Genomic DNA, 72,089 nt, shown 5'->3' with positions numbered 1-72,089 from the left:
TTTTGAAAAATCCCTATGCCCCGGGGTCACAATTTCAGAAAAAATCCGACTTTTGGCAATTCACTCAAAAATGCTGTCAAACGCGGGCAAATGTTCCCCTGAAATGTTTGGCAGTCGAAACAGAATGCTTTTTATCACAGGACAAGAAATCAGCCCTCAGTAACTTAACCGGCGGAAAAAGATTTTTTTGAAAAATGCCTAAGCCCCGGGGTCACAATTTCAGAAAAAATCTGGCTTTTGGCAATTCACATAAAATGGCGCCAAACGCTTGCAAATGCTCCCCTGAAATGTTTGGCTGTCGAAACAGGGGGCTTTTTATCACAGGACAGCAAATCAGCCTTCAGCAACTTAACCGGCAGAAAAAGATTTTTTTGAAAAATCCCTATGCCCCGGGGTCACAATTTCAGAAAAAATCCGACTTTTGGCAATTCACTCAAAAATGCTGCCAAACGCGGGCAAATGTTCCCCTGAAATGTTTGGCAGTCGAAACAGAATGCTTTTTATCACAGGACAAGAAATCAGCCCTCAGTAACTTAACCGGCGGAAAAAGATTTTTTTGAAAAATGCCTAAGCCCCGGGGTCACAATTTCAGAAAAAATCTGGCTTTTGGCAATTCACATAAAATGGCGCCAAACGCTTGCAAATGCTCCCCTGAAATGTTTGGCTGTCGAAACAGGGGGCTTTTTATCACAGGACAGCAAATCAGCCTTCAGCAACTTAACCGGCAGAAAAAGATTTTTTTGAAAAATCCCTAAGCCCCGGGGTCACAATTTCAGAAAAAAATCTGGCTTTTGGCAATTCACTCAAAAATGGCGCCAAACGCTTGCAAATGCTCCCCTGAAATGTTTGGCTGTCAAAACAGGAGGCTTTTTATCACTGGAGAAGAAATCAGCCCTCAGCAACTTAACCGGCGGAAAAAGATTTTTTTGAAAAATCTCTAATCCCCGGGGTCACAATTTCAGAAAAAATCCGACTTTTGGCAATTCACTCAAAAATGCTGCCAAACGCTTGCAAATGCTCCGCAGAAATGTTTGGCAGTCGAAACAGAATGCTTTTTTTTCACAGGAGAAGAAATCAGCCCTCAGCAACTTAACCGGCGGAAAAAGATTTCTTTGAAAAATCCCTAAGCCCCGGGGTCACAATTTCTGAAAAAATCCGACTTTAGGCAATTCACTCAAAAATGCTGCCAAACGCTTGCCAATGCTCCCCTTAAATGTTTGGCAGTTGAAACAGAATGCTTTTTATCACAGGACAAGAAATCAGTCCTCAGCAACTTAACCGGCGGAAAAAGATTTTTTTGAAAAATCCCTAAGCCCCGGGGTCACAATTTCAGAAAAAAACTGACTTTTGGCAATTCACTCAAAAATGGTGCCAAACGCTGGCAAATGTTCCCCTGAAATGTTTGGCAGTCGAAACAGAATGCTTTTTTTTCGCAGGAGAAGAAATCAGCCCTCAGGAACTTAACCGGCGGAAAAAGATTTTTTTGAAAAATCTCTAATCCCCGGGGTCACAATTTCAGAAAAAATCCGACTTTTGGCAATTCACTCAAAAATGCTGCCAAACGCTTGCAAATGCTCCGCAGAAATGTTTGGCAGTCGAAACAGAATGCTTTTTTTTCACAGGAGAAGAAATCAGCCCTCAGCAACTTAACCGGCGGAAAAAGATTTCTTTGAAAAATCCCTAAGCCCCGGGGTCACAATTTCTGAAAAAATCCGACTTTAGGCAATTCACTCAAAAATGCTGCCAAACGCTGGCAAATGTTCCCCTGAAATGTTTGGCAGTCGAAACAGAATGCCTTTTTTTCGCAGGAGAAGAAATCAGCCCTCAGGAACTTAACCCGCGGAAAAAGATTTTTTTGAAAAATCCCAAAGCCCCGGGGTCACAATTTCAGAATAAATCTGACTTTTGGCAATTCACTCAAAAATGGCGCCAAACGCTTGCAAATGCTCCCCTGAAATGTTTGGCTGTCGAAACAGGAGGCTTTTTATCACAGGACAGCAAATCAGCCCTCAGCAACTTAACCGGCGGAAACAGATTTTTTTGAAAAATCCCTAAGCCCCGGGGTCACAATTTCAGAAAAAAACTGACTTTTGGCAATTCACTCAAAAATGGTGCCAAACGCTTGCAAATGCTCCCCTGAAATGTTTGGCTGTCGAAACAGATGGCTTTTTATCACAGGAGAAGAAATCAGCCCTCAGCAACTTAACCGGCGGAAAAAGATTTTTTTGAAAAATGCCTAAGCCCCGGGGTCACAATTTCAGAAAAAATCTGGCTTTTGGCAATTCACTCAAAAATGGTGCCAAACGCTTGCAAATGCTCCCCTGAAATGTTTGGCTGTCGAAACAGGGGGCTTTTTATCACAGGACAGCAAATCAGCCTTCAGCAACTTAACCGGCGGAAAAAGATTTTTTTGAAAAATCCCTAAGCCCCGGGATCACAATTTCAGAAAAAATCCGACTTTTGGCAATTCACTCAAAAATGCTGCCAAACGCTTGCAAATGCTCCCCTGAAATGTTTGGCTGTCGAAACAGATGGCTTTTTATCACAGGAGAAGAAATCAGCCCTCAGCAACTTAACCGGCGGAAAAAGATTTTTTTGAAAAATCCCTAAGCCCCGGGGTCACAATTTCAGAAAAAATCTGGCTTTTGGCAATTCACTCAAAAATGGTGCCAAACGCTTGCAAATGCTCCCCTGAAATGTTTGGCTGTCGAAACAGGAGGCTTTTTATCACAGGACAAGAAATCAGCCCTCAGCAACTTAACTGGCGGAAAAAGATTTCTTTGAAAAATCTCTAAGCCCCGGGGTCACAATTTCAGAAAAAATCCGACTTTTGGCAATTCACTCAAAAATGCTGCCAAACGCTGGAAAATGCTCCCCTGAAATGTTTGGCTGTCGAAACAGGAGGCTTTTTATCACAGGACAAGAAATCAGCCCTCAGCAACTTAACAGGCGGAAAAAGATTTTTTTGAAATATCCCTAAGCCCCGGGGTCACAATTTCAGAAAAAAATCTGACTTTTGGCAATTCACATAAAAAGGGCGCCAAACGCTTGCAAATGCTCCCCTGAAATGTTTGGCTGTCAAAACAGGAGGCTTTTTATCACAGGACAAGAAATCAGCCCTCAGCAACTTAACCGGCGGAAAAAGATTTTTTTGAAAAATCTCTAATCCCCGGGGTCACAATTTCAGAAAAAATCCGACTTTTGGCAATTCACTCAAAAATGCTGCCAAACGCTTGCAAATGCTCCGCTGAAATGTTTGGCAGTCGAAACAGAATGCTTTTTTTTCACAGGAGAAGAAATAAGCCCTCAGCAACTTAACGGGCGGAAAAAGATTTCTTTGAAAAATCCCTAAGCCCTGGGGTCACAATTTCAGAAAAAATCCGACTTTTGGCAATTCACTCAAAAATGCTGCCAAACGCTTGCAAATGCTCCGCTGAAATGTTTGGCAGTCGAAACAGAATGCTTTTTTTCCACAGGAGAAGAAATCAGCCCTCAGCAACTTAACCGGCGGAAAAAGATTTCTTTGAAAAATCCCTAAGCCCCGGGGTCACAATTTCAGAAAAAATCCGACTTTTGGCAATTCACTCAAAAATGGTGCCAAACGCTGGCAAACGTTCCCCTGAAATGTTTGGCAGTCGAAAAAGAATGCTTTTTATCACAGGACAAGAAATCAGCCCTCAGTAACTTAACCGGCGGAAAAAGATTTTTTTGAAAAATCCCTAAGCCCCGGGGTCACAATTTCAGAAAAAATCCGACTTTTGGCAATTCACTCAAAAATGGTGCCAAACGCTGGCAAACGTTCCCCTGAAATGTTTGGCAGTCGAAACAGAATGCTTTTTATCACAGGACAAGAAATCAGCTCTCAGTAACTTAACCGGCGGAAAAAGATTTTTTTGAAAAATCCCTAAGCCCCGGGGTCACAATTTCAGAAAAAATCTGACTTTTGGCAATTCACTCAAAAATGGGGCCAAACGCTTGCCAATGCTACCCTGAAATGTTTGGCTGTCGAAACAGGAGGCTTTTTATCACAGGACAAGAAATCAGCCCTCAGCAACTTAACCGGCGGAAAAAGATTTTTTTGAAAAATCTCTAAGCCCCGGGGTCACAATTTCAGAAAAAATCTGACTTTTGGCAATTCACTCAAAAATGCTGCCAAACGCTTGCAAATGCTCCCCTGAAATGTTTGGCTGTCGAAACAGGAGGCTTTTTATCACAGGACAAGAAATCAGCCCTCAGCAACTTAACCGGCGGAAAAAGATTTTTTTGAAAAATCCCTAAGCCCCGGGGTCACAATTTCAGAAAAAATCTGACTTTTGGCAATTCACTCAGAAATGCAGCCAAACGCTTGCAAATGCTCCCCTGAAATGTTTGGCTGTCGAAACAGAAGGCTTTTTATCACAGGACAAGAAATCAGCCCTCAGCAACTTAACCGGCGGAAAAAGATTTTTTTGAAAAATCCCTAAGCCCCGGGGTCACAATTTCAGAAAAAATCTGACTTTTGGCAATTCACTCAAAAATGCTGCCAAACGCGGGCAAATGTTCCCCTGAAATGTTTGGCTGTCGAAACAGGAGGGTTTTTATCACAGGACAAGAAATCAGCCCTCAGCAACTTAACCGGTGGAAAAAGATTTTTTTGAAAAATCTCTAAGCCCCGGGGTCACAATTTCAGAAAAAATCCGACTTTTGGCAATTCACTCAAAAATGCTGCCAAACGCTTGCAAATGCTCCCCTGAAATGTTTGGCAGTCGAAACAGAATGCTTTTTTTTCACAGGAGAAGAAATCAGCCCTCAGCAACTTAACCGGCGGAAAAAGATTTTTTTGAAAAATCCCTAAGCCCCGGGGTCACAATTTCTGAAAAAATCCGACTTTTGGCAATTCACTCAAAAATGTTGCCAAACGCTTGCAAATGCTCCCCTGAAATGTTTGGCTGTGGAAACAGAAGGCTTTTTATCACAGGACAAGAAATCAGCCCTCAGCAACTTAACCGGCGGAAAAAGATTTTTTTGAAAAATCCCTAAGCCCCGGGGTCACAATTTCAGAAAAAAATCTGACATTTGGCAATTCACTCAAAAATGGCGCCAAACGCTTGCAAATGCTCCCCTGAAATGTTTGGCTGTCAAAACAGGAGGCTTTTTATCACAGGACAAGAAATCAGCCCTCAGCAACTTAACCGGCGGAAAAAGATTTTTTTGAAAAATCCCTAAGCCCCAGGGTCACAATTTCAGAAAAAATCCGACTTTTGGCAATTCACTCAAAAATACTGCCAAACGCTTGCAAATGCTCCGCTGAAATGTTTGGCAGTCGAAACAGAATGCTTTTTTTCCACAGGAGAAGAAATCAGCCCTCAGCAACTTAACCGGCGGAAAAAGATTTCTTTGAAAAATCCCTAAGCCCCGGGGTCACAATTTCAGAAAAAATCCGACTTTAGGCAATTCACTCAAAAATGCTGCCAAACGCTTGCCAATGCTCCGCTGAAATGTTTGGCAGTCGAAACAGAATGCTTTTTATCACAGGACAAGAAATCAGCCCTCAGCAACTTAACCGGCGAAAAAAGATTTTTTTGAAAAATCCCTAAGCCCCGGGGTCACAATTTCAGAAAAAAATCCGACTTTTGGCAATTCACTCAAAAATGCTGCCAAACGCTTGCCAATGCTCCCCTGAAATGTTTGGCAGTCGAAACAGAATGCTTTTTATCACAGGACAAGAAATCAGCCCTCAGCAACTTAACCGGCGAAAAAAGATTTTTTTGAAAAATCCCTAAGCCCCGGGGTCACAATTTCAGAAAAAAATCCGACTTTTGGCAATTCACTCAAAAATGGTGCCAAACGCTGGCAAACGTTCCCCTGAAATGTTTGGCAGTCGAAACAGGAGGCTTTTTATCACAGGACAAGAAATCAGCCCTCAGCAACTTAACCGGCGGAAAAAGATTTTTTTGAAAAATCTCTAAGCCCCAGGGTCACAATTTCAGAAAAAATCTGGCTTTTGGCAATTCACTCAAAAATGCTGCCAAACGCTTGCCAATGCTCCCCTGAAATGTTTCGCTGTCGAAACAGGAGGCTTTTTATCACAGGACAAGAAATCAGCCCTCAGCAACTTAACCGGCGGAAAAAGATTTTTTTGAAAAATCTCTAAACCCCGGGATCACAATTTCAGAAAAAATCCGACTTTTGGCAATTCACTCAAAAATGCTGCCAAACGCTTGCAAATGATCCCCTGAAATGTTTGGCAGTCGAAACAGAATGCTTTTTTTTCACAGGAGAAGAAATCAGCCCTCAGCAACTTAACCGGCGGAAAAAGATTTTTTTGAAAAATCCCTAAGCCCCGGGGTCACAATTTCTGAAAAAATCCGACTTTTGGCAATTCACTCAAAAATGTCGCCAAACGCTTGCAAATGCTCCCCTGAAATGTTTGGCTGTGGAAACAGAAGGCTTTTTATCACAGGACAAGAAATCAGCCGTCAGCAACTTAACCGGCGGAAAAAGATTTTTTTGAAAAATCCCTAAGCCCCGGGGTCACAATTTCAGAAAAAAATCTGACATTTGGCAATTCACTCAAAAATGGCGCCAAACGCTTGCAAATGCTCCCCTGAAATGTTTGGCTGTCAAAACAGGAGGCTTTTTATCACAGGACAAGAAATCAGCCCTCAGCAACTTAACCGGCGGAAAAAGATTTTTTTGAAAAATCTCTAAGCCCCGGGGTCACAATTTCAGAAAAAATCCGACTTTTGGCAATTCACTCAAAAATGCTGCCAAACGCTTGCAAATGCTCCCCTGAAATGTTTGGCAGTCGAAACAGAATGCTTTTTTTCCACAGGAGAAGAAATCAGCCCTCAGCAACTTAACCGGCGGAAAAAGATTTCTTTGAAAAATCCCTAAGCCCCGGGGTCACAATTTCAGAAAAAATCCGACTTTAGGCAATTCACTCAAAAATGCTGCCAAACGCTTGCCAATGCTCCCCTGAAATGTTTGGCAGTCGAAACAGAATGCTTTTTATCACAGGACAAGAAATCAGCCCTCAGCAACTTAACCGGCGAAAAAAGATTTTTTTGAAAAATCCCTAAGCCCCGGGGTCACAATTTCAGAAAAAAATCCGACTTTTGGCAATTCACTCAAAAATGCTGCCAAACGCTTGCCAATGCTCCCCTGAAATGTTTGGCAGTCGAAACAGAATGCTTTTTATCACAGGACAAGAAATCAGCCCTCAGCAACTTAACCGGCGAAAAAAGATTTTTTTGAAAAATCCCTAAGCCCCGGGGTCACAATTTCAGAAAAAAATCCGACTTTTGGCAATTCACTCAAAAATGTTGCCAAACGCTTGCCAATGCTCCCCTGAAATGTTTGGCTGTCGAAACAGGAGGCTTTTTATCACATGACAAGAAATAAGCCCTCAGTAACTTAACCGGCGGAAAAAGATTTTTTTGAAAAATCTCTAAGCCCCGGGGTCACAATTTCAGAAAAAATCCGACTTTTGGCAATTCACTCAAAAATGCTGCCAAACGCTTGCAAATGCTCCGCTGAAATGTTTGGCAGTCGAAACAGAATGCTTTTTTTTCACAGGACAAGAAATCAGCCCTCAGCAACTTAACCGGCGGAAAAAGATTTTTTTGAAAAATCCCTAAGCCCCGGGGTCACAATTTCATAAAAAATCCGACTTTTGGCAATTCACTCAAAAATGCTGCCAAACGCTGGAAAATGCTCCCCTGAAATGTTTGGCTGTCGAAACAGGAGGCTTTTTATCACAGGACAAGAAATCAGCCGTCAGCAACTTAACCGGCGGAAAGAGATTTTTTTGAAAAATCCCTAAGCCCCGGGGTCACAATTTCAGAAAAAAACTGACTTTTGGCAATTCACTCAGAAATGCAGCCAAACGCTTGCAAATGCTCCCCTGAAATGTTTGGCTGTCGAAACAGGAGGCTTTTTATCACAGGACAAGAAATCAGCCCTCAGCAACTTAACCGGCGGAAAAAGATTTTTTTGAAAAATCTCTAAGCCCCGGGGTCACAATTTCAGAAAAAATCCGACTTTTGGCAATTCACTCAAAAATGCTGCCAAACGCTTGCAAATGCTCCCCTGAAATGTTTGGCTGTCGAAAGAGGAGGCTTTTTATCACAGGACAAGAAAAAAGCCCTCAGCAACTTAACCGGCGGAAAAAGATTTTTTTGAAAAATCCCTAAGCCCCGGGGTCACAATTTCAGAAAAAATCCGACTTTTGGCAATTCACTCAAAAATGTTGCCAAACGCTTGCAAATGCTCCCCTGAAATGTTTGGCTGTGGAAACAGAAGGCTTTTTATCACAGGACAAGAAATCAGACCTCAGCAACTTAACCGGCGGAAAAAGATTTTTTTGAAAAATCCCTAAGCCCCGGGGTCACAATTTCAGAAAAAATCCGACTTTTGGCAATTCACTCAAAAATGCTGCCAAACGCTGGAAAATGCTCCCCTGAAATGTTTGGCTGTCAAAACAGGAGGCTTTTTATCACAGGACAAGAAATCAGCCCTCAGCAACTTAACAGGCGGAAAAAGATTTTTTTGAAATATCCCTAAGCCCCGGGGTCACAATTTCAGAAAAAAATCTGACTTCTGGCAATTCACTCAAAAATGGGGCCAAACGCTTGCAAATGCTCCCCTGAAATGTTTGGCTGTCGAAACAGGAGGCTTTTTATCACAGGACAAGAAATCAGCCCTCAGTAACTTAACCGGCGGAAAAAGATTTTTTTGAAAAATCCCTAAGCCCCGGGGTCACAATTTCAGAAAAAAATCCGACTTTTGGCAATTCACTCAAAAATGGTGCCAAACGCTGGCAAACGTTCCCCTGAAATGTTTGGCAGTCGAAACAGAATGCTTTTTATCACAGGACAAGAAATCAGCCCTCAGCAACTTAACCGGCGGAAAAAGATTTTTTTGAAAAATCCCTAAGCCCCGGGGTCACAATTTCTGAAAAAATCCGACTTTTGGCAATTCACTCAAAAATGTTGCCAAACGCTTGCCAATGCTCCCCTGAAATGTTTGGCTGTCAAAACAGGAGGCTTTTTATCACAGGACAAGAAATCAGCCCTCAGCAACTTAACAGGCGGAAAAAGATTTTTTTGAAATATCCCTAAGCCCCGGGGTCACAATTTCAGAAAAAAATCTGACTTTTGGCAATTCACTCAAAAATGGGGCCAAACGCTTGCAAATGCTCCCCTGAAATGTTTGGCTGTCGAAACAGGAGGCTTTTTATCACATGACAAGAAATCAGCCCTCAGTAACTTAACCGGCGGAAAAAGATTTTTTTGAAAAATCTCTAAGCCCCGGGGTCACAATTTCAGAAAAAATCCGACTTTTGGCAATTCACTCAAAAATGCTGCCAAACGCTTGCAAATGCTCCGCTGAAATGTTTGGCAGTCGAAACAGAATGCTTTTTTTTCACAGGACAAGAAATCAGCCCTCAGCAACTTAACCGGCGGAAAAAGATTTTTTTGAAAAATCCCTAAGCCCCGGGGTCACAATTTCATAAAAAATCCGACTTTTGGCAATTCACTCAAAAATGCGGCAAACGCTGGAAAATGCTCCCCTGAAATGTTTGGCTGTCGAAACAGGAGGCTTTTTATCACAGGACAAGAAATCAGCCCTCAGCAACTTAACCGGCGGAAAAAGATTTTTTTGAAAAATCCCTAAGCCCCGGGGTCACAATTTCAGAAAAAATCCGACTTTTGGCAATTCACTCAAAAATGTTGCCAAACGCTTGCAAATGCTCCCCTGAAATGTTTGGCTGTGGAAACAGAAGGCTTTTTATCACAGGACAAGAAATCAGACCTCAGCAACTTAACCGGCGGAAAAAGATTTTTTTGAAAAATCCCTAAGCCCCGGGGTCACAATTTCAGAAAAAATCCGACTTTTGGCAATTCACTCAAAAATGCTGCCAAACGCTGGAAAATGCTCCCCTGAAATGTTTGGCTGTCAAAACAGGAGGCTTTTTATCACAGGACAAGAAATCAGCCCTCAGCAACTTAACAGGCGGAAAAAGATTTTTTTGAAATATCCCTAAGCCCCGGGGTCACAATTTCAGAAAAAAATCTGACTTCTGGCAATTCACTCAAAAATGGGGCCAAACGCTTGCAAATGCTCCCCTGAAATGTTTGGCTGTCGAAACAGGAGGCTTTTTATCACAGGACAAGAAATCAGCCCTCAGTAACTTAACCGGCGGAAAAAGATTTTTTTGAAAAATCCCTAAGCCCCGGGGTCACAATTTCAGAAAAAAATCCGACTTTTGGCAATTCACTCAAAAATGGTGCCAAACGCTGGCAAACGTTCCCCTGAAATGTTTGGCAGTCGAAACAGAATGCTTTTTATCACAGGACAAGAAATCAGCCCTCAGCAACTTAACCGGCGGAAAAAGATTTTTTTGAAAAATCCCTAAGCCCCGGGGTCACAATTTCTGAAAAAATCCGACTTTTGGCAATTCACTCAAAAATGTTGCCAAACGCTTGCCAATGCTCCCCTGAAATGTTTGGCTGTCAAAACAGGAGGCTTTTTATCACAGGACAAGAAATCAGCCCTCAGCAACTTAACAGGCGGAAAAAGATTTTTTTGAAATATCCCTAAGCCCCGGGGTCACAATTTCAGAAAAAAATCTGACTTTTGGCAATTCACTCAAAAATGGGGCCAAACGCTTGCAAATGCTCCCCTGAAATGTTTGGCTGTCGAAACAGGAGGCTTTTTATCACATGACAAGAAATCAGCCCTCAGTAACTTAACCGGCGGAAAAAGATTTTTTTGAAAAATCTCTAAGCCCCGGGGTCACAATTTCAGAAAAAATCCGACTTTTGGCAATTCACTCAAAAATGCTGCCAAACGCTTGCAAATGCTCCGCTGAAATGTTTGGCAGTCGAAACAGAATGCTTTTTTTTCACAGGACAAGAAATCAGCCCTCAGCAACTTAACCGGCGGAAAAAGATTTTTTTGAAAAATCCCTAAGCCCCGGGGTCACAATTTCATAAAAAATCCGACTTTTGGCAATTCACTCAAAAATGCGGCAAACGCTGGAAAATGCTCCCCTGAAATGTTTGGCTGTCGAAACAGGAGGCTTTTTATCACAGGACAAGAAATCAGCCGTCAGCAACTTAACCGGCGGAAAGAGATTTTTTTGAAAAATCCCTAAGCCCCGGGGTCACAATTTCAGAAAAAATCTGACTTTTGGCAATTCACTCAGAAATGCAGCCAAACGCTTGCAAATGCTCCCCTGAAATGTTTGGCTGTCGAAACAGGAGGCTTTTTATCACAGGACAAGAAATCAGCCCTCAGCAACTTAACTGGCGGAAAAAGATTTTTTTGAAAAATCTCTAAGCCCCGGGGTCACAATTTCAGAAAAAATCCGACTTTTGGCAATTCACTCAAAAATGCTGCCAAATGCTTGCAAATGCTCCCCTGAAATGTTTGGCAGTCGAAACAGAATGCTTTTTTTTCACAGGAGAAGAAATCAGCCCTCAGCAACTTAACCGGCGGAAAAAGATTTTTTTGAAAAATCCCTAAGCCCCGGGGTCACAATTTCAGAAAAAATCCGACGTTTGGCAATTCACTCAAAAATGCTGCCAAACGCTGGAAAATGCTCCCCTGAAATGTTTGGCTGTCGAAACAGGAGGCTTTTTATCACAGGACAAGAAATCAGCCCTCAGCAACTTAACAGGCGGAAAAAGATTTTTTTGAAATATCCCTAAGCCCCGGGGTCACAATTTCAGAAAAAAATCTGACTTTTGGCCATTCACTCAAAAATGATGCCAACCGGTTGCAAATGCTCCCCTGAAAGCTTTGGCGATGGAAACAGAAGGCTTTTTATCACAGGAGAAGAAATCAGCCCTCAGGAACTTAACCGGCGGAAAAAGATTTTTTTGAAAAATCTCTAAGCCCCGGGGTCACAATTTCAGAAAAAATCCGACTTTTGGCAATTCACTCAAAAATGCTGCCAAACGCTTGCAAATGCTCCGCTGAAATGTTTGGCAGTCGAAACAGAATGCTTTTTTTTCGCAGGAGAAGAAATCAGCCCTCAGGAACTTAACCGGCGGAAAAAGATTTTTTTTGAAAAATCTCTAATCCCCGGGGTCACAATTTCAGAAAAAATCCGACTTTTGGCAATTCACTCAAAAATGCTGCCAAACGCTTGCAAATGCTCCGCAGAAATGTTTGGCAGTCGAAACAGAATGCTTTTTTTTCACAGGAGAAGAAATCAGCCCTCAGCAACTTAACCGGCGGAAAAAGATTTCTTTGAAAAATCCCTAAGCCCCGGGGTCACAATTTCTGAAAAAATCCGACTTTAGGCAATTCACTCAAAAATGCTGCCAAACGCTGGCAAATGTTCCCCTGAAATGTTTGGCAGTCGAAACAGAATGCCTTTTTTTCGCAGGAGAAGAAAGCAGCCCTCAGGAACTTAACCGGCGGAAAAAGATTTTTTTGAAAAATCCCAAAGCCCCGGGGTCACAATTTCAGAATAAATCTGACTTTTGGCAATTCACTCAAAATTGGCGCCAAACGCTTGCAAATGCTCCCCTGAAATGTTTGGCTGTCGAAACAGGAGGCTTTTTATCACAGGACAGCAAATCAGCCCTCAGCAACTTAACCGGCGGAAACAGATTTTTTTGAAAAATCCCTAAGCCCCGGGGTCACAATTTCAGAAAAAAACTGACTTTTGGCAATTCACTCAAAAATGGTGCCAAACGCTTGCAAATGCTCCCCTGAAATGTTTGGCTGTCGAAACAGATGGCTTTTTATCACAGGAGAAGAAATCAGCCCTCAGCAACTTAACCGGCGGAAAAAGATTTTTTTGAAAAATGCCGAAGCCCCGGGGTCACAATTTCAGAAAAAATCTGGCTTTTGGCAATTCACTCAAAAATGGTGCCAAACGCTTGCAAATGCTCCCCTGAAATGTTTGGCTGTCGAAACAGGGGGCTTTTTATCACAGGACAGCAAATCAGCCTTCAGCAACTTAACCGGCGGAAAAAGATTTTTTTGAAAAATCCCTAAGCCCCGGGGTCACAATTTCAGAAAAAATCCGACTTTTGGCAATTCACTCAAAAATGCTGCCAAACGCTTGCAAATGCTCCCCTGAAATGTTTGGCTGTCGAAACAGATGGCTTTTTATCACAGGAGAAGAAATCAGCCCTCAGCAACTTAACCGGCGGAAAAAGATTTTTTTGAAAAATGCCTAAGCCCCGGGGTCACAATTTCAGAAAAAATCTGGCTTTTGGCAATTCACTCAAAAATGTTGCCAAACGCTTGCAAATGCTCCCCTGAAATGTTTGGCTGTCGAAACAGGAGGCTTTTTATCACAGGAGAAGAAATCAGCCCTCAGCAACTTAACTGGCGGAAAAAGATTTCTTTGAAAAATCTCTAAGCCCCGGGGTCACAATTTCAGAAAAAATCCGACTTTTGGCAATTCACTCAAAAATGCTGCCAAACGCTGGAAAATGCTCCCCTGAAATGTTTGGCTGTCGAAACAGGAGGCTTTTTATCACAGGACAAGAAATCAGCCCTCAGCAACTTAACCGGCGGAAAAAGATTTTTTTGAAAAATCTCTAATCCCCGGGGTCACAATTTCAGAAAAAATCCGACTTTTGGCAATTCACTCAAAAATGCTGCCAAACGCTTGCAAATGCTCCGCTGAAATGTTTGGCAGTCGAAACAGAATGCTTTTTTTTCACAGGAGAAGAAATCAGCCCTCAGCAACTTAACGGGCGGAAAAAGATTTCTTTGAAAAATCCCTAAGCCCTGGGGTCACAATTTCAGAAAAAATCCGACTTTTGGCAATTCACTCAAAAATGCTGCCAAACGCTTGCAAATGCTCCGCTGAAATGTTTGGCAGTCGAAACAGAATGCTTTTTTTCCACAGGAGAAGAAATCAGCCCTCAGCAACTTAACCGGCGGAAAAAGATTTCTTTGAAAAATCCCTAAGCCCCGGGGTCACAATTTCAGAAAAAATCCGACTTTTGGCAATTCACTCAAAAATGGTGCCAAACGCTGGCAAACGTTCCCCTGAAATGTTTGGCAGTCGAAACAGAATGCTTTTTATCACAGGACAAGAAATCAGCCCTCAGTAACTTAACCGGCGGAAAAAGATTTTTTTGAAAAATCCCTAAGCCCCGGGGTCACAATTTCAGAAAAAATCCGACTTTTGGCAATTCACTCAAAAATGGTGCCAAACGCTGGCAAACGTTCCCCTGAAATGTTTGGCAGTCGAAACAGAATGCTTTTTATCACAGGACAAGAAAACAGCACTCAGTAACTTAACCGGCGGAAAAAGATTTTTTTGAAAAATCCCTAAGCCCCGGGGTCACAATTTCAGAAAAAATCTGACTTTTGGCAATTCACTCAAAAATGGGGCCAAACGCTTGCCAATGCTACCCTGAAATGTTTGGCTGTCGAAACAGGAGGCTTTTTATCACAGGACAAGAAATCAGCCCTCAGCAACTTAACCGGCGGAAAAAGATTTTTTTGAAAAATCTCTAAGCCCCGGGGTCACAATTTCAGAAAAAATCCGACTTTTGGCAATTCACTCAAAAATGGTGCCAAACGCTTGCAAATGCTCCGCTGAAATGTTTGGCAGTCGAAACAGAATGCTTTTTTTTCACAGGACAAGAAATCAGCCCTCAGCAACTTAACCGGCGGAAAAAGATTTTTTTGAAAAATCCCTAAGCCCCGGGGTCACAATTTCATAAAAAATCCGACTTTTGGCAATTCACTCAAAAATGCTGCCAAACGCTTGCAAATGCTCCCCTGAAATGTTTGGCTGTCGAAACAGGAGGCTTTTTATCACAGGACAAGAAATCAGCCCTCAGCAACTTAACCGGCGGAAAAAGATTTTTTTGAAAAATCCCTAAGCCCCGGGGTCACAATTTCAGAAAAAATCTGACTTTTGGCAATTCACTCAAAAATGGCGCCAAACGCTTGCAAATGCTCCGCTGAAATGTTTGACTGTCGAAACAGGAGGCTTTTTATCACAGGACAAGAAATCAGCCCTCAGCAACTTAACCGGCGGAAAGAGATTTTTTTGAAAAATCCCTAAGCCCCGGGGTCACAATTTCAGAAAAAATCTGACTTTTGGCAATTCACTCAAAAATGCTGCCAAACGCGGGCAAATGTTCCCCTGAAATGTTTGGCACTCGAAACAGGAGGGTTTTTATCACAGGACAAGAAATCAGCCCTCAGCAACTTAACCGATGGAAAAATATTTTTTTGAAAAATCTCTAAGCCCCGGGGTCACAATTTCAGAAAAAATCCGACTTTTGGCAATTCACTCAAAAATGCTGCCAAACGCTTGCAAATGCTCCCCTGAAATGTTTGGCAGTCGAAACAGAATGCTTTTTTTTCACAGGAGAAGAAATCAGCCCTCAGCAACTTAACCGGCGGAAAAAGATTTTTTTGAAAAATCCCTAAGCCCCGGGGTCACAATTTCTGAAAAAATCCGACTTTTGGCAATTCACTCAAAAATGTTGCCAAACGCTTGCAAATGCTCCCCTGAAATGTTTGGATGTGGAAACAGAAGGCTTTTTATCACAGGACAAGAAATCAGCCCTCAGCAACTTAACCGGCGGAAAAAGATTTTTTTGAAAAATCCCTATGCCCCGGGGTCACAATTTCAGAAAAAAATCTGACATTTGGCAATTCACTCAAAAATGGCGCCAAACGCTTGCAAATGCTCCCCTGAAATGTTTGGCTGTCAAAACAGGAGGCTTTTTATCACAGGACAAGAAATCAGCCCTCAGCAACTTAACCGGTGGAAAAAGATTTTTTTGAAAAATCTCTAAGCCCCGGGGTCACAATTTCTGAAAAAATCCGACTGTTGGCAATTCACTCAAAAATGTTGCCAAACGCTTGCCAATGCTCCCCTGAAATGTTTGGCTGTCAAAACAGGAGGCTTTTTATCACAGGACAAGAAATCAGCCCTCAGCAACTTAACCGGCGGAAAAAGATTTTTTTGAAAAATCTCTAAGCCCCGGGGTCACAATTTCAGAAAAAAACCGACTTTTGGCAATTCACTCAAAAATGCTGCCAAACGCTTGCAAATGCTCCGCTGAAATGTTTGGCAGTCGAAACAGAATGCTTTTTTTTCACAGGACAAGAAATCAGCCCTCAGCAACTTAACCGGCGGAAAAAGATTTTTTTGAAAAATCCCTAAGCCCCGGGGTCACAATTTCATAAAAAATCCGACTTTTGGCAATTCACTCAAAAATGCTGCCAAACGCTGGAAAATGCTCCCCTGAAATGTTTGGCTGTCGAAACAGGAGGCTTTTTATCACAGGACAAGAAATCAGCCGTCAGCAACTTAACCGGCGGAAAGAGATTTTTTTGAAAAATCCCTAAGCCCCGGGGTCACAATTTCAGAAAAAATCTGACTTTTGGCAATTCACTCAGAAATGCAGCCAAACGCTTGCAAATGCTCCCCTGAAATGTTTGGCTGTCGAAACAGGAGGCTTTTTATCACAGGACAAGAAATCAGCCCTCAGCAACTTAACCGGCGGAAAAAGATTTTTTTGAAAAATCTCTAAGCCCCGGGGTCACAATTTCAGAAAAAATCCGACTTTTGGCAATTCACTCAAAAATGCTGCCAAATGCTTGCAAATGCTCCCCTGAAATGTTTGGCAGTCGAAACAGAATGCTTTTTTTTCACAGGAGAAGAAATCAGCCCTCAGCAACTTAACCGGCGGAAAAAGATTTTTTTGAAAAATCCCTAAGCCCCGGGGTCACAATTTCAGAAAAAATCCGACTTTTGGCAATTCACTCAAAAATGTTGCCAAACGCTTGCAAATGCTCCCCTGAAATGTTTGGCTGTGGAAACAGAAGGCTTTTTATCACAGGACAAGAAATCAGCCCTCAGCAACTTAACCGGCGGAAAAAGATTTTTTGGAAAAATCCCTAAGCCCCGGGGTCACAATTTCAGAAAAAATCCGACTTTTGGCAATTCACTCAAAAATGCTGCCAAACGCTGGAAAATGCTCCCCTGAAATGTTTGGCTGTCGAAACAGGAGGCTTTTTATCACAGGACAAGAAATCAGCCCTCAGCAACTTAACAGGCGGAAAAAGATTTTTTTGAAATATCCCTAAGCCCCGGGGTCACAATTTCAGAAAAAAATCTGACTTTTGGCCATTCACTCAAAAATGATGCCAACCGGTTGCAAATGCTCCCCTGAAAGCTTTGGCGATGGAAACAGAAGGCTTTTTATCACAGGAGAAGAAATCAGCCCTCAGGAACTTAACCGGCGGAAAAAGATTTTTTTGAAAAATCTCTAAGCCCCGGGGTCACAATTTCAGAAAAAATCCGACTTTTGGCAATTCACTCAAAAATGCTGCCAAACGCTTGCAAATGCTCCGCTGAAATGTTTGGCAGTCGAAACAGAATGCTTTTTTTTCGCAGGAGAAGAAATCAGCCCTCAGGAACTTAACCGGCGGAAAAAGATTTTTTTGAAAAATCTCTAATCCCCGGGGTCACAATTTCAGAAAAAATCCGACTTTTGGCAATTCACTCAAAAATGCTGCCAAACGCTTGCAAATGCTCCGCAGAAATGTTTGGCAGTCGAAACAGAATGCTTTTTTTTCACAGGAGAAGAAATCAGCCCTCAGCAACTTAACCGGCGGAAAAAGATTTCTTTGAAAAATCCCTAAGCCCCGGGGTCACAATTTCTGAAAAAATCCGACTTTAGGCAATTCACTCAAAAATGCTGCCAAACGCTGGCAAATGTTCCCCTGAAATGTTTGGCAGTCGAAACAGAATGCCTTTTTTTCGCAGGAGAAGAAATCAGCCCTCAGGAACTTAACCGGCGGAAAAAGATTTTTTTGAAAAATCCCAAAGCCCCGGGGTCACAATTTCAGAATAAATCTGACTTTTGGCAATTCACTCAAAAATGGCGCCAAACGCTTGCAAATGCTCCCCTGAAATGTTTGGCTGTCGAAACAGGAGGCTTTTTATCACAGGACAGCAAATCAGCCCTCAGCAACTTAACCGGCGGAAACAGATTTTTTTGAAAAATCCCTAAGCCCCGGGGTCACAATTTCAGAAAAAAACTGACTTTTGGCAATTCACTCAAAAATGGTGCCAAACGCTTGCAAATGCTCCCCTGAAATGTTTGGCTGTCGAAACAGATGGCTTTTTATCACAGGAGAAGAAATCAGCCCTCAGCAACTTAACCGGCGGAAACAGATTTTTTTGAAAAATCCCTAAGCCCCGGGGTCACAATTTCAGAAAAAAACTGACTTTTGGCAATTCACTCAAAAATGGTGCCAAACGCTTGCAAATGCTCCCCTGAAATGTTTGGCTGTCGAAACAGATGGCTTTTTATCACAGGAGAAGAAATCAGCCCTCAGCAACTTAACCGGCGGAAAAAGATTTTTTTGAAAAATGCCTAAGCCCCGGGGTCACAATTTCAGAAAAAATCTGGCTTTTGGCAATTCACTCAAAAATGGTGCCAAACGCTTGCAAATGCTCCCCTGAAATGTTTGGCTGTGGAAACAGAAGGCTTTTTATCACAGGACAAGAAATCAGCCCTCAGCAACTTAACCGGCGGAAAAAGATTTTTTTGAAAAATCCCTAAGCCCCGGGGTCACAATTTCAGAAAAAATCCGACTTTTGGCAATTCACTCAAAAATGCTGCCAAACGCTTGCAAATGCTCCCCTGAAATGTTTGGCTGTCGAAACAGATGGCTTTTTATCACAGGAGAAGAAATCAGCCCTCAGCAACTTAACCGGCGGAAAAAGATTTTTTTGAAAAATGCCTAAGCCCCGGGATCACAATTTCAGAAAAAATCTGGCTTTTGGCAATTCACTCAAAAATGGTGCCAAACGCTTGCAAATGCTCCCCTGAAATGTTTGGCTGTCGAAACAGGAGGATTTTTATCACAGGACAAGAAATCAGCCCTCAGCAACTTAACTGGCGGAAAAAGATTTCTTTGAAAAATCTCTAAGCCCCGGGGTCACAATTTCAGAAAAGATCCGACTTTTGGCAATTCACTCAAAAATGCTGCCAAACGCTGGAAAATGCTCCCCTGAAATGTTTGGCTGTCGAAACAGGAGGATTTTTATCACAGGACAAGAAATCAGCCCTCAGCAACTTAACAGGCGGAAAAAGATTTTTTTGAAATATCCCTAAGCCCCGGGGTCACAATTTCAGAAAAAAATCTGACTTTTGGCAATTCACTTAAAAATGGCGCCAAACGCTTGCAAATGCTCCCCTGAAATGTTTGGCTGTCAAAACAGGAGGCTTTTTATCACAGGACAAGAAATCAGCCCTCAGCAACTTAACCGGCGGAAAAAGTTTTTTTTGAAAAATCTCTAATCCCCGGGGTCACAATTTCAGAAAAAATCCGACTTTTGGCAATTCACTCAAAAATGCTGCCAAACGCTTGCAAATGCTCCGCTGAAATGTTTGGCAGTCGAAACAGAATGCTTTTTTTTCACAGGAGAAGAAATCAGCCCTCAGCAACTTAACGGGCGGAAAAAGATTTCTTTGAAAAATCCCTAAGCCCTGGGGTCACAATTTCAGAAAAAATCCGACTTTTGGCAATTCACTCAAAAATGCTGCCAAACGCTTGCAAATGCTCCGCTGAAATGTTTGGCAGTCGAAACAGAATGCTTTTTTTCCACAGGAGAAGAAATCAGCCCTCAGCAACTTAACCGGCGGAAAAAGATTTCTTTGAAAAATCCCTAAGCCCCGGGGTCACAATTTCAGAAAAAATCCGACTTTTGGCAATTCACTCAAAAATGGTGCCAAACGCTGGCAAACGTTCCCCTGAAATGTTTGGCAGTCGAAACAGAATGCTTTTTATCACAGGACAAGAAATCAGCCCTCAGTAACTTAACCGGCGGAAAAAGATTTTTTTGAAAAATCCCTAAGCCCCGGGGTCACAATTTCAGAAAAAATCCGACTTTTGGCAATTCACTCAAAAATGGTGCCAAACGCTGGCAAACGTTCCCCTGAAATGTTTGGCAGTCGAAACAGAATGCTTTTTATCACAGGACAAGAAATCAGCTCTCAGTAACTTAACCGGCGGAAAAAGATTTTTTTGAAAAATCCCTAAGCCCCGGGGTCACAATTTCAGAAAAAATCTGACTTTTGGCAATTCACTCAAAAATGGGGCCAAACGCTTGCCAATGCTACCCTGAAATGTTTGGCTGTCGAAACAGGAGGCTTTTTATCACAGGACAAGAAATCAGCCCTCAGCAACTTAACCGGCGGAAAAAGATTTTTTTGAAAAATCTCTAAGCCCCGGGGTCACAATTTCAGAAAAAATCCGACTTTTGGCAATTCACTCAAAAATGGTGCCAAACGCTTGCAAATGCTCCGCTGAAATGTTTGGCAGTCGAAACAGAATGCTTTTTTTTCACAGGACAAGAAATCAGCCCTCAGCAACTTAACCGGCGGAAAAAGATTTTTTTGAAAAATCCCTAAGCCCCGGGGTCACAATTTCAGAAAAAATCTGACTTTTGGCAATTCACTCAAAAATGCAGCCAAACGCTTGCAAATGCTCCCCTGAAATGTTTGGCTGTCGAAACAGGAGGCTTTTTATCACAGGACAAGAAATCAGCCCTCAGCAACTTAACCGGCGGAAAAAGATTTTTTTGAAAAATCCCTAAGCCCCGGGGTCACAATTTCAGAAAAAATCTGACTTTTGGCAATTCACTCAAAAATGCTGCCAAACGCGGGCAAATGTTCCCCTGAAATGTTTGGCTGTCGAAACAGGAGGGTTTTTATCACAGGACAAGAAATCAGCCCTCAGCAACTTAACCGGTGGAAAAAGATTTTTTTGAAAAATCTCTAAGCCCCGGGGTCACAATTTCAGAAAAAATCCGACTTTTGGCAATTCACTCAAAAATGCTGCCAAACGCTTGCAAATGCTCCCCTGAAATGTTTGGCTGTGGAAACAGAAGGCTTTTTATCACAGGACAAGAAATCAGCCCTCAGCAACTTAACCGGCGGAAAAAGATTTTTTTGAAAAATCCCTAAGCCCCGGGGTCACAATTTCAGAAAAAAATCTGACATTTGGCAATTCACTCAAAAATGGCGCCAAACGCTTGCAAATGCTCCCCTGAAATGTTTGGCTGTCAAAACAGGAGGCTTTTTATCACAGGACAAGAAATCAGCCCTCAGCAACTTAACCGGCGGAAAAAGATTTTTTTGAAAAATCTCTAAGCCCCGGGGTCACAATTTCAGAAAAAATCCGACTTTTGGCAATTCACTCAAAAATACTGCCAAACGCTTGCAAATGCTCCGCTGAAATGTTTGGCAGTCGAAACAGAATGCTTTTTTTCCACAGGAGAAGAAATCAGCCCTCAGCAACTTAACCGGCGGAAAAAGATTTCTTTGAAAAATCCCTAAGCCCCGGGGTCACAATTTCAGAAAAAATCCGACTTTAGGCAATTCACTCAAAAATGCTGCCAAACGCTTGCCAATGCTCCCCTGAAATGTTTGGCAGTCGAAACAGAATGCTTTTTATCACAGGACAAGAAATCAGCCCTCAGCAACTTAACCGGCGAAAAAAGATTTTTTTGAAAAATCCCTAAGCCCCGGGGTCACAATTTCAGAAAAAAATCCGACTTTTGGCAATTCACTCAAAAATGCTGCCAAACGCTTGCCAATGCTCCCCTGAAATGTTTGGCAGTCGAAACAGAATGCTTTTTATCACAGGACAAGAAATCAGCCCTCAGCAACTTAACCGGCGAAAAAAGATTTTTTTGAAAAATCCCTAAGCCCCGGGGTCACAATTTCAGAAAAAAATCCGACTTTTGGCAATTCACTCAAAAATGGTGCCAAACGCTGGCAAACGTTCCCCTGAAATGTTTGGCAGTCGAAACAGGAGGCTTTTTATCACAGGACAAGAAATCAGCCCTCAGCAACTTAACCGGCGGAAAAAGATTTTTTTTGAAAAATCTCTAAGCCCCAGGGTCACAATTTCAGAAAAAATCCGACTTTTGGCAATTCACTCAAAAATGCTGCCAAACGCTTGCCAATGCTCCCCTGAAATGTTCCGCTGTCGAAACAGGAGGCTTTTTATCACAGGACAAGAAATCAGCCCTCAGCAACTTAACCGGCGGAAAAAGATTTTTTTGAAAAATCTCTAAACCCCGGGATCACAATTTCAGAAAAAATCCGACTTTTGGCAATTCACTCAAAAATGCTGCCAAACGCTTGCAAATGATCCCCTGAAATGTTTGGCAGTCGAAACAGAATGCTTTTTTTTCACAGGAGAAGAAATCAGCCCTCAGCAACTTAACCGGCGGAAAAAGATTTTTTTGAAAAATCCCTAAGCCCCGGGGTCACAATTTCAGAAAAAAATCTGACATTTGGCAATTCACTCAAAAATGGCGCCAAACGCTTGCAAATGCTCCCCTGAAATGTTTGGCTGTCAAAACAGGAGGCTTTTTATCACAGGACAAGAAATCAGCCCTCAGCAACTTAACCGGCGGAAAAAGTTTTTTTTGAAAAATCTCTAATCCCCGGGGTCACAATTTCAGAAAAAATCCGACTTTTGGCAATTCACTCAAAAATGCTGCCAAACGCTTGCAAATGCTCCCCTGAAATGTTTGGCAGTCGAAGCAGAATGCTTTTTTTCCACAGGAGAAGAAATCAGCCCTCAGCAACTTAACCGGCGGAAAAAGATTTCTTTGAAAAATCCCTAAGCCCCGGGGTCACAATTTCAGAAAATATCCGACTTTAGGCAATTCACTCAAAAATGCTGCCAAACGCTTGCCAATGCTCCCCTGAAATGTTTGGCAGTCGAAACAGAATGCTTTTTATCACAGGACAAGAAATCAGCCCTCAGCAACTTAACCGGCGAAAAAAGATTTTTTTGAAAAATCCCTAAGCCCCGGGGTCACAATTTCAGAAAAAAATCCGACTTTTGGCAATTCACTCAAAAATGCTGCCAAACGCTTGCCAATGCTCCCCTGAAATGTTTGGCAGTCGAAACAGAATGCTTTTTATCACAGGACAAGAAATCAGCCCTCAGCAACTTAACCGGCGAAAAAAGATTTTTTTGAAAAATCCCTAAGCCCCGGGGTCACAATTTCAGAAAAAAATCCGACTTTTGGCAATTCACTCAAAAATGTTGCCAAACGCTTGCCAATGCTCCCCTGAAATGTTTGGCTGTCGAAACAGGAGGCTTTTTATCACATGACAAGAAATAAGCCCTCAGTAACTTAACCGGCGGAAAAAGATTTTTTTGAAAAATCTCTAAGCCCCGGGGTCACAATTTCAGAAAAAATCCGACTTTTGGCAATTCACTCAAAAATGCTGCCAAACGCTTGCAAATGCTCCGCTGAAATGTTTGGCAGTCGAAACAGAATGCTTTTTTTTCACAGGACAAGAAATCAGCCCTCAGCAACTTAACCGGCGGAAAAAGATTTTTTTGAAAAATCCCTAAGCCCCGGGGTCACAATTTCATAAAAAATCCGACTTTTGGCAATTCACTCAAAAATGCTGCCAAACGCTGGAAAATGCTCCCCTGAAATGTTTCGCTGTCGAAACAGGAGGCTTTTTATCACAGGACAAGAAATCAGCCGTCAGCAACTTAACCGGCGGAAAGAGATTTTTTTGAAAAATCCCTAAGCCCCGGGGTCACAATTTCAGAAAAAAACTGACTTTTGGCAATTCACTCAGAAATGCAGCCAAACGCTTGCAAATGCTCCCCTGAAATGTTTGGCTGTCGAAACAGGAGGCTTTTTATCACAGGACAAGAAATCAGCCCTCAGCAACTTAACCGGCGGAAAAAGATTTTTTTGAAAAATCTCTAAGCCCCGGGGTCACAATTTCAGAAAAAATCCGACTTTTGGCAATTCACTCAAAAATGCTGCCAAACGCTTGCAAATGCTCCCCTGAAATGTTTGGCTGTCGAAAGAGGAGGCTTTTTATCACAGGACAAGAAAAAAGCCCTCAGCAACTTAACCGGCGGAAAAAGATTTTTTTGAAAAATCCCTAAGCCCCGGGGTCACAATTTCAGAAAAAATCCGACTTTTGGCAATTCACTCAAAAATGTTGCCAAACGCTTGCAAATGCTCCCCTGAAATGTTTGGCTGTGGAAACAGAAGGCTTTTTATCACAGAACAAGAAATCAGACCTCAGCAACTTAACCGGCGGAAAAAGATTTTTTTGAAAAATCCCTAAGCCCCGGGGTCACAATTTCAGAAAAAATCCGACTTTTGGCAATTCACTCAAAAATGCTGCCAAACGCTGGAAAATGCTCCCCTGAAATGTTTGGCTGTCAAAACAGGAGGCTTTTTATCACAGGACAAGAAATCAGCCCTCAGCAACTTAACAGGCGGAAAAAGATTTTTTTGAAATATCCCTAAGCCCCGGGGTCACAATTTCAGAAAAAAATCTGACTTTTGGCAATTCACTCAAAAATGGGGCCAAACGCTTGCAAATGCTCCCCTGAAATGTTTGGCTGTCGAAACAGGAGGCTTTTTATCACAGGACAAGAAATCAGCCCTCAGTAACTTAACCGGCGGAAAAAGATTTTTTTGAAAAATCCCTAAGCCCCGGGGTCACAATTTCAGAAAAAAATCCGACTTTTGGCAATTCACTCAAAAATGGTGCCAAACGCTGGCAAACGTTCCCCTGAAATGTTTGGCAGTCGAAACAGAATGCTTTTTATCACAGGAGAAGAAATCAGCCCTCAGCAACTTAACCGGCGGAAAAAGATTTTTTTGAAAAATCCCTAAGCCCCGGGGTCACAATTTCAGAAAAAATCCGACTTTTGGCAATTCACTCAAAAATGTTGCCAAACGCTTGCCAATGCTCCCCTGAAATGTTTGGCTGTCAAAACAGGAGGCTTTTTATCACAGGACAAGAAATCAGCCCTCAGCAACTTAACAGGCGGAAAAAGATTTTTTTGAAATATCCCTAAGCCCCGGGGTCACAATTTCAGAAAAAAATCTGACTTTTGGCAATTCACTCAAAAATGGGGCCAAACGCTTGCAAATGCTCCCCTGAAATGTTTGGCTGTCGAAACAGGAGGCTTTTTATCACATGACAAGAAATCAGCCCTCAGTAACTTAACCGGCGGAAAAAGATTTTTTTGAAAAATCTCTAAGCCCCGGGGTCACAATTTCAGAAAAAATCCGACTTTTGGCAATTCACTCAAAAATGCTGCCAAACGCTTGCAAATGCTCCGCTGAAATGTTTGGCAGTCGAAACAGAATGCTTTTTTTTCACAGGACAAGAAATCAGCCCTCAGCAACTTAACCGGCGGAAAAAGATTTTTTTGAAAAATCCCTAAGCCCCGGGGTCACAATTTCATAAAAAATCTGACTTTTGGCAATTCACTCAAAAATGCTGCCAAACGCTGGAAAATGCTCCCCTGAAATGTTTGGCTGTCGAAACAGGAGGCTTTTTATCACAGGACAAGAAATCAGCCGTCAGCAACTTAACCGGCGGAAAGAGATTTTTTTGAAAAATCCCTAAGCCCCGGGGTCACAATTTCAGAAAAAATCCGACTTTTGGCAATTCACTCAAAAATGCTGCCAAACGCTTGCAAATGCTCCCCTGAAATGTTTGGCTGTCGAAAGAGGAGGCTTTTTATCACAGGACAAGAAAAAAGCCCTCAGCAACTTAACCGGCGGAAAAAGATTTTTTTGAAAAATCCCTAAGCCCCGGGGTCACAATTTCAGAAAAAATCCGACTTTTGGCAATTCACTCAAAAATGTTGCCAAACGCTTGCAAATGCTCCCCTGAAATGTTTGGCTGTGGAAACAGAAGGCTTTTTATCACAGAACAAGAAATCAGACCTCAGCAACTTAACCGGCGGAAAAAGATTTTTTTGAAAAATCCCTAAGCCCCGGGGTCACAATTTCAGAAAAAATCCGACTTTTGGCAATTCACTCAAAAATGCTGCCAAACGCTGGAAAATGCTCCCCTGAAATGTTTGGCTGTCAAAACAGGAGGCTTTTTATCACAGGACAAGAAATCAGCCCTCAGCAACTTAACAGGCGGAAAAAGATTTTTTTGAAATATCCCTAAGCCCCGGGGTCACAATTTCAGAAAAAAATCTGACTTTTGGCAATTCACTCAAAAATGGGGCCAAACGCTTGCAAATGCTCCCCTGAAATGTTTGGCTGTCGAAACAGGAGGCTTTTTATCACAGGACAAGAAATCAGCCCTCAGTAACTTAACCGGCGGAAAAAGATTTTTTTGAAAAATCCCTAAGCCCCGGGGTCACAATTTCAGAAAAAAATCCGACTTTTGGCAATTCACTCAAAAATGGTGCCAAACGCTGGCAAACGTTCCCCTGAAATGTTTGGCAGTCGAAACAGAATGCTTTTTATCACAGGAGAAGAAATCAGCCCTCAGCAACTTAACCGGCGGAAAAAGATTTTTTTGAAAAATCCCTAAGCCCCGGGGTCACAATTTCAGAAAAAATCCGACTTTTGGCAATTCACTCAAAAATGTTGCCAAACGCTTGCCAATGCTCCCCTGAAATGTTTGGCTGTCAAAACAGGAGGCTTTTTATCACAGGACAAGAAATCAGCCCTCAGCAACTTAACAGGCGGAAAAAGATTTTTTTGAAATATCCCTAAGCCCCGGGGTCACAATTTCAGAAAAAAATCTGACTTTTGGCAATTCACTCAAAAATGGGGCCAAACGCTTGCAAATGCTCCCCTGAAATGTTTGGCTGTCGAAACAGGAGGCTTTTTATCACATGACAAGAAATCAGCCCTCAGTAACTTAACCGGCGGAAAAAGATTTTTTTGAAAAATCTCTAAGCCCCGGGGTCACAATTTCAGAAAAAATCCGACTTTTGGCAATTCACTCAAAAATGCTGCCAAACGCTTGCAAATGCTCCGCTGAAATGTTTGGCAGTCGAAACAGAATGCTTTTTTTTCACAGGACAAGAAATCAGCCCTCAGCAACTTAACCGGCGGAAAAAGATTTTTTTGAAAAATCCCTAAGCCCCGGGGTCACAATTTCATAAAAAATCTGACTTTTGGCAATTCACTCAAAAATGCTGCCAAACGCTGGAAAATGCTCCCCTGAAATGTTTGGCTGTCGAAACAGGAGGCTTTTTATCACAGGACAAGAAATCAGCCGTCAGCAACTTAACCGGCGGAAAGAGATTTTTTTGAAAAATCCCTAAGCCCCGGGGTCACAATTTCAGAAAAAAACTGACTTTTGGCAATTCACTCAGAAATGCAGCCAAACGCTTGCAAATGCTCCCCTGAAATGTTTGGCTGTCGAAACAGGAGGCTTTTTATCACAGGACAAGAAATCAGCCCTCAGCAACTTAACCGGCGGAAAAAGATTTTTTTGAAAAATCTCTAAGCCCCGGGGTCACAATTTCAGAAAAAATCCGACTTTTGGCAATTCACTCAAAAATGCTGCCAAATGCTTGCAAATGCTCCCCTGAAATGTTTGGCAATCGAAACAGAATGCTTTTTTTTCACAGGAGAAGAAATCAGCCCTCAGCAACTTAACCGGTGGAAAAAGATTTTTTTGAAAAATCCCTAAGCCCCGGGGTCACAATTTCAGAAAAAATCCGACTTTTGGCAATTCACTCAAAAATGTTGCCAAACGCTTGCAAATGCTCCCCTGAAATGTTTGGCTGTGGAAACAGAAGGCTTTTTATCACAGGACAAGAAATCAGCCCTCAGCAACTTAACCAGCGGAAAAAGATTTTTTTGAAAAATCCCTAAGCCCCGGGGTCACAATTTCAGAAAAAATCCGACTTTTGGCAATTCACTCAAAAATGCTGCCAAACGCTGGAAAATGCTCCCCTGAAATGTTTGGCTGTCAAAACAGGAGGCTTTTTATCACAGGACAAGAAATCAGCCCTCAGCAACTTAACAGGCGGAAAAAGATTTTTTTGAAATATCCCTAAGCCCCGGGGTCACAATTTCAGAAAAAAATCTGACTTTTGGCAATTCACTCAAAAATGGGGCCAAACGCTTGCAAATGCTCCGCTGAAATGTTTGGGTGTCGAAACAGGAGGCTTTTTATCACATGACAAGAAATCAGCCCTCAGTAACTTAACCGGCGGAAAAAGATTTTTTTGAAAAATCTCTAAGCCCCGGGGTCACAATTTCAGAAAAAATCCGACTTTTGGCAATTCACTCAAAAATGCTGCCAAACGCTTGCAAATGCTCCGCTGAAATGTTTGGCAGTCGAAACAGAATGCTTTTTTTTCACAGGACAAGAAATCAGCCCTCAGCAACTTAACCGGCGGAAAAAGATTTTTTTGAAAAATCCCTAAGCCCCGGGGTCACAATTTCATAAAAAATCCGACTTTTGGCAATTCACTCAAAAATGCTGCCAAACGCTGGAAAATGCCCCCCTGAAATGTTTGGCTGTCGAAACAGGAGGCTTTTTATCACAGGACAAGAAATCAGCCGTCAGCAACTTAACCGGCGGAAAGAGATTTTTTTGAAAAATCCCTAAGCCCCGGGGTCACAATTTCAGAAAAAATCTGACTTTTGGCAATTCACTCAGAAATGCAGCCAAACGCTTGCAAATGCTCCCCTGAAATGTTTGGCTGTCGAAACAGGAGGCTTTTTATCACAGGACAAGAAATCAGCCCTCAGCAACTTAACCGGCGGAAAAAGATTTTTTTGAAAAATCTCTAAGCCCCGGGGTCACAATTTCAGAAAAAATCCGACTTTTGGCAATTCACTCAAAAATGCTGCCAAATGCTTGCAAATGCTCCCCTGAAATGTTTGGCAGTCGAAACAGAATGCTTTTTTTTCACAGGAGAAGAAATCAGCCCTCAGCAACTTAACCGGCGGAAAAAGATTTTTTTGAAAAATCCCTAAGCCCCGGGGTCACAATTTCAGAAAAAATCCGACTTTTGGCAATTCACTCAAAAATGTTGCCAAACGCTTGCAAATGCTCCCCTGAAATGTTTGGCTGTGGAAACAGAAGGCTTTTTATCACAGGACAAGAAATCAGCCCTCAGCAACTTAACCGGCGGAAAAAGATTTTTTTGAAAAATCCCTAAGCCCCGGGGTCACAATTTCAGAAAAAATCCGACTTTTGGCAATTCACTCAAAAATGCTGCCAAACGCTGGAAAATGCTCCCCTGAAATGTTTGGCTGTCGAAACAGGAGGCTTTTTATCACAGGACAAGAAATCAGCCCTCAGCAACTTAACAGGCGGAAAAAGATTTTTTTGAAATATCCCTAAGCCCCGGGGTCACAATTTCAGAAAAAAATCTGACTTTTGGCCATTCACTCAAAAATGATGCCAACCGGTTGCAAATGCTCCCCTGAAAGCTTTGGCGATGGAAACAGAAGGCTTTTTATCACAGGAGAAGAAATCAGCCCTCAGGAACTTAACCGGCGGAAAAAGATTTTTTTGAAAAATCTCTAAGCCCCGGGGTCACAATTTCAGAAAAAATCCGACTTTTGGCAATTCACTCAAAAATGCTGCCAAACGCTTGCAAATGCTCCGCTGAAATGTTTGGCAGTCGAAACAGAATGCTTTTTTTTCACAGGACAAGAAATCAGCCCTCAGCAACTTAACCGGCGGAAAGAGATTTTTTTGAAAAATCCCTAAGCCCCGGGGTCACAATTTCAGAAAAAATCTGACTTTTGGCAATTCACTCAGAAATGCAGCCAAACGCTTGCAAATGCTCCCCTGAAATGTTTGGCTGTCAAAACAGGAGGCTTTTTATCACAGGACAAGAAATCAGCCCTCAGCAACTTAACCGGCGGAAAAAGATTTTTTTGAAAAATCCCTAAGCCCCGGGGTCACAATTTCTGAAAAAATCCGACTTTAGGCAATTCACTCAAAAATGCTGCCAAACGCTTGCCAATGCTCCCCTGAAATGTTTGGCAGTCGAAACAGAATGCTTTTATCACAGGACAAGAAATCAGCCCTCAGCAACTTAACCGGCGAAAAAAGATTTTTTTGAAAAATCCCTAAGCCCCGGCGTCACAATTTCAGAAAAAAAACCGACTTTTGGCAATTCACTCAAAAATGGTGCCAAACGCTGGCAAACGTTCCCCTGAAATGTTTGGCAGTCGAAACAGAATGCTTTTTATCACAGGACAAGAAATCAGCCCTCAGTAACTTAACCGGCGGAAAAAGATTTTTTTGAAAAATGCCGAAGCACCGGGGTCACAATTTCAGAAAAAATCTGGCTTTTGGCAATTCACTCAAAAATGGCGCCAAACGCTTGCAAATGCTCCCCTGAAATGTTTGGCTGTCGAAACAGGGGCTTTTTATCACAGGACAGCAAATCAGCCTTCAGCAACTTAACCGGCGGAAAAAGATTTTTTTGAAAAATCCCTAAGCCCCGGGGTCACAATTTCAGAAAAAATCTGACTTTTGGCAATTCACTCACAAATGGTGCCAAACGCTGGCAAATGCTCCCCTGAAATGTTTGGCAGTCGAAACAGAATGCTTTTTTTTCACAGGAGAAGAAATCAGCCCTCAGGAACTTAACCGGCGGAAAAAGATTTTTTTGAAAAATCCCTAAGCCCCGGGGTCACAATTTCAGAAAAAATCCGACTTTTGGCAATTCACTCAAAAATGCTGCCAAACGCTGGCAAATGCTCCCCTGAAATGTTTGGCTGTCGAAACAGGAGGCTTTTTATCACAGGACAAGAAATCAGCCCTCAGCAACTTAACAGGCGGAAAAAGATTTTTTTGAAATATCCCTAAGCCCCGGGGTCACAATTTCAGAAAAAAATCTGACTTTTGGCAATTCACTTAAAAATGGCGCCAAACGCTTGCAAATGCTCCCCTGAAATGTTTGGCTGTCAAAACAGGAGGCTTTTTATCACAGGACAAGAAATCAGCCCTCAGCAACTTAACCGGCGGAAAAAGATTTTTTTGAAAAATCTCTAATCCCCGGGGTCACAATTTCAGAAAAAATCCGACTTTTGGCAATTCACTCAAAAATGCTGCCAAACGCTGGCAAATGTTCCCCTGAAATGTTTGGCAGTCGAAACAGAATGCTTTTTATCACAGGACAGCAAATCAGCCTTCAGCAACTTAACCGGCGGAAAAAGATTTTTTTGAAAAATCCCTAAACCCCGGGGTCACAATTTCAGAAAAAATCTGACTTTTGCAATTCACTCAAAAATGGGGCCAAACGCTTGCAAATGCTCCCCTGAAATGTTTGGCTGTCGAAACAGGAGGCTTTTTATCACATGACAAGAAATCAGCCCTCAGTAACTTAACCGGCGGAAAAAGATTTTTTTGAAAAATCTCTAAGCCCCGGGGTCACAATTTCAGAAAAAAATCCTACTTTTGGCAATTCAATCAAAAATGCTGCCAAACACTTGCAAATGCTCCGCTGAAATGTTTGGCAGTCGAAACAGAATGCTTTTTTTTCACAGGACAAGAAATCAGCCCTCAGCAACTTAACCGGCGGAAAAAGATTTTTTTGAAAAATCCCTAAGCCCCGGGGTCACAATTTCATAAAAAATCCGACTTTTGGCAATTCACTCAAAAATGGCGCCAAACACTTTCAAATGCTCCGCTGAAATGTTTGGCTGTCGAAACAGGAGGCTTTTTATCACAGGACAAGAAATCAGCCCTCAGCAACTTAACCGGCGGAAAGAGATTTTTTTGAAAAATCCCTAAGCCCCCGGGGTCACAATTTCAGAAAAAATCTGACTTTTGGCAATTCACTCAGAAATGCAGCCAAACGCTTGCAAATGCTCCCCTGAAATGTTTGGCTGTCGAAACAGAAGGCTTTTTATCACAGGACAAGAAATCAGCCCTCAGCAACTTAACCGGCGGAAAAAGATTTTTTTGAAAAATCCCTAAGCCCCGGGGTCACAATTTCAGAAAAAATCTGACTTTTGGCAATTCACTCAAAAATGCTGCCAAATGCGGGCAAATGCTCCCCTGAAATGTTTGGCAGTCGAAACAGAATGCTTTTTTTTCACAGGACAAGAAATCAGCCCTCAGGAACTTAACCGGCGGAAAAAGATTTTTTTGAAAAATCTCAAAGCCCCGGGGTCACAATTTCAGAAAAAATCTGACTTTTGGCAATTCACTCAAAAATGGCGCCAAACGCTTGCAAATGCTCCCCTGAAATGTTTGGCTGTCGAAACAGGAGGCTTTTTATCACAGGACAGCAAATCAGCCCTCAGCAACTTAACCGGCGGAAACAGATTTTTTTGAAAAATCCCTAAGCCCCGGGGTCACAATTTCAGAAAAAAACTGACTTTTGGCAATTCACTCAAAAATGGTGCCAAACACTTGCAAATGCTCCCCTGAAATGTTTGGCTGTCGAAACAGATGACTTTTTATCACAGGAGAAGAAATCGGCCATCAGCAACTTAACCGGCGGAAAAAGATTTTTTTGAAAAATCCCTAAGCCCCGGGGTCACAATTTCAGAAAAAAATCCGACTTTTGGCAATTCACTCAAAAATGCTGCCAAACGCTTGCCAATGCTCCCCTGAAATGTTTGGCAGTCGAAACAGAATGCTTTTTATCACAGGACAAGAAATCAGCCCTCAGTAACTTAACCGGCGGAAAAAGATTTTTTTGAAAAATGCCTAAGCCCCGGGGTCACAATTTCAGAAAAAATCTGGCTTTTGGCAATTCACTCAAAAATGGGGCCAAACGCTTGCAAATGCTCCCCTGAAATGTTTGGCTGTCGAAACAGGAGGCTTTTTATCACATGACAAGAAATCAGCCCTCAGTAACTTAACCGGCGGAAAAAGATTTTTTTGAAAAATCTCTAAGCCCCGGGGTCACAATTTCAGAAAAAAATCCTACTTTTGGCAATTCAATCAAAAATGCTGCCAAACACTTGCAAATGCTCCGCTGAAATGTTTGGCAGTCGAAACAGAATGCTTTTTTTTCACAGGACAAGAAATCAGCCCTCAGCAACTTAACCGGCGGAAAAAGATTTTTTTGAAAAATCCCTAAGCCCCGGGGTCACAATTTCATAAAAAATCCGACTTTTGGCAATTCACTCAAAAATGGCGCCAAACACTTTCAAATGCTCCGCTGAAATGTTTGGCTGTCGAAACAGGAGGCTTTTTATCACAGGACAAGAAATCAGCCCTCAGCAACTTAACCGGCGGAAAGAGATTTTTTTGAAAAATCCCTAAGCCCCCGGGGTCACAATTTCAGAAAAAATCTGACTTTTGGCAATTCACTCAGAAATGCAGCCAAACGCTTGCAAATGCTCCCCTGAAATGTTTGGCTGTCGAAACAGAAGGCTTTTTATCACAGGACAAGAAATCAGCCCTCAGCAACTTAACCGGCGGAAAAAGATTTTTTTGAAAAATCCCTAAGCCCCGGGGTCACAATTTCAGAAAAAATCTGACTTTTGGCAATTCACTCAAAAATGCTGCCAAATGCGGGCAAATGCTCCCCTGAAATGTTTGGCAGTCGAAACAGAATGCTTTTTTTTCACAGGACAAGAAATCAGCCCTCAGGAACTTAACCGGCGGAAAAAGATTTTTTTGAAAAATCTCAAAGCCCCGGGGTCACAATTTCAGAAAAAATCTGACTTTTGGCAATTCACTCAAAAATGGCGCCAAACGCTTGCAAATGCTCCCCTGAAATGTTTGGCTGTCGAAACAGGAGGCTTTTTATCACAGGACAGCAAATCAGCCCTCAGCAACTTAACCGGCGGAAACAGATTTTTTTGAAAAATCCCTAAGCCCCGGGGTCACAATTTCAGAAAAAAACTGACTTTTGGCAATTCACTCAAAAATGGTGCCAAACACTTGCAAATGCTCCCCTGAAATGTTTGGCTGTCGAAACAGATGACTTTTTATCACAGGAGAAGAAATCGGCCATCAGCAACTTAACCGGCGGAAAAAGATTTTTTTGAAAAATCCCTAAGCCCCGGGGTCACAATTTCAGAAAAAAATCCGACTTTTGGCAATTCACTCAAAAATGCTGCCAAACGCTTGCCAATGCTCCCCTGAAATGTTTGGCAGTCGAAACAGAATGCTTTTTATCACAGGACAAGAAATCAGCCCTCAGTAACTTAACCGGCGGAAAAAGATTTTTTTGAAAAATGCCTAAGCCCCGGGGTCACAATTTCAGAAAAAATCTGGCTTTTGGCAATTCACTCAAAAATGGCGCCAAACGCTTGCAAATGCTCCCCTGAAATGTTTGGCTGTCGAAACAGGGGGCTTTTTATCACAGGACAGCAAATCAGCGTTCAGCAACTTAACCGGCGCCAAAAGATTTTTTTGAAAAATCCCTAAGCCGCGGGGTCACAATTTCTGAAAAAATCTGACTTTTGGCAATTCACTCAAAAATGGCGCCAAACGCTTGCAAATGCTCCCCTGAAATGTTTGGCTGTCAAAACAGGAGGCTTTTTATCACAGGACAAGAAATCAGCCCTCAGCAACTTAACCGGCGGAAAAAGATTTTTTTGCAAAATCTCTAAGCCCCGGGGTCACAATTTCAGAAAAAATCCGACTTTTGGCAATTCACTTTAAAATACTGCCAAACGCTTGCAAATGCTCCGCTGAAATGTTTGGCAGTCGAAACAGAATGCTTTTTTTTCACAGGAGAAGAAATCAGCCCTCAGCAACTTAACCGGCGGAAAAAGATTTTTTTGAAAAATCCCTAAGCCCCGGGGTCACAATTTCTGAAAAAATCCGACTTTTGGCAATTCACTCAAAAATGCTGCCAAACGCGGGAAAATGTTCCCCTGAAATGTTTGGCAATCAAAACAGAATGCTTTTTATCACAGGACAAGAAATCAGCCCTCAGTAACTTAACCGGCGGAAAAAGATTTTTTTGAAAAATGCCTAAGCCCCGGGGTCACAATTTCAGAAAAAATCTGGCTTTTGGCAATTCACTCAAATATGGGGCCAAACGCTTGCAAATGCTCCCCTGAAATGTTTGGCTGTCGAAACAGGGGGCTTTTTATCACAGGACAGCAATTCAGCCCTCAGCAACTTAACCGGCGGAAAAAGATTTTTTTGAAAAATCCCTAAGCCCCGGGGTCACAATTTCAGAAAAAAACTGACTTTTGGCAATTCACTCAAAAATGGTGCCAAACACTTGCAAATGCTCCCCTGAAATGTTTGGCTGTCGAAACAGATGACTTTTTATCACAGGAGAAGAAATCGGCCCTCAGCAACTTAACCGGCGGAAAAAGATTTTTTTGAAAAATCCCTAAGCCCCGGGGTCACAATTTCAGAAAAAAATCCGACTTTTGGCAATTCACTCAAAAATGCTGCCAAACGCTTGCCAATGCTCCCCTTAAATGTTTGGCAGTCGAAACAGAATGCTTTTTATCACAGGACAAGAAATCAGCCGTCAGGAACTTAACCGGCGGAAAAAGATTTTTTTGAAAAATCCCTAAGCCCCGGGGTCACAATTTCAGAAAAAATCTGACTTTTGGCAATTCACTCAAAAATGGTGCCAAACGCTGGCAAATGTTCCCCTGAAATGTTTGGCAGTCGAAACAGAATGCTTTTTATCACAGGACAAGAAATCAGCCCTCAGTAACTTAACCGGCGGAAAAAGATTTTTTTGAAAAATGCCTAAGCCCCGGGGTCACAATTTCAGAAAAAATCTGGCTTTTGGCAATTCACTCAAAAATGGCGCCAAACGCTTGCAAATGCTCCCCTGAAATGTTTGGCTGTCGAAACAGGGGGCTTTTTATCACAGGACAGCAAATCAGCGTTCAGCAACTTAACCGGCGCCAAAAGATTTTTTTGAAAAATCCCTAAGCCCCGGGGTCACAATTTCTGAAAAAATCTGACTTTTGGCAATTCACTCAAAAATGGCGCCAAACGCTTGCAAATGCTCCCCTGAAATGTTTGGCTGTCAAAACAGGAGGCTTTTTATCACAGGACAAGAAAGCAGCCCTCAGCAACTTAACGGGCGGAAAAAGATTTTTTTGCAAAATCTCTAAGCCCCGGGGTCACAATTTCAGAAAAAATCCGACTTTTGGCAATTCACTTTAAAATACTGCCAAACGCTTGCAAATGCTCCGCTGAAATGTTTGGCAGTCGAAACAGAATGCTTTTTTTTCACAGGAGAAGAAATCAGCCCTCAGCAACTTAACCGGCGGAAAAAGATTTTTTTGAAAAATCCCTAAGCCCCGGGGTCACAATTTCTGAAAAAATCCGACTTTTGGCAATTCACTCAAAAATGCTGCCAAACGCGGGAAAATGTTCCCCTGAAATGTTTGGCAGTCAAAACAGAATGCTTTTTATCACAGGACAAGAAATCAGCCCTCAGTAACTTAACCGGCGGAAAAAGATTTTTTTGAAAAATGCCTAAGCCCCGGGGTCACAATTTCAGAAAAAATCTGGCTTTTGGCAATTCACTCAAATATGGGGCCAAACGCTTGCAAATGCTCCCCTGAAATGTTTGGCTGTCGAAACAGGGGGCTTTTTATCACAGGACAGCAATTCAGCCCTCAGCAACTTAACCGGCGGAAAAAGATTTTTTTGAAAAATCTCTAAGCCCCGGGGTCACAATTTCAGAAAAAATCCGACTTTTGGCAATTCACTCAAAAATGGTGCCAAACGCTGGCAAATGTTCCCCTGAAATGTTTGGCAGTCGAAACAGAATGCTTTTTATCACAGGACAAGAAATCAGCCCTCAGTAACTTAACCGGCAGAAAAAGATTTTTTTGAAAAATCCCTAAGCCCCGGGGTCACAATTTCAGAAAAAATCCGACTTTTGGCAATTCACTCAAAAATGGGGCCAAACGCTTGCAAATGCTCCCCTGAAATGTTTGGCTGTCGAAACAGGAGGCTTTTTATCACATGACAAGAAATCAGCCCTCAGTAACTTAACCGGCGGAAAAAGATTTTTTTGAAAAATCTCTAAGCCCCGGGGTCACAATTTCAGAAAAAAATCCTACTTTTGGCAATTCAATCAAAAATGCTGCCAAACACTTGCAAATGCTCCGCTGAAATGTTTGGCAGTCGAAACAGAATGCTTTTTTTTCACAGGACAAGAAATCAGCCCTCAGCAACTTAACCGGCGGAAAAAGATTTTTTTGAAAAATCCCTAAGCCCCGGGGTCACAATTTCATAAAAAATCCGACTTTTGGCAATTCACTCAAAAATGGCGCCAAACACTTTCAAATGCTCCGCTGAAATGTTTGGCTGTCGAAACAGGAGGCTTTTTATCACAGGACAAGAAATCAGCCCTCAGCAACTTAACCGGCGGAAAGAGATTTTTTTGAAAAATCCCTAAGCCCCCGGGGTCACAATTTCAGAAAAAATCTGACTTTTGGCAATTCACTCAGAAATGCAGCCAAACGCTTGCAAATGCTCCCCTGAAATGTTTGGCTGTCGAAACAGAAGGCTTTTTATCACAGGACAAGAAATCAGCCCTCAGCAACTTAACCGGCGGAAAAAGATTTTTTTGAAAAATCCCTAAGCCCCGGGGTCACAATTTCAGAAAAAATCTGACTTTTGGCAATTCACTCAAAAATGCTGCCAAATGCGGGCAAATGCTCCCCTGAAATGTTTGGCAGTCGAAACAGAATGCTTTTTTTTCACAGGACAAGAAATCAGCCCTCAGGAACTTAACCGGCGGAAAAAGATTTTTTTGAAAAATCTCAAAGCCCCGGGGTCACAATTTCAGAAAAAATCTGACTTTTGGCAATTCACTCAAAAATGGCGCCAAACGCTTGCAAATGCTCCCCTGAAATGTTTGGCTGTCGAAACAGGAGGCTTTTTATCACAGGACAGCAAATCAGCCCTCAGCAACTTAACCGGCGGAAACAGATTTTTTTGAAAAATCCCTAAGCCCCGGGGTCACAATTTCAGAAAAAAACTGACTTTTGGCAATTCACTCAAAAATGGTGCCAAACACTTGCAAATGCTCCCCTGAAATGTTTGGCTGTCGAAACAGATGACTTTTTATCACAGGAGAAGAAATCGGCCATCAGCAACTTAACCGGCGGAAAAAGATTTTTTTGAAAAATCCCTAAGCCCCGGGGTCACAATTTCAGAAAAAAATCCGACTTTTGGCAATTCACTCAAAAATGCTGCCAAACGCTTGCCAATGCTCCCCTGAAATGTTTGGCAGTCGAAACAGAATGCTTTTTATCACAGGACAAGAAATCAGCCCTCAGTAACTTAACCGGCGGAAAAAGATTTTTTTGAAAAATGCCTAAGCCCCGGGGTCACAATTTCAGAAAAAATCTGGCTTTTGGCAATTCACTCAAAAATGGGGCCAAACGCTTGCAAATGCTCCCCTGAAATGTTTGGCTGTCGAAACAGGAGGCTTTTTATCACATGACAAGAAATCAGCCCTCAGTAACTTAACCGGCGGAAAAAGATTTTTTTGAAAAATCTCTAAGCCCCGGGGTCACAATTTCAGAAAAAAATCCTACTTTTGGCAATTCAATCAAAAATGCTGCCAAACACTTGCAAATGCTCCGCTGAAATGTTTGGCAGTCGAAACAGAATGCTTTTTTTTCACAGGACAAGAAATCAGCCCTCAGCAACTTAACCGGCGGAAAAAGATTTTTTTGAAAAATCCCTAAGCCCCGGGGTCACAATTTCATAAAAAATCCGACTTTTGGCAATTCACTCAAAAATGGCGCCAAACACTTTCAAATGCTCCGCTGAAATGTTTGGCTGTCGAAACAGGAGGCTTTTTATCACAGGACAAGAAATCAGCCCTCAGCAACTTAACCGGCGGAAAGAGATTTTTTTGAAAAATCCCTAAGCCCCCGGGGTCACAATTTCAGAAAAAATCTGACTTTTGGCAATTCACTCAGAAATGCAGCCAAACGCTTGCAAATGCTCCCCTGAAATGTTTGGCTGTCGAAACAGAAGGCTTTTTATCACAGGACAAGAAATCAGCCCTCAGCAACTTAACCGGCGGAAAAAGATTTTTTTGAAAAATCCCTAAGCCCCGGGGTCACAATTTCAGAAAAAATCTGACTTTTGGCAATTCACTCAAAAATGCTGCCAAATGCGGGCAAATGCTCCCCTGAAATGTTTGGCAGTCGAAACAGAATGCTTTTTTTTCACAGGACAAGAAATCAGCCCTCAGGAACTTAACCGGCGGAAAAAGATTTTTTTGAAAAATCTCAAAGCCCCGGGGTCACAATTTCAGAAAAAATCTGACTTTTGGCAATTCACTCAAAAATGGCGCCAAACGCTTGCAAATGCTCCCCTGAAATGTTTGGCTGTCGAAACAGGAGGCTTTTTATCACAGGACAGCAAATCAGCCCTCAGCAACTTAACCGGCGGAAACAGATTTTTTTGAAAAATCCCTAAGCCCCGGGGTCACAATTTCAGAAAAAAACTGACTTTTGGCAATTCACTCAAAAATGGTGCCAAACACTTGCAAATGCTCCCCTGAAATGTTTGGCTGTCGAAACAGATGACTTTTTATCACAGGAGAAGAAATCGGCCATCAGCAACTTAACCGGCGGAAAAAGATTTTTTTGAAAAATCCCTAAGCCCCGGGGTCACAATTTCAGAAAAAAATCCGACTTTTGGCAATTCACTCAAAAATGCTGCCAAACGCTTGCCAATGCTCCCCTGAAATGTTTGGCAGTCGAAACAGAATGCTTTTTATCACAGGACAAGAAATCAGCCCTCAGTAACTTAACCGGCGGAAAAAGATTTTTTTGAAAAATGCCTAAGCCCCGGGGTCACAATTTCAGAAAAAATCTGGCTTTTGGCAATTCACTCAAAAATGGCGCCAAACGCTTGCAAATGCTCCCCTGAAATGTTTGGCTGTCGAAACAGGGGGCTTTTTATCACAGGACAGCAAATCAGCGTTCAGCAACTTAACCGGCGCCAAAAGATTTTTTTGAAAAATCCCTAAGCCGCGGGGTCACAATTTCTGAAAAAATCTGACTTTTGGCAATTCACTCAAAAATGGCGCCAAACGCTTGCAAATGCTCCCCTGAAATGTTTGGCTGTCAAAACAGGAGGCTTTTTATCACAGGACAAGAAATCAGCCCTCAGCAACTTAACCGGCGGAAAAAGATTTTTTTGCAAAATCTCTAAGCCCCGGGGTCACAATTTCAGAAAAAATCCGACTTTTGGCAATTCACTTTAAAATACTGCCAAACGCTTGCAAATGCTCCGCTGAAATGTTTGGCAGTCGAAACAGAATGCTTTTTTTTCACAGGAGAAGAAATCAGCCCTCAGCAACTTAACCGGCGGAAAAAGATTTTTTTGAAAAATCCCTAAGCCCCGGGGTCACAATTTCTGAAAAAATCCGACTTTTGGCAATTCACTCAAAAATGCTGCCAAACGCGGGAAAATGTTCCCCTGAAATGTTTGGCAATCAAAACAGAATGCTTTTTATCACAGGACAAGAAATCAGCCCTCAGTAACTTAACCGGCGGAAAAAGATTTTTTTGAAAAATGCCTAAGCCCCGGGGTCACAATTTCAGAAAAAATCTGGCTTTTGGCAATTCACTCAAATATGGGGCCAAACGCTTGCAAATGCTCCCCTGAAATGTTTGGCTGTCGAAACAGGGGGCTTTTTATCACAGGACAGCAATTCAGCCCTCAGCAACTTAACCGGCGGAAAAAGATTTTTTTGAAAAATCCCTAAGCCCCGGGGTCACAATTTCAGAAAAAAACTGACTTTTGGCAATTCACTCAAAAATGGTGCCAAACACTTGCAAATGCTCCCCTGAAATGTTTGGCTGTCGAAACAGATGACTTTTTATCACAGGAGAAGAAATCGGCCCTCAGCAACTTAACCGGCGGAAAAAGATTTTTTTGAAAAATCCCTAAGCCCCGGGGTCACAATTTCAGAAAAAAATCCGACTTTTGGCAATTCACTCAAAAATGCTGCCAAACGCTTGCCAATGCTCCCCTTAAATGTTTGGCAGTCGAAACAGAATGCTTTTTATCACAGGACAAGAAATCAGCCGTCAGGAACTTAACCGGCGGAAAAAGATTTTTTTGAAAAATCCCTAAGCCCCGGGGTCACAATTTCAGAAAAAATCTGACTTTTGGCAATTCACTCAAAAATGGTGCCAAACGCTGGCAAATGTTCCCCTGAAATGTTTGGCAGTCGAAACAGAATGCTTTTTATCACAGGACAAGAAATCAGCCCTCAGTAACTTAACCGGCGGAAAAAGATTTTTTTGAAAAATGCCTAAGCCCCGGGGTCACAATTTCAGAAAAAATCTGGCTTTTGGCAATTCACTCAAAAATGGCGCCAAACGCTTGCAAATGCTCCCCTGAAATGTTTGGCTGTCGAAACAGGGGGCTTTTTATCACAGGACAGCAAATCAGCGTTCAGCAACTTAACCGGCGCCAAAAGATTTTTTTGAAAAATCCCTAAGCCCCGGGGTCACAATTTCTGAAAAAATCTGACTTTTGGCAATTCACTCAAAAATGGCGCCAAACGCTTGCAAATGCTCCCCTGAAATGTTTGGCTGTCAAAACAGGAGGCTTTTTATCACAGGACAAGAAAGCAGCCCTCAGCAACTTAACGGGCGGAAAAAGATTTTTTTGCAAAATCTCTAAGCCCCGGGGTCACAATTTCAGAAAAAATCCGACTTTTGGCAATTCACTTTAAAATACTGCCAAACGCTTGCAAATGCTCCGCTGAAATGTTTGGCAGTCGAAACAGAATGCTTTTTTTTCACAGGAGAAGAAATCAGCCCTCAGCAACTTAACCGGCGGAAAAAGATTTTTTTGAAAAATCCCTAAGCCCCGGGGTCACAATTTCTGAAAAAATCCGACTTTTGGCAATTCACTCAAAAATGCTGCCAAACGCGGGAAAATGTTCCCCTGAAATGTTTGGCAGTCAAAACAGAATGCTTTTTATCACAGGACAAGAAATCAGCCCTCAGTAACTTAACCGGCGGAAAAAGATTTTTTTGAAAAATGCCTAAGCCCCGGGGTCACAATTTCAGAAAAAATCTGGCTTTTGGCAATTCACTCAAATATGGGGCCAAACGCTTGCAAATGCTCCCCTGAAATGTTTGGCTGTCGAAACAGGGGGCTTTTTATCACAGGACAGCAATTCAGCCCTCAGCAACTTAACCGGCGGAAAAAGATTTTTTTGAAAAATCTCTAAGCCCCGGGGTCACAATTTCAGAAAAAATCCGACTTTTGGCAATTCACTCAAAAATGGTGCCAAACGCTGGCAAATGTTCCCCTGAAATGTTTGGCAGTCGAAACAGAATGCTTTTTATCACAGGACAAGAAATCAGCCCTCAGTAACTTAACCGGCAGAAAAAGATTTTTTTGAAAAATCCCTAAGCCCCGGGGTCACAATTTCAGAAAAAATCCGACTTTTGGCAATTCACTCAAAAATGCTGTAAAACGCTTGCAAATGCTCCGCTGAAATGTTTGGCAGTCGAAACAGAATGCTTTTTTTTCACAGGACAAGAAATCAGCCCTCAGCAACTTAACCGGCGGAAAAAGATTTTTTTGAAAAATCCCTAAGCCCCGGGGTCACAATTTCTGAAAAAATCTGACTTTTGGCAATTCACTCAAAAATGGCGCCAAACGCTTGCAAATGCTCCCCTGAAATGTTTGGCTGTCGAAACAGAAGGCTTTTTATCACAGGACAAGAAATCAGCCCTCAGCAACTTAACCGGCGGAAAAAGATTTTTTTGAAAAATCCCTAAGCCCCGGGGTCACAATTTCAGAAAAAATCTGACTTTTGGCAATTCACTCAAAAATGCTGCCAAACGCGGGCAAATGTTCCCCTGAAATGTTTGGCAGTCGAAACAGAATGCTTTTTATCACAGGACAAGAAATCAGCCCTCAGTAACTAAACCGGCGGAAAAAGATTTTTTTGAAAAATGCCTAAGCCCCGGGGTCACAATTTCAGAAAAAATCTGGCTTTTCGCAATTCACTCAAAAATGCTGCCAAACGCTGGAAAATGCTCCCCTGAAATGTTTGGCTGTCGAAACAGGAGGCTTTTTATCACAGGACAAGAAATCAGCCCTCAGCAACTTAACCGGCGGAAAAAGATTTTTTTGAAAAATCTCTAAGCCCCGGGGTCACAATTTCAGAAAAAATCTGGCTTTTGGCAATTCACTCAAAAATGGCGCCAAACGCTTGCAAATGCTCCCCTGAAATGTTTGGCTGTCGAAACAGGGGGCTTTTTATCACAGGACAGCAAATCAGCCTTCAGCAACTTAACCGGCGGAAAAAGATTTTTTTGAAAAATCCCTAAGCCCCGGGGTCACAATTTCAGAAAAAAACTGACTTTTGGCAATTCACTCAAAAATGGGGCCAAACGCTTGCAAATGCTCCCCTGAAATGTTTGGCTGTCGAAACAGGCGGCTTTTTATCACAGGACAAGAAATCAGCCCTCAGCAACTTAACCGGCGGAAAAAGATTTTTTTGAAAAATCTCTAAGCCCCGGGGTCACAATTTCAGAAAAAATCCGACTTTTGGCAATTCACTCAAAAATGGTGCCAAACGCTTGCAAATGCTCCGCTGAAATGTTTGGCAGTCGAAACAGAATGCTTTTTTTTCACAGGACAAGAAATCAGCCCTCAGCAACTTAACCGGCGGAAAAAGATTTTTTTGAAAAATCCCTAAGCCCCGGGGTCACAATTTCAGAAAAAAATCCGACTTTTGGCAATTCACTCAAAAATGCTGCCAAACGCGGGCAAATGCCCCCCTGAAATGTTTGGATGTCGAAACAGGAGGCTTTTTATCACAGGACAAGAAATCAGCCCTCAGCAACTATACCGGCGGAAAAAGATTTTTTTGAATAATCTCTAAGCCCCGGGGTCACAATTTCTGAAAAAATCCGACTTTTGGCAATTCACTCAAAAATGGTGCGAAACGCTTGCAAATGCTCCCCTGAAATGTTTGGCTGTCGAAACAGAATGCTTTTTTTTCACAGGACAAGAAATCAGCCCTCAGCAACTTAACCGGCGGAAAAAGATTTTTTTGAAGAATCCCTAAGCCCCGGGGTCACAATTTCAGAAAAAATCTGACTTTTGGCAATTCACTCAAAAATGCTGCCAAATGCGGGCAAATGCTCCCCTGAAATGTTTGGCAGTCGAAACAGAATGCTTTTTATCACACGACAAGAAATCAGCCACCAACAACTTAACCGGCGGAAAAAGATTTTTTTGAAAAATCCCTAAGCCCCGGGGTCACAATTTCAGAAAAAATCCGACTTTTGGCAATTCACTCAAAAATGGTGCCAAACGCTGGCAAATGTTCCCCTGAAATGTTTGGCAGTCGAAACAGAATGCTTTTTATCACAGGACAAGAAATCAGCCCTCAGTAACTTAACCGGCAGAAAAAGATTTTTTGAAAAATGCCTAAGCCCCGGGGTCACAATTTCAGAAAAAAATCCGACTTTTGGCAATTCACTCAAAAATGGTGCCAAACGCTGGCAAATGTTCCCCTGAAATGTTTGGCAGTCGAAACAGAATGCTTGTTATCACAGGACAAGAAATCAGCCCTCAGTAACTTAACCGGCGGAAAAAGATTTTTTTGAAAAATGCCTAAGCCCCGGGGTCACAATTTCAGAAAAAATCTGGCTTTTGGCAATTCACTCAAAAATGGTGCCAAACGCTAGCAAATGTTCCCCTGAAATGTTTGGCTGTCGAAACAGGGGGCTTTTTATCACAGGACAAGAAATCAGCCTTCAGCAACTTAACCGGCGGAAAAAGATTTTTTTGAAAAATCCCTAAGCCCCGGGGTCACAATTTCAGAAAAAAATCTGACTTTTGGCAATTCACTCAAAAATGGCGCCAAACGCTTGCAAATGCTCCCCTGAAATGTTTGGCTGTCAAAAGAGGAGGCTTTTTATCACAGGACAAGAAATCAGCCCTCAGCAACTTAACCGGCGGAAAAAGATTTTTTTGAAGAATCCCTAAGCCCCGGGGTCACAATTTCAGAAAAAATCCGACTTTTGGCAATTCACTCAAAAATGCTGCCAAATGCTTGAAATTGCTCCGCTGAAATGTTTGGCAGTCGAAACAGAATGCTTTTTTTTCACAGGAGAAGAAATCAGCCCTCAGCAACTTAACCGGCGGAAAAAGATTTTTTTGAAAAATCCCTAAGCCCCGGGGTCACAATTTCAGAAAAAAATGTGACTTTTGGCAATTCAATCAGAAATGCAGCCAAACGCTTGCAAATGCTCCCCTGAAATGTTTGGCTGTCGAAACAGAATGCTTTTTTATCACAGGACAAGAAATCAGCCCTCAGGAACTTAACCGGCGGAAAGAGATTTTTTTGAAAAATCCCTAAGCCCCGGGGTCACAATTTCAGAAAAAATCCGACTTTTGGCAATTCACTCAAAAATGGCGCCAAACGCTTGCAAATGCTCCCCTGAAATGTTTGGCTCTCGAAACAGGAGGCTTTTTATCACAGGACAGCAAATCAGCCCTCAGCAACTTAACCGGCGGAAAAAGATTTTTTTGAAAAATCCCTAAGCCCCGGGGTCACAATTTCAGAAAAAATCTGACTTTTGGCAATTCACTCAGAAATGCAGCCAAACGCTTGCAAATGCTCCCCTGAAATGTTTGGCTGTCGAAACAGAAGGCTTTTTATCACAGGACAAGAAATCAGCCCTCAGCAACTTAACCGGCGGAAAAAGATTTTTTTGAAAAATCCCTAAGCCCCGGGGTCACAATTTCAGAAAAAAACTGACTTTTGGCAATTCACTCAAAAATGGTGCGAAACGCTTGCAAATGCTCCCCTGAAATGTTTGGCTGTCGAAACAGAATGCTTTTTTTTCACAGGACAAGAAATCAGCCCTCAGCAACTTAACCGGCGGAAAAAGATTTTTTTGAAGAATCCCTAAGCCCCGGGGTCACAATTTCAGAAAAAATCTGACTTTTGGCAATTCACTCAAAAATGCTGCCAAATGCGGGCAAATGCTCCCCTGAAATGTTTGGCAGTCGAAACAGAATGCTTTTTATCACACGACAAGAAATCAGCCACCAACAACTTAACCGGCGGAAAAAGATTTTTTTGAAAAATCCCTAAGCCCCGGGGTCACAATTTCAGAAAAAATCCGACTTTTGGCAATTCACTCAAAAATGGTGCCAAACGCTGGCAAATGTTCCCCTGAAATGTTTGGCAGTCGAAACAGAATGCTTTTTATCACAGGACAAGAAATCAGCCCTCAGTAACTTAACCGGCAGAAAAAGATTTTTTGAAAAATGCCTAAGCCCCGGGGTCACAATTTCAGAAAAAAATCCGACTTTTGGCAATTCACTCAAAAATGGTGCCAAACGCTGGCAAATGTTCCCCTGAAATGTTTGGCAGTCGAAACAGAATGCTTGTTATCACAGGACAAGAAATCAGCCCTCAGTAACTTAACCGGCGGAAAAAGATTTTTTTGAAAAATGCCTAAGCCCCGGGGTCACAATTTCAGAAAAAATTTGGCTTTTGGCAATTCACTCAAAAATGGTGCCAAACGCTAGCAAATGTTCCCCTGAAATGTTTGGCTGTCGAAACAGGGGGCTTTTTATCACAGGACAAGAAATCAGCCTTCAGCAACTTAACCGGCGGAAAAAGATTTTTTTGAAAAATCCCTAAGCCCCGGGGTCACAATTTCAGAAAAAAATCTGACTTTTGGCAATTCACTCAAAAATGGCGCCAAACGCTTGCAAATGCTCCCCTGAAATGTTTGGCTGTCAAAAGAGGAGGCTTTTTATCACAGGACAAGAAATCAGCCCTCAGCAACTTAACCGGCGGAAAAAGATTTTTTTGAAGAATCCCTAAGCCCCGGGGTCACAATTTCAGAAAAAATCCGACTTTTGGCAATTCACTCAAAAATGCTGCCAAATGCTTGAAATTGCTCCGCTGAAATGTTTGGCAGTCGAAACAGAATGCTTTTTTTTCACAGGAGAAGAAATCAGCCCTCAGCAACTTAACCGGCGGAAAAAGATTTTTTTGAAAAATCCCTAAGCCCCGGGGTCACAATTTCAGAAAAAAATGTGACTTTTGGCAATTCAATCAGAAATGCAGCCAAACGCTTGCAAATGCTCCCCTGAAATGTTTGGCTGTCGAAACAGAATGCTTTTTTATCACAGGACAAGAAATCAGCCCTCAGGAACTTAACCGGCGGAAAGAGATTTTTTTGAAAAATCCCTAAGCCCCGGGGTCACAATTTCAGAAAAAATCCGACTTTTGGCAATTCACTCAAAAATGGCGCCAAACGCTTGCAAATGCTCCCCTGAAATGTTTGGCTCTCGAAACAGGAGGCTTTTTATCACAGGACAGCAAATCAGCCCTCAGCAACTTAACCGGCGGAAAAAGATTTTTTTGAAAAATCCCTAAGCCCCGGGGTCACAATTTCAGAAAAAATCTGACTTTTGGCAATTCACTCAGAAATGCAGCCAAACGCTTGCAAATGCTCCCCTGAAATGTTTGGCTGTCGAAACAGAAGGCTTTTTATCACAGGACAAGAAATCAGCCCTCAGCAACTTAACCGGCGGAAAAAGATTTTTTTGAAAAATCCCTAAGCCCCGGGGTCACAATTTCAGAAAAAAACTGACTTTTGGCAATTCACTCAAAAATGGTGCCAAACACTTGCAAATGCTCCCCTGAAATGTTTGGCTGTCGAAACAGATGACTTTTTATCACAGGAGAAGAAATCGGCCCTCAGCAACTTAACCGGCGGAAAAAGATTTTTTTGAAAAATCCCTAAGCCCCGGGGTCACAATTTCAGAAAAAAATCCGACTTTTGGCAATTCACTCAAAAATGCTGCCAAACGCTTGCCAATGCTCCCCTTAAATGTTTGGCAGTCGAAACAGAATGCTTTTTATCACAGGACAAGAAATCAGCCGTCAGGAACTTAACCGGCGGAAAAAGATTTTTTTGAAAAGTCCCTAAGCCCCGGGGTCACAATTTCAGAAAGAATCTGACTTTTGGCAATTCACTCAAAAATGGTGCCAAACGCTGGCAAATGTTCCCCTGAAATGTTTGGCAGTCGAAACAGAATGCTTTTTATCACAGGACAAGAAATCAGCCCTCAGTAACTTAACCGGCGGAAAAAGATTTTTTTGAAAAATGCCTAAGCCCCGGGGTCACAATTTCAGAAAAAATCTGGCTGTTGGCAATTCACTCAAAAATGGCGCCAAACGCTTGCAAATGCTCCCCTGAAATGTTTGGCTGTCGAAACAGGGGGCTTTTTATCACAGGACAGCAAATCAGCGTTCAGCAACTTAACCGGCGCCAAAAGATTTTTTTGAAAAATCCCTAAGCCCCGGGGTCACAATTTCAGAAAAAATCTGACTTTTGGCAATTCACTCAAAAATGGCGCCAAACGCTTGCAAATGCTCCCCTGAAATGTTTGGCTGTCAAAACAGGAGGCTTTTTATCACAGGACAAGAAATCAGCCCTCAGCAACTTAACCGGCGGAAAAAGATTTTTTTGAAAAATCTCTAAGCCCCGGGGTCACAATTTCAGAAAAAATCCGACTTTTGGCAATTCACTTAAAAATACTGCCAAACGCTTGCAAATGCTCCGCTGAAATGTTTGGCAGTCGAAACAGAATGCTTTTTTTTCACAGGAGAAGAAATCAGCCCTCAGCAACTTAACCGGCGAAAAAAGATTTTTTTGAAAAATCCCTAAGCCCCGGGGTCACAATTTCTGAAAAAATCCGACTTTTGGCAATTCACTCAAAAATGCTGCCAAACGCGGGAAAATGTTCCCCTGAAATGTTTGGCAGTCGAAACAGAATGCTTTTTATCACAGGACAAGAAATCAGCCCTCAGTAACTTAACCGGCGGAAAAAGATTTTTTTGAAAAATGCCTAAGCCCCGGGGTCACAATTTCAGAAAAAATCTGGCTTTTGGCAATTCACTCAAAAATGGCGCCAAACGCTTGCAAATGCTCCCCTGAAATGTTTGGCTGTCGAAACAGGGGGCTTTTTATCACAGGACAGCAATTCAGCCCTCAGCAACTTAACCGGCGGAAAAAGATTTTTTTGAAAAATCTCTAAGCCCCGGGGTCACAATTTCAGAAAAAATCCGACTTTTGGCAATTCACTCAAAAATGGTGCCAAACGCTGGCAAATGTTCCCCTGAAATGTTTGGCAGTCGAAACAGAATGCTTTTTATCACAGGACAAGAAATCAGCCCTCAGTAACTTAACCGGCAGAAAAAGATTTTTTTGAAAAATCCCTAAGCCCCGGGGTCACAATTTCAGAAAAAATCCGACTTTTGGCAATTCACTCAAAAATGCTGCCAAACGCTTGCAAATGCTCCGCTGAAATGTTTGGCAGTCGAAACAGAATGCTTTTTTTTCACAGGACAAGAAATCAGCCCTCAGCAACTTAACCGGCGGAAAAAGATTTTTTTGAAAAATCCCTAAGCCCCGGGGTCACAATTTCAGAAAAAATCTGGCTTTTGGCAATTCACTCAAAAATGGCGCCAAACGCTTGCAAATGCTCCCCTGAAATGTTTGGCTGTCGAAACAGGGGGCTTTTTATCACAGGACAGCAAATCAGCCTTCAGCAACTTAACCGGCGGAAAAAGATTTTTTTGAAAAATCCCTAAGCCCCGGCGTCACAATTTCAGAAAAAAACTGACTTTTGGCAATTCACTCAAAAATGGGGCCAAACGCTTGCAAATGCTCCCCTGAAATGTTTGGCTGTCGAAACAGGCGGCTTTTTATCACAGGACAAGAAATCAGCCCTCAGCAACTTAACCGGCGGAAAAAGATTTTTTTGAAAAATCTCTAAGCCCCGGGGTCACAATTTCAGAAAAAATCCGACTTTTGGCAATTCACTCAAAAATGGTGCCAAACGCTTGCAAATGCTCCGCTGAAATGTTTGGCAGTCGAAACAGAATGCTTTTTTTTCACAGGACAAGAAATCAGCCCTCAGCAACTTAACCGGCGGAAAAAGATTTTTTTGAAAAATCCCTAAGCCCCGGGGTCACAATTTCAGAAAAAATCCGACTTTTGGCAATTGACTCAAAAATGCTGCCAAACGCGGGCAAATGCTCCCCTGAAATGTTTGGCTGTCGAAACAGGAGGCTTTTTATCACAGGACAAGAAATCAGCCCTCAGCAACTATACCGGCGGAAAAAGATTTTTTTGAATAATCTCTAAGCCCCGGGGTCACAATTTCTGAAAAAATCCGACTTTTGGCAATTCACTCAAAAATGGTGCGAAACGCTTGCAAATGCTCCCCTGAAATGTTTGGCTGTCGAAACAGAATGCTTTTTTTTCACAGGACAAGAAATCAGCCCTCAGCAACTTAACCGGCGGAAAAAGATTTTTTTGAAGAATCCCTAAGCCCCGGGGTCACAATTTCAGAAAAAATCTGACTTTTGGCAATTCACTCAAAAATGCTGCCAAATGCGGGCAAATGCTCCCCTGAAATGTTTGGCAGTCGAAACAGAATGCTTTTTATCACACGACAAGAAATCAGCCACCAACAACTTAACCGGCGGAAAAAGATTTTTTTGAAAAATCCCTAAGCCCCGGGGTCACAATTTCAGAAAAAATCCGACTTTTGGCAATTCACTCAAAAATGGTGCCAAACGCTGGCAAATGTTCCCCTGAAATGTTTGGCAGTCGAAACAGAATGCTTTTTATCACAGGACAAGAAATCAGCCCTCAGTAACTTAACCGGCAGAAAAAGATTTTTTTGAAAAATGCCTAAGCCCCGGGGTCACAATTTCAGAAAAAAATCCGACTTTTGGCAATTCACTCAAAAATGGTGCCAAACGCTGGCAAATGTTCCCCTGAAATGTTTGGCAGTCGAAACAGAATGCTTGTTATCACAGGACAAGAAATCAGCCCTCAGTAACTTAACCGGCGGAAAAAGATTTTTTTGAAAAATGCCTAAGCCCCGGGGTCACAATTTCAGAAAAAATCTGGCTTTTGGCAATTCACTCAAAAATGGTGCCAAACGCCAGCAAATGTTCCCCTGAAATGTTTGGCTGTCGAAACAGGGGGCTTTTTATCACAGGACAGCAAATCAGCCTTCAGCAACTTAACCGGCGGAAAAAGATTTTTTTGAAAAATCCCTAAGCCCCGGGGTCACAATTTCAGAAAAAAATCTGACTTTTGGCAATTCACTCAAAAATGGCGCCAAACGCTTGCAAATGCTCCCCTGAAATGTTTGGCTGTCAAAAGAGGAGGCTTTTTATCACAGGACAAGAAATCAGCCCTCAGCAACTTAACCGGCGGAAAAAGATTTTTTTGAAGAATCCCTAAGCCCCGGGGTCACAATTTCAGAAAAAATCCGACTTTTGGCAATTCACTCAAAAATGCTGCCAAATGCTTGCAAATGCTCCGCTGAAATGTTTGGCAGTCGAAACAGAATGCTTTTTTTTCACAGGAGAAGAAATCAGCCCTCAGCAACTTAACCGGCGGAAAAAGATTTTTTTGAAAAATCCCTAAGCCCCGGGGTCACAATTTCAGAAAAAAATGTGACTTTTGGCAATTCACTCAGAAATGCAGCCAAACGCTTGCAAATGCTCCCCTGAAATGTTTGGCTGTCGAAACAGAATGCTTTTTTATCACAGGACAAGAAATCAGCCCTCAGGAACTTAACCGGCGGAAAGAGATTTTTTTGAAAAATCCCAAAGCCCCGGGGTCACAATTTCAGAAAAAATCTGACTTTTGGCAATTCACTCAAAAATGGCGCCAAACGCTTGCAAATGCTCCCCTGAAATGTTTGGCTCTCGAAACAGGAGGCTTTTTATCACAGGACAAGAAATCAGCCCTCAGCAACTTAACCGGCGGAAAAAGATTTTTTTGAAAAATCCCTAAGCCCCGGGTCACAATTTCAGAAAAAATCTGACTTTTGGCAATTCACTCAAAAATGCTGCCAAATGCGGGCAAATGCTCCCCTGAAATGTTTGGCAGTCGAAACAGAATGCTTTTTTTTCACAGGACAAGAAATCAGCCCTCAGTAACTAAACCGGCGGAAAAAGATTTTTTTGAAAAATGCCTAAGCCCCGGGGTCACAATTTCAGAAAAAATCTGACTTTTGGCAATTCACTCAAAAATGGTGCCAAACACTTGCAAATGCTCCCCTGAAATGTTTGGCTGTCGAAACAGAATGCTTTTTATCACAGGACAAGAAATCAGCCGTCAGGAACTTAACCGGCGGAAAAAGATTTTTTTGAAAAATCCCTAAGCCCCGGGGTCACAATTTCAGAAAGAATCTGACTTTTGGCAATTCACTCAAAAATGGTGCCAAACGCTGGCAAATGTTCCCCTGAAATGTTTGGCAGTCGAAACAGAATGCTTTTTATCACAGGACAAGAAATCAGCCGTCAGGAACTTAACCGGCGGAAAAAGATTTTTTTGAAAAATCCCTAAGCCCCGGGGTCACAATTTCAGAAAGAATCTGACTTTTGACAATTCACTCAAAAATGGTGCCAAACGCTGGCAAATGTTCCCCTGAAATGTTTGGCAGTCGAAACAGAATGCTTTTTATCACAGGACAAGAAATCAGCCCTCAGTAACTTAACCGGCGGAAAAAGATTTTTTTGAAAAATGCCTAAGCCCCGGGGTCACAATTTCAGAAAAAATCCTGGCTTTTGGCAATTCACTCAAAAATGGCGCCAAACGCTTGCAAATGCTCCCCTGAAATGTTTGGCTGTCGAAACAGGGGGCTTTTTATCACAGGACAGCAAATCAGCCTTCAGCAACTTAACCGGCGCCAAAAGATTTTTTTGAAAAATCCCTAAGCCCCGGGGTCACAATTTCAGAAAAAATCTGACTTTTGGCAATTCACTCAAAAATGGCGCCAAACGCTTGCAAATGCTCCCCTGAAATGTTTGGCTGTCAAAACAGGAGGCTTTTTATCACAGGACAAGAAATCAGCCCTCAGCAACTTAACCGGCGGAAAAAGATTTTTTTGAAAAATCTCTAAGCCCCGGGGTCACAATTTCAGAAAAAATCCGACTTTTGGCAATTCACTTAAAAATACTGCCAAACGCTTGCAAATGCTCCGCTGAAATGTTTGGCAGTCGAAACAGAATGCTTTTTTTTCACAGGAGAAGAAATCAGCCCTCAGCAACTTAACCGGCGGAAAAAGATTTTTTTGAAAAATCCCTAAGCCCCGGGGTCACAATTTCTGAAAAAATCCGACTTTTGGCAATTCACTCAAAAATGCTGCCAAACGCGGGAAAATGTTCCCCTGAAATGTTTGGCAGTCGAAACAGAATGCTTTTTATCACAGGACAAGAAATCAGCCCTCAGTAACTTAACCGGCGGAAAAAGATTTTTTTGAAAAATGCCTAAGCCCCGGGGTCACAATTTCAGAAAAAATCTGGCTTTTGGCAATTCACTCAAAAATGGCGCCAAACGCTTGCAAATGCTCCCCTGAAATGTTTGGCTGTCGAAACAGGGGGCTTTTTATCACAGGACAGCAATTCAGCCCTCAGCAACTTAACCGGCGGAAAAAGATTTTTTTGAAAAATCTCTAAGCCCCGGGGTCACAATTTCAGAAAAAATCCGACTTTTGGCAATTCACTCAAAAATGGTGCCAAACGCTGGCAAATGTTCCCCTGAAATGTTTGGCAGTCGAAACAGAATGCTTTTTATCACAGGACAAGAAATCAGCCCTCAGTAACTTAACCGGCAGAAAAAGATTTTTTTGAAAAATCCCTAAGCCCCGGGGTCACAATTTCAGAAAAAATCCGACTTTTGGCAATTCACTCACAAATGGCGCCAAACGCTTGCAAATGCTCCCCTGAAATGTTTGGCTGTCGAAACAGAAGGCTTTTTATCACAGGACAAGAAATCAGCCCTCAGCAACTTAACCGGCGGAAAAAGATTTTTTTGAAAAATCCCTAAGCCCCGGGGTCACAATTTCAGAAAAAATCTGACTTTTGGCAATTCACTCAAAAATGCTGCCAAACGCGGGCAAATGTTCCCCTGAAATGTTTGGCAGTCGAAACAGAATGCTTTTTATCACAGGACAAGAAATCAGCCCTCAGTAACTAAACCGGCGGAAAAAGATTTTTTTGAAAAATGCCTAAGCCCCGGGGTCACAATTTCAGAAAAAATCTGGCTTTTGGCAATTCACTCAAAAATGCTGCCAAACGCTGGAAAATGCTCCCCTGAAATGTTTGGCTGTCGAAACAGGAGGCTTTTTATCACAGGACAAGAAATCAGCCGTCAGCAACTTAACCGGCGGAAAGAGATTTTTTTGAAAAATCCCTAAGCCCCGGGGTCACAATTTCAGAAAAAATCTGACTTTTGGCAATTCACTCAGAAATGCAGCCAAACGCTTGCAAATGCTCCCCTGAAATGTTTGGCTGTCGAAACAGGAGGCTTTTTATCACAGGACAAGAAATCAGCCCTCAGCAACTTAACCGGCGGAAAAAGATTTTTTTGAAAAATCTCTAAGCCCCGGGGTCACAATTTCAGAAAAAATCCGACTTTTGGCAATTCACTCAAAAATGCTGCCAAATGCTTGCAAATGCTCCGCTGAAATGTTTGGCAGTCGAAACAGAATGCTTTTTTTCCACAGGAGAAGAAATCAACCCTCAGCAACTTAACAGGCGGAAAAAGATTTTTTTGAAATATCCCTAAGCCCCGGGGTCACAATTTCAGAAAAAAATCTGACATTTGGCAATTCACTCAAAAATGGCGCCAAACGCTTGCAAATGCTCCCCTGAAATGTTTGGCTGTCAAAACAGGAGGCTTTTTATCACAGGACAAGAAATCAGCCCTCAGCAACTTAACCGGCGGAAAAAGATTTTTTTGAAAAATCCCTAAGCCCCGGGGTCACAATTTCTGAAAAAATCCGACTTTAGGCAATTCACTCAAAAATGCTGCCAAACGCTTGCCAATGCTCCCCTGAAATGTTTGGCAGTCGAAACAGAATGCTTTTATCACAGGACAAGAAATCAGCCCTCAGCAACTTAACCGGCGAAAAAAGATTTTTTTGAAAAATCCCTAAGCCCCGGCGTCACAATTTCAGAAAAAAAACCGACTTTTGGCAATTCACTCAAAAATGGTGCCAAACGCTGGCAAACGTTCCCCTGAAATGTTTGGCAGTCGAAACAGAATGCTTGTTATCACAGGACAAGAAATCAGCCCTCAGTAATTTAACCGGCGGAAAAAGATTTTTTTGAAAAATGCCTAAGCCCCGGGGTCACAATTTCAGAAAAAATCTGGCTTTTGGCAATTCACTCAAAAATGGTGCCAAACGCTAGCAAATGTTCCCCTGAAATGTTTGGCTGTCGAAACAGGGGGCTTTTTATCACAGGACAGCAAATCAGCCTTCAGCAACTTAACCGGCGGAAAAAGATTTTTTTGAAAAATCCCTAAGCCCCGGGGTCACAATTTCAGAAAAAAATCTGACTTTTGGCAATTCACTCAAAAATGGCGCCAAACGCTTGCAAATGCTCCCCTGAAATGTTTGGCTGTCAAAAGAGGAGGCTTTTTATCACAGGACAAGAAATCAGCCCTCAGCAACTTAACCGGCGGAAAAAGATTTTTTTGAAGAATCCCTAAGCCCCGGGGTCACAATTTCAGAAAAAATCCGACTTTTGGCAATTCACTCAAAAATGCTGCCAAATGCTTGCAAATGCTCCGCTGAAATGTTTGGCAGTCGAAACAGAATGCTTTTTTTTCACAGGAGAAGAAATCAGCCCTCAGCAACTTAACCGGCGGAAAAAGATTTTTTTGAAAAATCCCTAAGCCCCGGGGTCACAATTTCAGAAAAAAATGTGACTTTTGGCAATTCACTCAGAAATGCAGCCAAACGCTTGCAAATGCTCCCCTGAAATGTTTGGCTGTCGAAACAGAATGCTTTTTTATCACAGGACAAGAAATCAGCCCTCAGGAACTTAACCGGCGGAAAGAGATTTTTTTGAAAAATCCCAAAGCCCCGGGGTCACAATTTCAGAAAAAATCTGACTTTTGGCAATTCACTCAAAAATGGCGCCAAACGCTTGCAAATGCTCCCCTGAAATGTTTGGCTCTCGAAACAGGAGGCTTTTTATCACAGGACAAGAAATCAGCCCTCAGCAACTTAACCGGCGGAAAAAGATTTTTTTGAAAAATCCCTAAGCCCCGGGTCACAATTTCAGAAAAAATCTGACTTTTGGCAATTCACTCAAAAATGCTGCCAAATGCGGGCAAATGCTCCCCTGAAATGTTTGGCAGTCGAAACAGAATGCTTTTTTTTCACAGGACAAGAAATCAGCCCTCAGTAACTAAACCGGCGGAAAAAGATTTTTTTGAAAAATGCCTAAGCCCCGGGGTCACAATTTCAGAAAAAATCTGACTTTTGGCAATTCACTCAAAAATGGTGCCAAACACTTGCAAATGCTCCCCTGAAATGTTTGGCTGTCGAAACAGAATGCTTTTTATCACAGGACAAGAAATCAGCCGTCAGGAACTTAACCGGCGGAAAAAGATTTTTTTGAAAAATCCCTAAGCCCCGGGGTCACAATTTCAGAAAGAATCTGACTTTTGGCAATTCACTCAAAAATGGTGCCAAACGCTGGCAAATGTTCCCCTGAAATGTTTGGCAGTCGAAACAGAATGCTTTTTATCACAGGACAAGAAATCAGCCGTCAGGAACTTAACCGGCGGAAAAAGATTTTTTTGAAAAATCCCTAAGCCCCGGGGTCACAATTTCAGAAAGAATCTGACTTTTGGCAATTCACTCAAAAATGGTGCCAAACGCTGGCAAATGTTCCCCTGAAATGTTTGGCAGTCGAAACAGAATGCTTTTTATCACAGGACAAGAAATCAGCCCTCAGTAACTTAACCGGCGGAAAAAGATTTTTTTGAAAAATGCCTAAGCCCCGGGGTCACAATTTCAGAAAAAATCCTGGCTTTTGGCAATTCACTCAAAAATGGCGCCAAACGCTTGCAAATGCTCCCCTGAAATGTTTGGCTGTCGAAACAGGGGGCTTTTTATCACAGGACAGCAAATCAGCGTTCAGCAACTTAACCGGCGCCAAAAGATTTTTTTGAAAAATCCCTAAGCCCCGGGGTCACAATTTCAGAAAAAATCTGACTTTTGGCAATTCACTCAAAAATGGCGCCAAACGCTTGCAAATGCTCCCCTGAAATGTTTGGCTGTCAAAACAGGAGGCTTTTTATCACAGGACAAGAAATCAGCCCTCAGCAACTTAACCGGCGGAAAAAGATTTTTTTGAAAAATCTCTAAGCCCCGGGGTCACAATTTCAGAAAAAATCCGACTTTTGGCAATTCACTTAAAAATACTGCCAAACGCTTGCAAATGCTCCGCTGAAATGTTTGGCAGTCGAAACAGAATGCTTTTTTTTCACAGGAGAAGAAATCAGCCCTCAGCAACTTAACCGGCGGAAAAAGATTTTTTTGAAAAATCCCTAAGCCCCGGGGTCACAATTTCTGAAAAAATCCGACTTTTGGCAATTCACTCAAAAATGCTGCCAAACGCGGGAAAATGTTCCCCTGAAATGTTTGGCAGTCGAAACAGAATGCTTTTTATCACAGGACAAGAAATCAGCCCTCAGTAACTTAACCGGCGGAAAAAGATTTTTTTGAAAAATGCCTAAGCCCCGGGGTCACAATTTCAGAAAAAATCTGGCTTTTGGCAATTCACTCAAAAATGGCGCCAAACGCTTGCAAATGCTCCCCTGAAATGTTTGGCTGTCGAAACAGGGGGCTTTTTATCACAGGACAGCAATTCAGCCCTCAGCAACTTAACCGGCGGAAAAAGATTTTTTTGAAAAATCTCTAAGCCCCGGGGTCACAATTTCAGAAAAAATCCGACTTTTGGCAATTCACTCAAAAATGGTGCCAAACGCTGGCAAATGTTCCCCTGAAATGTTTGGCAGTCGAAACAGAATGCTTTTTATCACAGGACAAGAAATCAGCCCTCAGTAACTTAACCGGCAGAAAAAGATTTTTTTGAAAAATCCCTAAGCCCCGGGGTCACAATTTCAGAAAAAATCCGACTTTTGGCAATTCACTCACAAATGGCGCCAAACGCTTGCAAATGCTCCCCTGAAATGTTTGGCTGTCGAAACAGAAGGCTTTTTATCACAGGACAAGAAATCAGCCCTCAGCAACTTAACCGGCGGAAAAAGATTTTTTTGAAAAATCCCTAAGCCCCGGGGTCACAATTTCAGAAAAAATCTGACTTTTGGCAATTCACTCAAAAATGCTGCCAAACGCGGGCAAATGTTCCCCTGAAATGTTTGGCAGTCGAAACAGAATGCTTTTTATCACAGGACAAGAAATCAGCCCTCAGTAACTAAACCGGCGGAAAAAGATTTTTTTGAAAAATGCCTAAGCCCCGGGGTCACAATTTCAGAAAAAATCTGGCTTTTGGCAATTCACTCAAAAATGCTGCCAAACGCTGGAAAATGCTCCCCTGAAATGTTTGGCTGTCGAAACAGGAGGCTTTTTATCACAGGACAAGAAATCAGCCGTCAGCAACTTAACCGGCGGAAAGAGATTTTTTTGAAAAATCCCTAAGCCCCGGGGTCACAATTTCAGAAAAAATCTGACTTTTGGCAATTCACTCAGAAATGCAGCCAAACGCTTGCAAATGCTCCCCTGAAATGTTTGGCTGTCGAAACAGGAGGCTTTTTATCACAGGACAAGAAATCAGCCCTCAGCAACTTAACCGGCGGAAAAAGATTTTTTTGAAAAATCTCTAAGCCCCGGGGTCACAATTTCAGAAAAAATCCGACTTTTGGCAATTCACTCAAAAATGCTGCCAAATGCTTGCAAATGCTCCCCTGAAATGTTTGGCAGTCGAAACAGAATGCTTTTTTTCCACAGGAGAAGAAATCAACCCTCAGCAACTTAACAGGCGGAAAAAGATTTTTTTGAAATATCCCTAAGCCCCGGGGTCACAATTTCAGAAAAAAATCTGACATTTGGCAATTCACTCAAAAATGGCGCCAAACGCTTGCAAATGCTCCCCTGAAATGTTTGGCTGTCAAAACAGGAGGCTTTTTATCACAGGACAAGAAATCAGCCCTCAGCAACTTAACCGGCGGAAAAAGATTTTTTTGAAAAATCCCTAAGCCCCGGGGTCACAATTTCTGAAAAAATCCGACTTTAGGCAATTCACTCAAAAATGCTGCCAAACGCTTGCCAATGCTCCCCTGAAATGTTTGGCAGTCGAAACAGAATGCTTTTATCACAGGACAAGAAGTCAGCCCTCAGCAACTTAACCGGCGAAAAAAGATTTTTTTGAAAAATCCCTAAGCCCCGGCGTCACAATTTCAGAAAAAAAACCGACTTTTGGCAATTCACTCAAAAATGGTGCCAAACGCTGGCAAACGTTCCCCTGAAATGTTTGGCAGTCGAAACAGAATGCTTTTTATCACAGGACAAGAAATCAGCCCTCAGTAACTTAACCGGCGGAAAAAGATTTTTTTGAAAAATGCCGAAGCACCGGGGTCACAATTTCAGAAAAAATCTGGCTTTTGGCAATTCACTCAAAAATGGCGCCAAACGCTTGCAAATGCTCCCCTGAAATGTTTGGCTGTCGAAACAGGGGCTTTTTATCACAGGACAGCAAATCAGCCTTCAGCAACTTAACCGGCGGAAAAAGATTTTTTTGAAAAATCCCTAAGCCCCGGGGTCACAATTTCAGAAAAAATCTGACTTTTGGCAATTCACTCACAAATGGTGCCAAACGCTGGCAAATGTTCCCCTGAAATGTTTGGCAGTCGAAACAGAATGCTTTTTTTTCACAGGAGAAGAAATCAGCCCTCAGGAACTTAACCGGCGGAAAAAGATTTTTTTGAAAAATCCCTAAGCCCCGGGGTCACAATTTCAGAAAAAATCCGACTTTTGGCAATTCACTCAAAAATGCTGCCAAACGCTGGCAAATGCTCCCCTGAAATGTTTGGCTGTCGAAACAGGAGGCTTTTTATCACAGGACAAGAAATCAGCCCTCAGCAACTTAACAGGCGGAAAAAGATTTTTTTGAAATATCCCTAAGCCCCGGGGTCACAATTTCAGAAAAAAATCTGACTTTTGGCAATTCACTTAAAAATGGCGCCAAACGCTTGCAAATGCTCCCCTGAAATGTTTGGCTGTCAAAACAGGAGGCTTTTTATCACAGGACAAGAAATCAGCCCTCAGCAACTTAACCGGCGGAAAAAGATTTTTTTGAAAAATCTCTAATCCCCGGGGTCACAATTTCAGAAAAAATCCGACTTTTGGCAATTCACTCAAAAATGCTGCCAAACGCTGGCAAATGTTCCCCTGAAATGTTTGGCAGTCGAAACAGAATGCTTTTTATCACAGGACAGCAAATCAGCCTTCAGCAACTTAACCGGCGGAAAAAGATTTTTTTGAAAAATCCCTAAACCCCGGGGTCACAATTTCAGAAAAAATCTGACTTTTGCAATTCACTCAAAAATGGGGCCAAACGCTTGCAAATGCTCCCCTGAAATGTTTGGCTGTCGAAACAGGAGTCTTTTTATCACATGACAAGAAATCAGCCCTCAGTAACTTAACCGGCGGAAAAAGATTTTTTTGAAAAATCTCTAAGCCCCGGGGTCACAATTTCAGAAAAAAATCCTACTTTTGGCAATTCAATCAAAAATGCTGCCAAACACTTGCAAATGCTCCGCTGAAATGTTTGGCAGTCGAAACAGAATGCTTTTTTTTCACAGGACAAGAAATCAGCCCTCAGCAACTTAACCGGCGGAAAAAGATTTTTTTGAAAAATCCCTAAGCCCCGGGGTCACAATTTCATAAAAAATCCGACTTTTGGCAATTCACTCAAAAATGGCGCCAAACACTTTCAAATGCTCCGCTGAAATGTTTGGCTGTCGAAACAGGAGGCTTTTTATCACAGGACAAGAAATCAGCCCTCAGCAACTTAACCGGCGGAAAGAGATTTTTTTGAAAAATCCCTAAGCCCCCGGGGTCACAATTTCAGAAAAAATCTGACTTTTGGCAATTCACTCAGAAATGCAGCCAAACGCTTGCAAATGCTCCCCTGAAATGTTTGGCTGTCGAAACAGAAGGCTTTTTATCACAGGACAAGAAATCAGCCCTCAGCAACTTAACCGGCGGAAAAAGATTTTTTTGAAAAATCCCTAAGCCCCGGGGTCACAATTTCAGAAAAAATCTGACTTTTGGCAATTCACTCAAAAATGCTGCCAAATGCGGGCAAATGCTCCCCTGAAATGTTTGGTAGTCGAAACAGAATGCTTTTTTTTCACAGGACAAGAAATCAGCCCTCAGGAACTTAACCGGCGGAAAAAGATTTTTTTGAAAAATCCCAAAGCCCCGGGGTCACAATTTCAGAAAAAATCTGACTTTTGGCAATTCACTCAAAAATGGCGCCAAACGCTTGCAAATGCTCCCCTGAAATGTTTGGCTGTCGAAACAGGAGGCTTTTTATCACAGGACAGCAAATCAGCCCTCAGCAACTTAACCGGCGGAAACAGATTTTTTTGAAAAATCCCTAAGCCCCGGGGTCACAATTTCAGAAAAAAACTGACTTTTGGCAATTCACTCAAAAATGGTGCCAAACACTTGCAAATGCTCCCCTGAAATGTTTGGCTGTCGAAACAGATGACTTTTTATCACAGGAGAAGAAATCGGCCCTCAGCAACTTAACCGGCGGAAAAAGATTTTTTTGAAAAATCCCTAAGCCCCGGGGTCACAATTTCAGAAAAAAATCCGACTTTTGGCAATTCACTCAAAAATGCTGCCAAACGCTTGCCAATGCTCCCCTTAAATGTTTGGCAGTCGAAACAGAATGCTTTTTATCACAGGACAAGAAATCAGCCGTCAGGAACTTAACCGGCGGAAAAAGATTTTTTTGAAAAATCCCTAAGCCCCGGGGTCACAATTTCAGAAAAAATCTGACTTTTGGCAATTCACTCAAAAATGGTGCCAAACGCTGGCAAATGTTCCCCTGAAATGTTTGGCAGTCGAAACAGAATGCTTTTTATCACAGGACAAGAAATCAGCCCTCAGTAACTTAACCGGCGGAAAAAGATTTTTTTGAAAAATGCCTAAGCCCCGGGGTCACAATTTCAGAAAAAATCTGGCTTTTGGCAATTCACTCAAAAATGGCGCCAAACGCTTGCAAATGCTCCCCTGAAATGTTTGGCTGTCAAAACAGGAGGCTTTTTATCACAGGACAAGAAATCAGCCCTCAGCAACTTAACCGGCGGAAAAAGATTTTTTTGCAAAATCTCTAAGCCCCGGGGTCACAATTTCAGAAAAAATCCGACTTTTGGCAATTCACTTTAAAATACTGCCAAACGCTTGCAAATGCTCCGCTGAAATGTTTGGCAGTCGAAACAGAATGCTTTTTTTTCACAGGAGAAGAAATCAGCCCTCAGCAACTTAACCGGCGGAAAAAGATTTTTTTGAAAAATCCCTAAGCCCCGGGGTCACAATTTCTGAAAAAATCCGACTTTTGGCAATTCACTCAAAAATGCTGCCAAACGCGGGAAAATGTTCCCCTGAAATGTTTGGCAGTCAAAACAGAATGCTTTTTATCACAGGACAAGAAATCAGCCCTCAGTAACTTAACCGGCGGAAAAAGATTTTTTTGAAAAATGCCTAAGCCCCGGGGTCACAATTTCAGAAAAAATCTGGCTTTTGGCAATTCACTCAAATATGGGGCCAAACGCTTGCAAATGCTCCCCTGAAATGTTTGGCTGTCGAAACAGGGGGCTTTTTATCACAGGACAGCAATTCAGCCCTCAGCAACTTAACCGGCGGAAAAAGATTTTTTTGAAAAATCTCTAAGCCCCGGGGTCACAATTTCAGAAAAAATCCGACTTTTGGCAATTCACTCAAAAATGGTGCCAAACGCTGGCAAATGTTCCCCTGAAATGTTTGGCAGTTGAAACAGAATGCTTTTTATCACAGGACAAGAAATCAGCCCTCAGTAACTTAACCGGCAGAAAAAGATTTTTTTGAAAAATCCCTAAGCCCCGGGGTCACAATTTCAGAAAAAATCCGACTTTTGGCAATTCACTCAAAAATGCTGCCAAACGCTTGCAAATGCTCCGCTGAAATGTTTGGCAGTCGAAACAGAATGCTTTTTTTTCACAGGACAAGAAATCAGCCCTCAGCAACTTAACCGGCGGAAAAAGATTTTTTTGAAAAATCCCTAAGCCCCGGGGTCACAATTTCTGAAAAAATCTGACTTTTGGAAATTCACTCAAAAATGGCGCCAAACGCTTGCAAATGCTCCCCTGAAATGTTTGGCTGTCGAAACAGAAGGCTTTTTATCACAGGACAAGAAATCAGCCCTCAGCAACTTAACCGGCGGAAAAAGATTTTTTTGAAAAATCCCTAAGCCCCGGGGTCACAATTTCAGAAAAAATCTGACTTTTGGCAATTCACTCAAAAATGCTGCCAAACGCGGGCAAATGTTCCCCTGAAATGTTTGGCAGTCGAAACAGAATGCTTTTTATCACAGGACAAGAAATCAGCCCTCAGTAACTAAACCGGCGGAAAAAGATTTTTTTGAAAAATGCCTAAGCCCCGGGGTCACAATTTCAGAAAAAATCTGGCTTTTCGCAATTCACTCAAAAATGCTGCCAAACGCTGGAAAATGCTCCCCTGAAATGTTTGGCTGTCGAAACAGGAGGCTTTTTATCACAGGACAAGAAATCAGCCCTCAGCAACTTAACCGGCGGAAAAAGATTTTTTTGCAAAATCTCTAAGCCCCGGGGTCACAATTTCAGAAAAAATCCGACTTTTGGCAATTCACTTTAAAATACTGCCAAACGCTTGCAAATGCTCCGCTGAAATGTTTGGCAGTCGAAACAGAATGCTTTTTTTTCACAGGAGAAGAAATCAGCCCTCAGCAACTTAACCGGCGGAAAAAGATTTTTTTGAAAAATCCCTAAGCCCCGGGGTCACAATTTCTGAAAAAATCCGACTTTTGGCAATTCACTCAAAAATGCTGCCAAACGCGGGAAAATGTTCCCCTGAAATGTTTGGCAGTCGAAACAGAATGCTTTTTATCACAGGACAAGAAATCAGCCCTCAGTAACTTAACCGGCGGAAAAAGATTTTTTTGAAAAATGCCTAAGCCCCGGGGTCACAATTTCAGAAAAAATCTGGCTTTTGGCAATTCACTCAAATATGGGGCCAAACGCTTGCAAATGCTCCCCTGAAATGTTTGGCTGTCGAAACAGGGGGCTTTTTATCACAGGACAGCAATTCAGCCCTCAGCAACTTAACCGGCGGAAAAAGATTTTTTTGAAAAATCTCTAAGCCCCGGGGTCACAATTTCAGAAAAAATCCGACTTTTGGCAATTCACTCAAAAATGGTGCCAAACGCTGGCAAATGTTCCCCTGAAATGTTTGGCAGTTGAAACAGAATGCTTTTTATCACAGGACAAGAAATCAGCCCTCAGTAACTTAACCGGCAGAAAAAGATTTTTTTGAAAAATCCCTAAGCCCCGGGGTCACAATTTCAGAAAAAATCCGACTTTTGGCAATTCACTCAAAAATGCTGCCAAACGCTTGCAAATGCTCCGCTGAAATGTTTGGCAGTCGAAACAGAATGCTTTTTTTTCACAGGACAAGAAATCAGCCCTCAGCAACTTAACCGGCGGAAAAAGATTTTTTTGAAAAATCCCTAAGCCCCGGGGTCACAATTTCTGAAAAAATCTGACTTTTGGAAATTCACTCAAAAATGGCGCCAAACGCTTGCAAATGCTCCCCTGAAATGTTTGGCTGTCGAAACAGAAGGCTTTTTATCACAGGACAAGAAATCAGCCCTCAGCAACTTAACCGGCGGAAAAAGATTTTTTTGAAAAATCCCTAAGCCCCGGGGTCACAATTTCAGAAAAAAACTGACTTTTGGCAATTCACTCAAAAATGCTGCCAAACGCGGGCAAATGTTCCCCTGAAATGTTTGGCAGTCGAAACAGAATGCTTTTTATCACAGGACAAGAAATCAGCCCTCAGTAACTAAACCGGCGGAAAAAGATTTTTTTGAAAAATGCCTAAGCCCCGGGGTCACAATTTCAGAAAAAATCTGGCTTTTCGCAATTCACTCAAAAATGCTGCCAAACGCTGGAAAATGCTCCCCTGAAATGTTTGGCTGTCGAAACAGGAGGCTTTTTATCACAGGACAAGAAATCAGCCCTCAGCAACTTAACCGGCGGAAAAAGATTTTTTTGAAAAATCTCTAAGCCCCGGGGTCACAATTTCAGAAAAAATCTGGCTTTTGGCAATTCACTCAAAAATGGCGCCAAACGCTTGCAAATGCTCCCCTGAAATGTTTGGCTGTCGAAACAGATGACTTTTTATCACAGGAGAAGAAATCGGCCCTCAGCAACTTAACCGGCGGAAAAAGATTTTTTTGAAAAATCCCTAAGCCCCGGGGTCACAATTTCAGAAAAAAATCCGACTTTTGGCAATTCACTCAAAAATGCTGCCAAACGCTTGCCAATGCTCCCCTTAAATGTTTGGCAGTCGAAACAGAATGCTTTTTATCACAGGACAAGAAATCAGCCGTCAGGAACTTAACCGGCGGAAAAAGATTTTTTTGAAAAATCCCTAAGCCCCGGGGTCACAATTTCAGAAAAAATCTGACTTTTGGCAATTCACTCAAAAATGGTGCCAAACGCTGGCAAATGTTCCCCTGAAATGTTTGGCAGTCGAAACAGAATGCTTTTTATCACAGGACAAGAAATCAGCCCTCAGTAACTTAACCGGCGGAAAAAGATTTTTTTGAAAAATGCCTAAGCCCCGGGGTCACAATTTCAGAAAAAATCTGGCTTTTGGCAATTCACTCAAAAATGGCGCCAAACGCTTGCAAATGCTCCCCTGAAATGTTTGGCTGTCAAAACAGGAGGCTTTTTATCACAGGACAAGAAATCAGCCCTCAGCAACTTAACCGGCGGAAAAAGATTTTTTTGCAAAATCTCTAAGCCCCGGGGTCACAATTTCAGAAAAATCCGACTTTTGGCAATTCACTTTAAAATACTGCCAAACGCTTGCAAATGCTCCGCTGAAATGTTTGGCAGTCGAAACAGAATGCTTTTTTTTCACAGGAGAAGAAATCAGCCCTCAGCAACTTAACCGGCGGAAAAAGATTTTTTTGAAAAATCCCTAAGCCCCGGGGTCACAATTTCTGAAAAAATCCGACTTTTGGCAATTCACTCAAAAATGCTGCCAAACGCGGGAAAATGTTCCCCTGAAATGTTTGGCAGTCAAAACAGAATGCTTTTTATCACAGGACAAGAAATCAGCCCTCAGTAACTTAACCGGCGGAAAAAGATTTTTTTGAAAAATGCCTAAGCCCCGGGGTCACAATTTCAGAAAAAATCTGGCTTTTGGCAATTCACTCAAATATGGGGCCAAACGCTTGCAAATGCTCCCCTGAAATGTTTGGCTGTCGAAACAGGGGGCTTTTTATCACAGGACAGCAATTCAGCCCTCAGCAACTTAACCGGCGGAAAAAGATTTTTTTGAAAAATCTCTAAGCCCCGGGGTCACAATTTCAGAAAAAATCCGACTTTTGGCAATTCACTCAAAAATGGTGCCAAACGCTGGCAAATGTTCCCCTGAAATGTTTGGCAGTTGAAACAGAATGCTTTTTATCACAGGACAAGAAATCAGCCCTCAGTAACTTAACCGGCGGAAAAAGATTTTTTTGAAAAATCCCTAAGCCCCGGGGTCACAATTTCAGAAAAAATCCGACTTTTGGCAATTCACTCAAAAATGCTGCCAAACGCTTGCAAATGCTCCGCTGAAATGTTTGGCAGTCGAAACAGAATGCTTTTTTTTCACAGGACAAGAAATCAGCCCTCAGCAACTTAACCGGCGGAAAAAGATTTTTTTGAAAAATCCCTAAGCCCCGGGGTCACAATTTCTGAAAAAATCTGACTTTTGGAAATTCACTCAAAAATGGCGCCAAACGCTTGCAAATGCTCCCCTGAAATGTTTGGCTGTCGAAACAGAAGGCTTTTTATCACAGGACAAGAAATCAGCCCTCAGCAACTTAACCGGCGGTAAAAGATTTTTTTGAAAAATCCCTAAGCCCCGGGGTCACAATTTCAGAAAAAATCTGACTTTTGGCAATTCACTCAAAAATGCTGCCAAACGCGGGCAAATGTTCCCATGAAATGTTTGGCAGTCGAAACAGAATGCTTTTTATCACAGGACAAGAAATCAGCCCTCAGTAACTAAACCGGCGGAAAAAGATTTTTTTGAAAAATGCCTAAGCCCCGGGGTCACAATTTCAGAAAAAATCTGGCTTTTCGCAATTCACTCAAAAATGCTGCCAAACGCTGGAAAATGCTCCCCTGAAATGTTTGGCTGTCGAAACAGGAGGCTTTTTATCACAGGACAAGAAATCAGCCCTCAGCAACTTAACCGGCGGAAAAAGATTTTTTTGAAAAATCTCTAAGCCCCGGGGTCACAATTTCAGAAAAAATCTGGCTTTTGGCAATTCACTCAAAAATGGCGCCAAACGCTTGCAAATGCTCCCCTGAAATGTTTGGCTGTCGAAACAGGGGGCTTTTTATCACAGGACAGCAAATCAGCCTTCAGCAACTTAACCGGCGGAAAAAGATTTTTTTGAAAAATCCCTAAGCCCCGGGGTCACAATTTCAGAAAAAAACTGACTTTTGGCAATTCACTGAAAAATGGGGCCAAACGCTTGCAAATGCTCCCCTGAAATGTTTGGCTGTCGAAACAGGCGGCTTTTTATCACAGGACAAGAAATCAGCCCTCAGCAACTTAACCGGCGGAAAAAGATTTTTTTGAAAAATCTCTAAGCCCCGGGGTCACAATTTCAGAAAAAATCCGACTTTTGGCAATTCACTCAAAAATGGTGCCAAACGCTTGCAAATGCTCCGCTGAAATGTTTGGCAGTCGAAACAGAATGCTTTTTTTTCACAGGACAAGAAATCAGCCCTCAGCAACTTAACCGGCGGAAAAAGATTTTTTTGAAAAATCCCTAAGCCCCGGGGTCACAATTTCAGAAAAAAATCCGACTTTTGGCAATTCACTCAAAAATGCTGCCAAACGCGGGCAAATGCTCCCCTGAAATGTTTGGATGTCGAAACAGGAGGCTTTTTATCACAGGACAAGAAATCAGCCCTCAGCAACTATACCGGCGGAAAAAGATTTTTTTGAATAATCTCTAAGCCCCGGGGTCACAATTTCTGAAAAAATCCGACTTTTGGCAATTCACTCAAAAATGGTGCGAAACGCTTGCAAATGCTCCCCTGAAATGTTTGGCTGTCGAAACAGAATGCTTTTTTTTCACAGGACAAGAAATCAGCCCTCAGCAACTTAACCGGCGGAAAAAGATTTTTTTGAAGAATCCCTAAGCCCCGGGGTCACAATTTCAGAAAAAATCTGACTTTTGGCAATTCACTCAAAAATGCTGCCAAATGCGGGCAAATGCTCCCCTGAAATGTTTGGCAGTCGAAACAGAATGCTTTTTATCACACGACAAGAAATCAGCCACCAACAACTTAACCGGCGGAAAAAGATTTTTTTGAAAAATCCCTAAGCCCCGGGGTCACAATTTCAGAAAAAATCCGACTTTTGGCAATTCACTCAAAAATGGTGCCAAACGCTGGCAAATGTTCCCCTGAAATGTTTGGCAGTCGAAACAGAATGCTTTTTATCACAGGACAAGAAATCAGCCCTCAGTAACTTAACCGGCAGAAAAAGATTTTTTTGAAAAATGCCTAAGCCCCGGGGTCACAATTTCAGAAAAAAATCCGACTTTTGGCAATTCACTCAAAAATGGTGCCAAACGCTGGCAAATGTTCCCCTGAAATGTTTGGCAGTCGAAACAGAATGCTTGTTATCACAGGACAAGAAATCAGCCCTCAGTAACTTAACCGGCGGAAAAAGATTTTTTTGAAAAATGCCTAAGCCCCGGGGTCACAATTTCAGAAAAAATCTGGCTTTTGGCAATTCACTCAAAAATGGTGCCAAACGCTAGCAAATGTTCCCCTGAAATGTTTGGCTGTCGAAACAGGGGGCTTTTTATCACAGGACAGCAAATCAGCCTTCAGCAACTTAACCGGCGGAAAAAGATTTTTTTGAAAAATCCCTAAGCCCCGGGGTCACAATTTCAGAAAAAAATCTGACTTTTGGCAATTCACTCAAAAATGGCGCCAAACGCTTGCAAATGCTCCCCTGAAATGTTTGGCTGTCAAAAGAGGAGGCTTTTTATCACAGGACAAGAAATCAGCCCTCAGCAACTTAACCGGCGGAAAAAGATTTTTTTGAAGAATCCCTAAGCCCCGGGGTCACAATTTCAGAAAAAATCCGACTTTTGGCAATTCACTCAAAAATGCTGCCAAATGCTTGCAATTGCTCCGCTGAAATGTTTGGCAGTCGAAACAGAATGCTTTTTTTTCACAGGAGAAGAAATCAGCCCTCAGCAACTTAACCGGCGGAAAAAGATTTTTTTGAAAAATCCCTAAGCCCCGGGGTCACAATTTCAGAAAAAAATGTGACTTTTGGCAATTCAATCAGAAATGCAGCCAAACGCTTGCAAATGCTCCCCTGAAATGTTTGGCTGTCGAAACAGAATGCTTTTTTATCACAGGACAAGAAATCAGCCTTCAGGAACTTAACCGGCGGAAAGAGATTTTTTTGAAAAATCCCAAAGCCCCGGGGTCACAATTTCAGAAAAAATCTGACTTTTGGCAATTCACTCAAAAATGGCGCCAAACGCTTGCAAATGCTCCCCTGAAATGTTTGGCTCTCGAAACAGGAGGCTTTTTATCACAGGACAGCAAATCAGCCCTCAGCAACTTAACCGGCGGAAAAAGATTTTTTTGAAAAATCCCTAAGCCCCGGGGTCACAATTTCAGAAAAAATCTGACTTTTGGCAATTCACTCAGAAATGCAGCCAAACGCTTGCAAATGCTCCCCTGAAATGTTTGGCTGTCGAAACAGAAGGCTTTTTATCACAGGACAAGAAATCAGCCCTCAGCAACTTAACCGGCGGAAAAAGATTTTTTTGAAAAATCCCTAAGCCCCGGGGTCACAATTTCAGAAAAAATCTGACTTTTGGCAATTCACTCAAAAATGCTGCCAAATGCGGGCAAATGCTCCCCTGAAATGTTTGGCAGTCGAAACAGAATGCTTTTTTTTCACAGGACAAGAAATCAGCCCTCAGTAACTATACCGGCGGAAAAAGATTTTTTTGAAAAATGCCTAAGCCCCGGGGTCACAATTTCAGAAAAAATCTGACTTTTGGCAATTCACTCAAAAATGGCGCCAAACGCTTGCAAATGCTCCCCTGAAATGTTTGGCTGTCGAAACAGGAGGCTTTTTATCACAGGACAGCAAATCAGCCCTCAGCAACTTAACCGGCGGAAACAGATTTTTTTGAAAAATCCCTAAGCCCCGGGGTCACAATTTCAGAAAAAAACTGACTTTTGGCAATTCACTCAAAAATGGTGCCAAACACTTGCAAATGCTCCCCTGAAATGTTTGGCTGTCGAAACAGATGACTTTTTATCACAGGAGAAGAAATCGGCCCTCAGCAACTTAACCGGCGGAAAAAGATTTTTTTGAAAAATCCCTAAGCCCCGGGGTCACAATTTCAGAAAAAAATCCGACTTTTGGCAATTCACTCAAAAATGCTGCCAAACGCTTGCCAATGCTCCCCTTAAATGTTTGGCAGTCGAAACAGAATGCTTTTTATCACAGGACAAGAAATCAGCCGTCAGGAACATAACCGGCGGAAAAAGATTTTTTTGAAAAATCCCTAAGCCCCGGGGTCACAATTTCAGAAAGAATCTGACTTTTGGCAATTCACTCAAAAATGGTGCCAAACGCTGGCAAATGTTCCCCTGAAATGTTTGGCAGTCGAAACAGAATGCTTTTTATCACAGGACAAGAAATCAGCCCTCAGTAACTTAACCGGCGGAAAAAGATTTTTTTGAAAAATGCCTAAGCCCCGGGGTCACAATTTCAGAAAAAATCTGGCTGTTGGCAATTCACTCAAAAATGGCGCCAAACGCTTGCAAATGCTCCCCTGAAATGTTTGGCTGTCGAAACATGAGGCTTTTTATCACAGGACAAGAAATCAGCCCTCAGCAACTTAACCGGCGGAAAAAGATTTTTTTGAAAAATCCCTAAGCCCCGGGGTCACAATTTCAGAAAAAATCTGACTTTTGGCAATTCACTCAAAAATGGCGCCAAACGCTTGCAAATGCTCCCCTGAAATGTTTGGCTGTCAAAACAGGAGGCTTTTTATCACAGGACAAGAAATCAGCCCTCAGCAACTTAACCGGCGGAAAAAGATTTTTTTGAAAAATCTCTAAGCCCCGGGGTCACAATTTCAGAAAAAATCCGACTTTTGGCAATTCACTTAAAAATACTGCCAAACGCTTGCAAATGCTCCGCTGAAATGTTTGGCAGTCGAAACAGAATGCTTTTTTTTCACAGGAGAAGAAATCAGCCCTCAGCAACTTAACCGGCGAAAAAAGATTTTTTTGAAAAATCCCTAAGCCCCGGGGTCACAATTTCTGAAAAAATCCGACTTTTGGCAATTCACTCAAAAATGCTGCCAAACGCGGGAAAATGTTCCCCTGAAATGTTTGGCAGTCGAAACAGAATGCTTTTTATCACAGGACAAGAAATCAGCCCTCAGTAACTTAACCGGCGGAAAAAGATTTTTTTGAAAAATGCCTAAGCCCCGGGGTCACAATTTCAGAAAAAATCTGGCTTTTGGCAATTCACTCAAAAATGGCGCCAAACGCTTGCAAATGCTCCCCTGAAATGTTTGGCTGTCGAAACAGGGGGCTTTTTATCACAGGACAGCAATTCAGCCCTCAGCAACTTAACCGGCGGAAAAAGATTTTTTTGAAAAATCTCTAAGCCCCGGGGTCACAATTTCAGAAAAAATCCGACTTTTGGCAATTCACTCAAAAATGGTGCCAAACGCTGGCAAATGTTCCCCTGAAATGTTTGGCAGTCGAAACAGAATGCTTTTTATCACAGGACAAGAAATCAGCCCTCAGTAACTTAACCGGCAGAAAAAGATTTTTTTGAAAAATCCCTAAGCCCCGGGGTCACAATTTCAGAAAAAATCCGACTTTTGGCAATTCACTCAAAAATGCTGCCAAACGCTTGCAAATGCTCCGCTGAAATGTTTGGCAGTCGAAACAGAATGCTTTTTTTTCACAGGACAAGAAATCAGCCCTCAGCAACTTAACCGGCGGAAAAAGATTTTTTTGAAAAATCCCTAAGCCCCGGGGTCACAATTTCAGAAAAAATCTGGCTTTTGGCAATTCACTCAAAAATGGCGCCAAACGCTTGCAAATGCTCCCCTGAAATGTTTGGCTGTCGAAACAGGGGGCTTTTTATCACAGGACAGCAAATCAGCCT

Source organism: Podarcis melisellensis (genome assembly GCF_964234715.1).
Source record: "Podarcis melisellensis genome assembly, chromosome: 13".
Classification (NCBI taxonomy): Eukaryota; Metazoa; Chordata; class Lepidosauria; order Squamata; family Lacertidae; genus Podarcis; species Podarcis melisellensis.
This window is presented reverse-complemented; position numbering follows the sequence as displayed.